The following is a 72089-nucleotide window of genomic DNA, read 5'->3' on the forward strand; positions in this document are numbered from 1 at the left end:
CGACTCACTGGCGGAAAGGCTGGGGGTGAACCCCCTCCCCGAACAGGGGGTCAGTTAACTCCCTATGTTCCATAAGGGGGTTAACCCCCTATGTTCCGTAAGGGGGTCGTCCCCCTGCTGGAACAGCAGGGGAGTCGACCCCTTGCCAGAACAGTTTTTTTTTTGTGGTGACTTCATTTTAAAACAGTGTTTTTTTGTGCAGATTTTTCAACGGAACCAGCTCATGCTCAGCCACCTGTGGTAAGTAAGTGTCAAAAACAATGCAAATCGGGTAAATACCTGTGGTGAGTAAGTGATGCAAGCGTATCACATGTTATTTAATTTATTAGATGTAACACTTTATTGTTCACACACTCACTTAGTTGTTGATATTTAGGGTTGTTTTGTTGGAGTTCAGAGATCATGTTGAGCATGATTTTAATGTATGAATATTGAAGTGTTCTTATTTTTGGAGTATGTAGTCCATGCTAGGCATGGTAGTAGTTAGTGAGATATTGAAGTATGTTTGTTGCAGGTACATGTTTGCCATTTGTTTGATATGAATGATTACGATGTATTGCAATGTTTGATGTAATTGTATCCATGCTTGCATGTAGTTACTTTCAATTTGGTTATGACTTCCATGTGAAATTGTATAATGAAAGCATGTTTCAAATGAAAGTATCGTGTCATTAATAGTTTGCACATGAAAATATTAGGTTATCAATGCATGCATCAAAATTCTTGTTATTGTATGACATCATATATTGCATGATAAATTTGATATGTTCTTCATCGTAGCATTCTGATTGTTCTCTTTTAATTCGTTGGGCTATTATTCGTAACATCATAAGAAAATGACTGCAAACCTTGAATGAATGTACCGTAGGATAGTGGACAATGAGTTATCGCATGAATATATGGATGGTGTTGACAGTTTTATTGAATTTGCAACGACAAGTGTCAGTACAGTGGATCCAACGACAAGACTCGACAAAGCTTCAGGCATTGTGGGGGTGAATCATAAATCCAGGTTTAGACATATGAACCATTCATATTAGCCTCGCAAGCTCAACAAGTTTATTATACTTCATATCCGAGTATAAAAAAGTCAGATAGAAATGAATGGTGGGCAGTTTGCAAGGTGAAGTCCAAACTATACCCTGAGTATGATCAGTTACAGAAAGATGAATTAGCTGAAGACAGCGATTACTATCAATCAGATTATGTCTATGACTTCGCTTATGGTCACGATGTTGCGCATGATATGCATGTCATATCTCTATTGGCCGATGAAACATTCATAGAGGAATGTGATCCAAATGATGTACCAAGTGGATGGGCAAACAATGAAGAAGAAGAAGAAGAAGAAAGTCAAACTAGTGACGAGAAAAAATTCTCAAGCTAGTGAGCAAAACCTTATACTACAAACCTTTATTTAAATGCATTGCAGTACTTGATGTGAATGATTTGAATTATTTGAATGTATTATAATACTTGATGTGAATGCATGAGTTGTATTGCAACACTTGATGTGAATGATTAAAAATTTTATTTGAATGTACTGTAATACTTGATACGAATTATTTGAATGCATTGTAATACTTGATGTGAATGATTTGAATTATTTGAATGTATTGTAATACTTGATACGAATGATTCGAATGCATTGCAATACTTGATGTGAATGATTTGAATTATTTGAATGTATTGTAATACTTGATACGAATTATTTGAATGCATTGTAATACTTGATGTGAATGATTTGAATTATTTGAATGTATTGTAATACTTGATAAGAATGATTCAAATGCCTTGCAATACTTTATGTGAATGATTTAAATTATTTGAATGTATTGTAATTTATGCAACGAATGATTTGAATTATTTCAATACTTTGTGAATGATTTGAATTTTTTGAATGCATTGTAATACTTGATGCAAATGATTTGAATGCATTGCAATGCTTGATGTGAATGACTTGAATGCATTGCAGTACCTGATATGAATGATTTGAATTATTGTAATACTTGATGCGAATGATTTGAATGCATTGCAATGCTTGATGTGAATGACTTGAATGCATTGCAGTACCTGATATGAATGATTTGAATTATTGTAATACTTGATGTGAATGACTTGAATGTATTGTAATACTTGATGTGAATTATTTGAATGTATTGTATGACATATGTTATTTGTTAGAATATGGTTCATGGAGGTTACAGTGGTCGTTTATCCAGTAGTAGTCAGGCCCAACCTTCATCTTCACGGGCTCCTGTGATAGGTATATCATTTAACTAATTGGATGATTGATTAGTTCAAATGCGCATTCTGAGAATTTCTAACGTATTTTTTTACAGATGATGTTTCGCCTATACACGACCCACCTACACCAGTTGATCACACAAGTCAGGAGCGAACACAGGAAGCAGGGTCTTCTCAGTCTGGCACAAGAAGACTCATTTGAATAGTGTATATCGATAATCGACCATAAGTATTTCATTTTCAATTATTGCATATCTTATAAATATTTTATATTGATATTTACTGTGTAACAATTCATGTGCAGCACGAGGTTTGAGCCATAAGAAGTAGTACGGGAGATTAGGAATTCACTTCTTCAATATCTACCAAGACCGGTTGCTCAATGGAAAGAGTACCCAAAGGAGGTGTTAGACAGATTGTGGTCCTTATTCACGGTATACAGTTGTTCCTCATAGTTAATGTGTTTCATATTTAATTTTTTTAAGTAATGTCTACTAACTTTCTGAAAATATTTGTAGGCTTCGAATCGCTTCGCAACTACGGTGGAAGAAAATGATGCAAGGAAGGTGTGGCAGAAGGTGGCTACCAATCGATTTGCAGACATGCTGCACACTATGAAGACTACAGCAAAAAAAGCATCTGGCGTAGTAGATGATCCACTACAGTGGAAGGGCCATGGCCTTATTACTATCAGAAGAGATTATTGGGATGAAATGTGCGATAAGTGGGTGGGAGATGCATTTCGAAATCGCTCTGCGAAGGCTGCACAAAATCGAGCGAAAATGCCCAAAGCCTATCTACACACAGGTGGATCTAAGACATTTGGGAGCCACCTGAAGAAAATGGTAACTCATCAATATATAATATTAATTTTATAAGTATTGTTGCAAACTTGTGTACTAAATCTTTTGTCCTTTAACTTCGCAGGAAGCAGAAAAAGGAGGCATTGTATCATATAAGGATGTGTTTGTTGAAACACATAAACGGAAAACCATGGGAGTCTTCGTATCAGAGAAGGCGAGAACGACAACGATATGTATTTATTCTATTAATAATCATTGCAATATGCAAGTTATCATAATGTTATCATTAATTATTAATGCATACTTTAAACATTATTTTGTAGGAGGCATATGAGCAACAGATGGTAGAGCGATATGGTGATGACGCTACTCAGCATCCATCATTTGATCCTGCAGCATGGGTGACTGCAGCAGGTGAACCCAAAAAAGGTCGCGTGTTCGGGTTTGGGAGTAATCTGAACACTTCACCAGTTATTGCTTCTTCCAGTTATGGCTCACAGGCTACTTTCGCTGACATAAGCTTTAAGCAACAACCTATTCTTTCCGGTGATGATGTACGCCAGATCATTAAGGACACAATGCATGACTACTTCCATGACACTGTCACCCCCTTTCTCCGAGATGAGATCACCAGTATTGTGCTGAATAGAGGATTTTCGATTGCAGGTCCCTCTCAGGTATAATCACATATTCAATTTTTTTACTGTTTTAGCACACATATGAGCATGATAGAATCACATATATAACTTTTTGCCTGCCTTAGAACACATATGAGCATGATAGAATCACATATAGAGTTTTTTTATTGCCTTAGAGCACATATGAGCATGCTATAATCACATATAGAGTTTTTTTATTGCCTTAGAGCACATATGAACATGTTATAATCACATATAAAGTTTTTTGCATGCCTTAGAGCACATATGAGCATGATAGAATCACATATAAAGTTTTTTTGACTACCTTAGAACACATATGAGCATGCTATAATCACATATTCAGTTTTTTGACTGCCTAAGAACACATATGAGCATGTTATAATCACATATTCAGTTTTTTGACTACCTTAAAACACATATGAGCATGCCAAAATCACATATAGAGTTTTTTTACTGCCTTAGAACATATATCATTCATGATAGAATCACATATAAATTTTTTTGTTTTGCCTACCTTAGAGCACGTATGAGCATGCTATAATCACATATTCAATTTTTTGACTGCCTTAGCATACATACGAGCATGATCGAATCACATATATAGTTTTTTGTCTGCCTTAAAGCACATCTGAGCATGGTAGAATCACATATAGAGTTTTTCTAGCTGCCTTAGAACACATATGAGCATGCTATAATCACATATTCAATTTTTTGACTGTCTTAGCACACATATGAGCATGATAGAATCACATATATAACTTTTTGCCTGTCTTAGAGCACATATGAGCATGATAGAATCACATATAGAGTTTTTTTATTGTCTTAGAACACTCATGAGCACATGATAGAATCACATATAGTGTGTAATTTATTTCATTATATTTTGTTTATCAATACTGACTGTTCTTTTTTTTTGTAGGCTGCTAGCGATAATCAGCGTAACAGAGCTGAAGGGACAGATAAAGGCAATGAACACGAAGACACATAAAATTTTGGCGATGATTAGAGAATTGTGTTGAAGAAGTTCTATTTTTTTATGTTTCCTAATTGTAATTGTTGAATTGTAAATAATTAAACTTGTTAATTTTAAGGTGGAACGATTAATTGTTGTAGATTCCTTTTATATGGAATTTTTTAGTGTAGTTTGTTTTTTATTTACAGGAAATATAAATTATACAGAAAATATAAATTATACCGTTCTCGGTATTTAATTTTCAAATAATTTTTTTTTCGTGTTTGCGACGGATTAGCGACGGAAACATCCATCGGTATGTATAAATCTAGCGACGTCTTAGCGATGGACGTAAATCCGTCGCCAAGCCGAGGTCGTCATTTAGTACCGGCAGATGGGCGATGGAATACAGTGCTTGTTAGTCAGTCGCAATTAGCGACGGACCTGGCGATGCATTTATTCCGTCGCCAGTTAGCGTCAAAAAATTTGCGACGTAAGCATACCATCGCCTAGTCGTCGCTAATCCGTCGCCATATTTGTTAGCGACGGAATAGCGACAGAATGTGGTTGACGCTAATCTACTGCTTTGTTGTGGTGGAAGGGAATGTGAAAGCAGCAGTGTCGTCGACCATTGCCCCACTGTTGGTTGAATTTCGGGAAGTGATGCCCCTAAAATTGCCAAAGTATCTGCCACCAAGATGCGAGGTCGACCACAGGATTCAGTTGACCACTTAAGCAAAGCTCCCTGCCATGATCCCTTATCGCATGGGGCAGACTGAATTGAAGGAGCTGCGCAGGCAGCTAGACGAGAAGAGAAGGCCATCTGTTGTCTATCTGTTTGTTCAAGATTGGCATGAGCAGACCTAGCTGGCGAAGGTGTTTCTGCACAAGACGACTAAGAGGATAAAGAAGTGGGTGAACGAGCATCGTCGGCCTGCTGGGTTCCATGTTAGAGACCAGGTGTTGGTGAAACTTTACCCGAATCGCAATCTTTCATGGATGACACTGCAGACTGATAAGGAAGTATGAGAGACTATTCATCATCGTCAAGAAAGTGGGCAACCTAACGTATAAGTTGGACCTGCTCCTGAACTTTAAGGTGCAGTCGGTGTTTCACATGTGCAGTCTAAAACTGTTTTATATGAACGAGGGAGATCCGGAACGTAGCGTGCCACAATGCGCTTTTATCTTACAGAGGGCCCCGACAGCACAACGGGCCGAGAAGCGTCTCAGCAAAATCCTTCGCCACAAGGTCAACTACTTGGATGAAGCGAAAAAAAAAATTTATACAATAGGAGAAGACAACAGAACCGACGTGGGAGCCAACATTTCGGATGAAGAGCCGCTATCCAGATAAAGTCAGGGCCTAGCATTAAACAGATGGCGTCGAGGGCAACACATGATTTGAAGGGGGGAGTTTGTTCTCCTGTGACCTACTTTGTACAGTTGTGTCTAGAGATCGTTTTGCTTTAGTTGAGTCTTGATATAAAGTGTCGAGTCACTTGTAACTTTCTTCGGGTCACCCTTGCACTTTGATTTAGGTTGATCAATACTCTGAAGGGTTAGCCCGTAGATCTGAATTGTAATGAGCTTGCGGGCAAAATTGTGAATGAATGCAAATGCGTTGAGTTTTCTTTTGTTTATCCTCGTTGTGATTACTTTCAAGTTATTGCAATTTCTTTCACTCTCTTGTACTTTCTATTATCAAAACTTCTTCAACAATAAGCGAGCAACCGAAAGGCTTGCAGTGGTAAGAAAAGAGCACCGCACCGCACTGACCTTTTGAAGAAATAGGCCTGTGACACCAATAGTAGTATCCATAAATGGCAACCGTGTTAATTACTTTCAGCTGATTAGAGGCCTTCACCATGGATGTCCCGTATATCCCCCCTCCCCTATCTAACATTGTTGGGGAATCATTGAATGCGCTATTTCTACAAGCAATTTCTATGGGTTTCATTAAAGATCTTAAAATCCCAGGCCTAAAAACTTTTTCGTGTTGCAATTTACCAATGATGTGCTAGTCTTTGGTGTTCTGCCCCGTACACAAATCACGCGCACTACGATGCTGCTTAAAGCCTTTGAAAGGGTCTCTAGTGCTTTCCATCTCTGAAGGCAAGTGTCTCATGGCCCTACTAAACACTTAACTTAAGCACATTGCCTTTGTCCAACACATGTTCGGTGCGATTGAACCTACAATAAGAGAAACCGTAACCAGATCCTATCAGAATTACATGAACATGGGCCCTACTCGATAAAATAATATATATTTTTGTCTTTATTACATTGTAAAAATGCAGATCTTAATCGGAACTTGGGTTCTGGTATGAAATTTCACAAATCATACCCAGCTTCATTTGTTAATGGTACCTTTTGAGTCTGACCGAGGTTCTAGTCGGACCTCCTTGTTTATCACCAGACATTGACCCTATAGGGTGTAGTATATATGGGTCGAGTTCGGGTTTAACCCGACCCATTGACACCCCTAGCTAGTCGTGGCTTATGAGAACTGCGTTTTCTCTTAGCCCAAAACAAAAAAAAAGAAAAGAATCCGAATTTGAACATGTGATGATGACTCATGAGGTCAGACTCACATGATCCATATAATTAAAAATTTGGTTTGAGTTGGTCCTTGATCAGACACCATGTGCTAACAGAACTGGTTTTTTTGGGGGATTTCCAGTAAAGTTTCCATATTTGAGTTCCAATCAAATAACAAACTATTTCTTCTTTCTAGATTTGGCCCTTCCTATCTCATTTCTTTACCATTCCCTAGAAAAAAAAATACCCCACTCCATTTAGATTAGTATTAAGTTAGATTTATTGTCCCATATGTAAGGATATGTCATGTATTTATTTATGTTTATGTTGTACCGGACTAGTCACTGATGATTCATTAATATTGGTAATCATGTTCCTCACAGTATGACTCATCTCAAGTAAAAATATGGAAAAAAAAAAGAAGGTAAAAGTAAATGTTATATTATGGCTCATGAAGGAAAAAGGACGGTAGTAGTATCTCTCTCATGGGGCTCATGTGGGGCCCGCGCTTTTTCTAAACGTGAAAGGTAAGAGCAGGGAAGCAGATCAGTCATGCTGAACATGAGCGTTTTTGCTCATGCTGACATCGTGGCCCTCTGTTTGCATTTTGGATGAATGCCACGTGGTTTTGTTTGACTTTTGAGTTTTTAAAATGCAAATCGGATGGCCACGATGTCGGCATGAGCAAAAACGCTCATGTTCAGTATGACCTGATCTGATTCCTTCTAAGGGTAAAAAGGCTTTTTTTAAAAAGAGAGAATACAAAAGGATAAAAGATAAAAATACGTTCCCAATTCCTCACCTTCCCCAGTTTTTTTTACTTTGACAAATCAACTACTAAAATAAAACTCTCTCTCTCTCTCATGAGCGTGTGCGCGCACATACACACACATATATATATATATATATATATATATATATATATATGGTGGAAAATGGGTCTGTGTTAAACATATTTGATGCTAAACCGCATGCTAAATGGGTTTTTAGGGCTTCTCCTATGCTTTTTATGTGGTTCTGGCTCTATAAATGTGTTGGGCATGATCGATTCACTAAGAATCCATACCTGAATCATGCATTTTTTATTGAAAAAATGATGTTTAGAGCCTCAAAATTTTACACAGATTTTGGACAGTTGATTTTTCAAACTTTATAAAAACCCACTCTTTATTGGAATCAAATGCTTCAAGAGCTGATCCCTATAAAATCAAGTACATAGATCACATCTGTGCGGTCAAATTTTAAAAATAAAGTGAAAAAAGCTTGAAATATCAATTTAGCATGCAGTTTAGCACCAAATGGATTTAGCAACGACCCATTACTCAATATATTGCTAAATATGGCAAAGTGCTAAATGAATCATTTTTTTATAGTATTTTTTTAAAATTTTGACAGTACAGGTGTTCAATACGATTGATTTACTAGATATCGACACTTGTATCATGCAATATAGATGAAAAAACTAGTATTTGGAGCCTCAAAATTTTAATAAAATTGTAAGGCATTGATTTTTGAAACCTTATAAAAACTTATCTATGCGTCAAAATCAAATGCTCTAATAACGGATTCCTATAAAAACAGACGTATAGATCACATCTATAGAGTTAGAATTTTTAAAAACCCTAAAAATCCAATAACATGTTTCATTTATCACTGTACCATTTACGATGAATGTATATATATATATATGTGTGTGTGTGTGTGTCTCATTTGCGTTTGCGCTTCTATCTATGAAGAATTATCCTGTTTTGTTACTTTTTCTTGGTTGCCCATTAAGTCTAATTATTTGATCTTTTTTTGTTCATCTTTTGTTATATTCTTCATTCAACTAGTTTTTTTTGTTTAGATGTATTAAATACTTCGTTTGCAATTTATTCAATATGACCACAGGGTATCATCCTATTAGAGTCTATGTGTCATTCTTTCAAGATGATCAAGCTGGGCTTTCATAGTAAGACTGAGAAACAAGAAGATCCACTAATGGCTAGGCTCATGTTTGACTCATAAAGAGCTAGTTTGCACTTGCAAAATAGAGTCAAACACAAAAAAATAGTGGTTGTTTGATAAAGCCTGTTGATTAGTAATAAATATATTTTATGTATATTTGATATCGTAGAGTTTAGATTGATGGTGTTGGTTTGCAGGCAATCAGTTTAGAGTTCATATTTTATTGCTTAATTACTGCTTTGAAACTGTCACAGGATTACTTTTTCCAATAAGCTAGTGCGACGCGATGGTCCTTCCTTACTGTCGCAAGCCTTTCTATTGCTCTGTCACGGGCATAGAATGCTTCGCAAACCCGCAAGTTGCCCAAGTTGGCCAGCCTAATGACCAAATGTCACGTACCAACACATTTTCATGTGTTGAATCATTTTCATTGGCCATACGCACCACCCATGCACAACTGCCTAGCTGAAGCGGATCAAGCGCATTTCCAAAATGTGTATTTCATGTAATCCATGTTGCTTAGTGAATAGCCATCCCATACCAACTATCACTTCTGAAAGAGACAAACTTTACCTTAGCCTTGCATGCCATGAAGTGCATCTTCATGTGCACGACATTGCAAAACCTCACCACCGAAAGAGCAAGACCTTACGGCCCCCAGTCCGAAGACCAGTTGATGATTGAATATCACAGCGAAGAACACCACTCAAACTCATTCGTAGGTGCCTAGGCATTCACTTGCCTAGCCTTAAGTCACCATACTCAATTCGAATCAATTAATGTGATCCCTGAGGAAATTAGTCCTAACCCATACTCATCATCATGCATCCAACAACTATGCATGGGACATCTCTTGTAAACTGAAAGATCCTTAACCATATCTCCAAAGGCAACATTTCTCTGATCTGCTGGCACTACTTAGCCAAACAACGCTCTACGTTTGTGCCGCTACACAGCGATGCACTAACGATGACATTGATGCCTATCGCATGTCGTGCTACTACCGCACGTCATCCATCAAGCGAATGCATACCGCATGTTCCTACACTTGATGCATTTTTCACTCAGTAGAGCTCTGCACTGCACATGTCCTATTCTGAAAGATTGTCCCAAGACATTCTCCCCCACCCAAAACCATTGTCGTCCTCGACAATGCTGGTGCAGGTAAGAATACAATCTTCATTGATATGTTAGTTTTCCTTTATAATTATCTTTGGTTTACTTTTTTTCAGCCTACTCAACTTATTCTAGTTTACATCCACCATCGTCGCAACCTTTAACACGTCAAGTCTCATACCTTTAACGCATCTTCGATCACTTAGACAGTGGTCTTCTACTTTATCAACATCGAGCATTTCTCTGCTTGTGAGACCCCAGTGTAGTCTCAAACACAAATGAGTCATCTTCGCTCGCACGATAAACTTGCCATCTTTATGCTCATGGCTGGAGTGTCTTTCAACCCCAGCAAGGGAAATTCTAAGCCCTTGTGGTCCTCGTAGAGAAAGATGACCACCAATGTGTGCTATAGAGATATCAACTCCCTTAAGCACCAACTTGCAATTTTCCAATGGTCCAAACTACTCCTCAAGTAGAAGACGTCTTCTTGCATATCACCTCAAAGTGATCTTTCAAAGTGTCTTCATGGGCACTCGACCTCACATGGGCACCTTTAGCCCAACGCTGGAACTCTCCTCCTGAAGCTAACATGTTTTAACTCTCTCTTAGAGTCAGCAAAACGTTCTCACAAGAACCAACGAGCCACGAACAACCTTTTATGCACACACAATCCATTGAGGATCTGCCAACTCAAGAGACCAAAACAATGAGCATTGTTGCTCAATGTGGGAACTCTGCTAACCCATAATCTTGGGAGAGAATTTATAAGTTTAATTGAGTCTCCCATACTCAAAGGTGCAAATCCATCCAGCCGAATCCAATGTGCATTCTCTACATGCACAAGGCAAATGTCACGCTTCACCTCTGAGCCTAATGCACAACTAGTAGGAATATTTAGCTTATCTATGTTCTTTTATCCAACTGAACAACAACCTTATACTTCTACTTGTCGTCGACAAGATGTCTCATACCATCCTGCCAATATCTTGCTTATGTGCACAGTCAACCACACTTCAGTTATAAAAATTTGTGTAACCAAGATAAATCGTCATTATCCTCTTCAGTGTCGTGCACAATGAAGAATAAGGTCTCCATGAATCTTTCTGCTCTGATGTCAATTTGTCACGGGCTTACTTTTTTCAATAAGCTAGTGCGGCGTGACGGTCCTTCCTTACCGCCGCAAGCCTTTTTATCACTCTGTCATGAGCATAAAATGTTTCACAAACCCGCGACGTGCCAAGCTGGCTAGCCTAACGGCCAAAGGCCGCGTACCAACACCTTTTCATGTGTTAAATCATTCTCATTGGCCCTGCGCACCACCCCATACGCAGCTGCCTAGCAAAAGCTGATCAAACACATTTCCAAATGCACATTCCATGTAGCCCATGCCGCTTAGTGCATAGTCGTCTCATACCAGCTATTACTTCCGAAAGAAGCACAAACTTTGCCTTAACCTTGCGTGCCATGAAGCGTATTGCAGCTTCATGCTTACGACATAGCAAAACCTTGCCACCGAAGGAGCAAGACCTTGTGGCCCCAAGTTCGAAGACCAGTTGATGATTGAACACCATAGCGAAGAGCACCAGCCAAAATCATTCGTCGGTGCCTAGGCATTCACTTACCTAGCCTCGAGTCACTATACTCGGTTGGAATCACCTAATGTGATTCTTGAGAGAATTAGTCTTAACCCACACGCACCCTCATGCATCTAACCGTTACGCGTGGGACATCTCTTGCAAGCCGAGAGATCCTTAACCAAATCTCTAAAGGCAACATCTTCTGATCCGCTGGCACTGCTTAACCAAATAATGTTTCACGTTTGTACTGTCACACAACGATGCACTAACGATGATACTGATGCTTATTGCATATTGCGCTACCACCGCACTTCACCGATCAAGTGAACGCATACCGCGCATTCCTACACTCGATGCATTTTCCTCTCAGTAGAGCTTCTCACGGCACATATCCTATTCCGAAAGATTGGCCCAAGTCAAAAACAATGCATTTATTTTATAACCAGTGGTTTGGACTTGAAAGATTTAGAATCCAAATACTATTATTTTCAATCTTAAAGAATGTATTTTTTGGTAAACCAGCCAACTTGAGCTTGGCTTGTTCAACTCTCCGACTTGCCATGAGCTTGAGCTTGGCTTGGCTCAAAGAGTCGGGCTTGAACACCTTTTGTTCGAATTTGCTTACAAGCCCTAGCATTGAGAAGGGTGATCAATGTAGTTGCACACTTTTTGTGTGCTGCTGCGCCTGATCATCCTCCATCTTCGAGATACAGGTTATCTGATGTGGGGCCCAACAACATGCGGTGGTAATCAGGTGCTGTGCAATCACGTTGCACCTGATATCCCCTCTAGCATTGAGGTGGAAAAAATGTAGGAATAGTGAAGTCCATATGTTTTTGGGATAAAATAAATTCGATTATTGTGAGGGTTTATCATTACTGGTTGATTGATGTACAAAGCTGTAGCAGTGAGAAACTTTTTTTGGTGGAACGCTTCTTTTGCTGTGGCCGAGATGGTCAGATCATACAACTGTGCGCGCGAACCCTGTCCAAGAAATGATCAAAGGCACCTGCTCGCTACGTACTTATCGCTTTTGGTCAGTTGGTGTCTGCAATATGGCAAGAAAATCTTTACTGATTCCAAAAGACCAAATAAATTCCTTCAGCTGTCAATAATTGCATGCTTCTCTGCAGGTCTGGTCAGAAAGTTTGGCATTCGATTGGAAAAAAAAATTGTGTTTGGGATACATGATTGACAGTAAACAAAGGGTGATTTCCATGTATTCCTGTCCAACGTGGATCATCCTTTGGCCATGCCACTTTTGATTAAACGTGCTACTTTGCTGGGCTGGGTAGCTATTCCTCGGATATTTCTGTTGTTTCTCTCCTCCCAGACCCCTCCTACCACGCAATACCAATCCCCCATCTCCAAATCACAAGCCATTTTTTTTTAGAAATCAAGTAGAAGCTACAGTTTCTTAACTTTGGCAACATAGAGGGTATCGATTCGCAAGGTGTTGGCCAAATTTTTGCATACGATCTTGAATGTTGACATAGCCCATGAGCAGTAACTATGTATAAAACATTGCCCTGGGTGAATGCCCCTTTAACCAAAGTATCACTCGGCACCAACTTTCTGGCATGCTTTATAAGTTGATGCCGTGGTGAAGTTACCATCTTTGCTTAGTGTCCATGACCATTGTTGGTAAAATGAACAAATTGCTTTAAAATTTTAAAAAACAGTAGCCACGCCCTTCCAAATCGCATAACCTTTTTTCCATGAGTAATGTGGTTGGCATGACGACATTTTCTTGTAAATGGTATTTTTCTTTGATGAAGGCATGAAACGAACCACCACCACCACCACCTATTTTTCAAATTCTGACTCCTCCTCTGCAGGTCGGTGTTAAGACCCTCTTCCATGCTACCAAGGCTTTTGATGGGCCAGGCCCCCTCGGCATAGGCGATCCAGTTTTGTCTCTACTCTTTTCGGAATCCTGAAAAGACATAGCATATGCAATGGAATGCAGTTCAAGACATGACATATGAGGGCAACGCGTTCGGGCCTAGATACACACTTCCTGTGCCATGATTGCATATTCCTGTCTATCCTGTCTTCAACCTTGGCCCATAGGGTAGTAGGGGGTTTACAATTGGTGATGAAAAAACACAAAGTATTCCACAGGCATGGTGGAGTTTCTACTCAAATCAGATCTGGGTTTGATCCCACCTGGCTTCAAACCAAACCCAACCCACCCTAGCCGTGACGTTGATGGTTGTGACCCTACTTGGCTTTAGTGCAAGACTCCAATAAGAGCAATGAGGTCCACCAAGACTCCTAGAATTACTCCCAACTGCAGTCTTGCAACAAAGGATGCATACTCTAGATATGGAACCCGCCGCCCTCATTCAACTTGATTATTTTGAGCCAAACCACCTAGCCAATCTTGCCAAGTCCTTGGAGATTTGATTCTAAAATAAGGGATGTCAGCAACTTATTTGCTGGCTAGGGTTGGGGGTGCGGTTAGTGGAAATATTTTGTTAATAGATTTGATTACAAGGTTCTTGACAATCTGATATATATATATATATATATATATATGTCTGCCACATGGATGGGTTTTTATAAAGTTCAAAAAATCAACAGTCCAAAATCTTTGTAAATTTTCAAGGCTCCAAATAGGACTATAATGAGGTGAGGAGGACGAATGCCAAGATGGAACCCCCATGTGCACATTATTTTTTTCATCAAAAACACATGATCCATGTCTGGATTCTTAGTAAATCGACCATGCCCAACACATTTATGGAGCCGGAACTGCATAAAAAGCACCGGAGAAGCTAGAAAAAACTCATTTAGCATGCAGTTTAGCACCAAATGGGTTTAGCACGGACCCATTTTCCCATATATATATATATATATATATGCCCATAACAGTGGAGGCACAAAGTGTCTACTGTTATTGAGCGTTTCTCCGCTGCTAATCCCGCACAGATCAGCGGCGACATTTTTTTAACTTATAACAAAAATTAGTGACGGTCACAACCGCCGCTAATTCCTGTTTTTCACCGCTAATGACCCTAAATCGTTCAAAATCGATGAATGACTGTCTTTCGTTGCTTGTTTGATGAGAAGCCCATCCACTGTTCCAGGCTTCTATAGAGAGAGCTTGAAATAAGTGCCAGAAATGGTGAGAGATTTTTTGCTCTTAGAGCATGTTTGGAAGCGAAAAAAAAACTCTCATAGGAAAAGAAAGTTTTGCCTAAGAGAGTTTTTGATATGTGAAGTTTCCCAAAAGAAAAATTTTCACTCGTTTGTGTAGCATGAGAAAAACAAAGTGGAAAAATAGTCAGAGTGCTTTCCGGAGGTGAGATTGGTGGTGGTGGTGGTGATGGTGAGATGGATGATGGTGGTGATGGTGAGATGGTGGGTGGTGGTGGTGGTGAGATGAGTGGTGGGGAGTGTAAAAATAAATTTTCTCTAGGAAACATTCTTCCACTCCCCTCCTAGAGGAATGTTTCCTATCAAAAGTGTATGTTTTAGAAAAACTCTCTCACTGAAAAACTCTCTTGTTTGGAAGGGTCCAAAAATTCATAGGATTTTTTTTTCATTTTGCTTCACTTTTCCTACATCTTTTTCTCTTTTAAATGTACCCCTAACCTGAAGATGATTGGTGTCGTGACCGCATGTTGTAAGAATCATCTCAGACCCTAAATTGATTTTCAAATCCATTTAGAGAAAAGTTATTCCAACTCAAGGGTGAATGGTTTTGAATTGGCCAACTTTTAACCACAGAAAGACCCGTGCCAAAAAACATTAAAATAATATTTAAAATAAAATATTTTTAAAAACTATTTTGACTATTTTTAATTATTTGAAAATTAGTCAGTTCAGGTCAGTTTCATATCGATTTTCTGCCCATGTAATACGAATCAGGTTAATTCTCAACGGTATTGGCAACATTGGTCGTGACCATAATTAATTTAAAATGGTGTATTTTTAAAATATGAGTTTGTAACAAGCCAAGTCATAAGCTGTTCAGATCATTTACCAACAACCCTAATCACTTGACTTGAAAATCTCTTAGTCATAATCTAAGATCTATCAGTACCATGGAATAACTAATTGATACCACATAAGGTACTCATATTTGGAAGCCAAATGGATGGATAATTTGTTCGGAAAAGGATCGTATTGTCCTCTACAAATGTACTTTTGCAAAAACCCACAAATATGCAAAAGTTTAAGATGTCAAAAATCATTGTTTCTCGACTTATTCAAAACTATTTTACCCTTTGCAACATATTTGTGCAGACCTCACATTCGCACAAATATATGTGCGGACTTTCTAGCATTCACACAATTATGTTGTGAACCTCCAAACATATTTGTGATGACTTTATAACATTCGCACAAATATGTTCTAAACCTTCGAATATAGTTAAAATCACTAAGAAGATTCACAACATATTTGTGCAGACCGAACCTTCGAATATAGTTAAAATCACTAAGAAGATTCACATGATATTTGTGCAGACCTCCTGATGTTCGCACAAATATGTTGCAAACCTTTAAATATTGTTAAAATTACCTACAAGATTTGTAACATATTTGCGCGGACCTCCTGACATTTGCACAAATATATTGTAAACCTTCGAATATAGTTAAAATCACCCATGAAATTCGCAACATATTTGTACAGACCTCATCACGTTTCCACAAATATGTTGTGAACCCCATAATGTAGTTAAAATCACTTAAGAGATTTGTATAATATTTATGCAAACCTCTTGACGTTCACACAAATATATTGTGAACCTCAAAATATAATTAAAATCATCAAAGAGATTTGCAACATATTTGGACAGACCTCCTCACATTTACTTAAATATGTTATGAATCTCCAAAATATAGCCAAAATCACCAAAGATATTCAGAACATATTTGCAGTCCTCCTCACATTCACACAAATATGTTATGAATTTCCAACATATGTTCAAAATCACCAAGGATATTCACAACATATTTGTATGATGATAGCACACAGAGCTCTATCAAGGGGCAAAGATTCACCACAAAAAATACAAGTATTTGTATGAGTCTAAAATCATACAACTATGAACTTTCAGGTTTTCTCGAGTGGCAAAGAGTTGAAAAAAATATATAAGTATTTATACAAGTCTGAAATCATCTAACTATAAACTTTCAGAGGTTCATTCAATATTTTATGCTAATGTCGAAAGGTCCCATAAATATCATGTGAATCTCATTAATTTTATTTTATCCATATTTGAAAATTCACAACACATTTGTGCAAATGTCAAAAAAAATTGCAAAAATTTGTACAAATGTCAAAAAAATTGCATGTGAACGTCAAGAGGTTCACATATTTGTGCGAACAGTTTTTATCCAAATGCCGAAAGGTCCAATAGATATCATGTAAATCTTCTTAGATTGATTTTAACCATATTTAAAAATTCGCAATATATTTGTTCAAATGTAACTAGGTTGGAGGTTTGCAACATATTTGTGATCGTTTAAAGTTCTACACAAAATATGTTGAGAAGGGTAAATGATCCTAAATAAGTCAAGAATCAATGTAAATTTTCACGAGAATGCGCCATTTTCAGAAGACAGTACAGTCGTTCTTCATAATTTGTTTCTGATTTGCACCAGTACAGTCGTTCTTCATAATTTGTTTCTGATTTGCACCATGCCCCCCTATATGCTCCAATTTCCAGAACATAGTTGCCAGAAGCAAGTATGATTACTGATACAAGTACACAGTACTGGTATGTATGTTTTTTAAGACCTTTAAAAATCAACGGCTCACAATGTATCAAAATTTCATGACTTAAAAAACTTAAAAACATGATTCATATTAAACTATGTTGAGTACTTCCATAAGGTTTAATTGAGAATATATAACCTACAGCCATGATTTCTAGTTTGTGAGTAGGTACTCCCGGATTTTCACTCTCAACAAAAATAGTGTCTTTATAAAATCAATTTGTTGTTCCAGAATAACAGAATCGACCGAATTCATTTGATATTTCTGTTTTAGCTTTCTTTATAATTGAACTCTTTTATGTTTGTTCTCAATTCTGAACCGTCTGGAACTAAAACATTAAACATCCGGTTCAATGCGCTCATGTTGACAGGGCACTGTTGTAGCAAAAAAAGAGAAAAAAAGGTTTTATAAGCAAGACACTGGGGCGTGTGTGTGTGTGTGAAAAGAAGAGAAGAAATCTTGCTATTGTGTGTGTGTATGTGTGTGTGTTTGAGGTGCCAGCATGTGAAAAGCAGGAAGAGAAGAAAATTTTCTTACAGACTAACGATTCTTTGTATTCCAAATAACCCAGGTTATCTAGCATGGTCCTGCAGCTGATGGGCTTTTACAAATAATGAAAATCCAAAGGGCCCAGATCCACTAATTTTTTTATTAGTGGTATGAACCATGCAAGAATAACAAGAAAAAATGAATGCACCTTAAATTAGCAAGGAGGCCATCCATTACTCTTCCTGTCCCCGCCTGAATGTGCAGATCCGGCTGCCACTGTAAGTGCAAATTCCCAACCCATTTAAGTATAATGCTCTGCGGTCGTCTTTTAGACAACCATCCCCAGGCAATTCAGTACGTCTCTTGCCTTGGCCTTTTGCAGTTCGCAAACGGTTCTGAGCCATCTCTGTAGCATTCAGGTTCTTTCAAACAGCCATTACCAATCTCACCATCTCCACCGCCAACAAAAGAATGGGCAAAGCCATTGCACAGTGTGCTAGTTTTCATGTTATGATCAGATTTAAGAATTCTCCTGTCAGTGGCTTCAGGTTCACCAACGTGATCAAGCCTCTGATCTATATCTTTATCCAATGGCTTATTTCCAGCTGACTTGTCAAGAAAACCACGAGCAAAAACAGGCTTTGGTCTCCTGAATGATCTAAGAAGGCTTTCCTTGGGAGACAACACAGTGTCTTCTGTCATTTCAATTGAGAAAATTCTTCCATTTCCAATAATCTCATCCTCCACTTTCTTGTACACAGAAGGAACACCATGCTGTTCGTCTGTTGTGGATACTTGATGATAAGATGACACTGCATGCACCTGTCTAGATGATTCTGGTTGCAGTGCAGAAGCATGGGAAATACTATTAACAGATGAACGTTTAGATGATTCTGGTTGCAATGCAGAAGCATGGGTAAAACCATTAACATATGAATCACCATCCTTGTACTCACCACGATCCGGTTGTATCCCATTATTATGCTTTGATGACATTTTGTCAACCCATGAAGATCCATTTGACAGGTATTCCGAAGAGTCCCACCTGCTATTGCTGGTTGTGCATTTTTTCCCCCGTAACTCGCAATTTGCATCTCCACATGAGTCAGACTCTTCACTTCTAGAAACAGAAACTTCATATGATGACTCATCAAAGGCTATACTGCTTGAGGAATTCTCAGAAGTTGGAAGGCAATCATATAGGTCTGCAGTGTTAGGCTTTGAATGCATAAACGGTGCCTCCACTGAATCTTCTTTCCCTGTTGCAGAATCAACCTTACAAGCTGACTCTACCCTTTGGACTGGGACTTGAGACTCCATGCTCAGATCAGAAGCTGAGATTCCAGGAGATGTAACAGGTACCGGCTCCATCATAGTGACACAATTGGCAGACTTAGTTGTGAAACTCTGGCACTCCTCAGTCGCCACTGGCTGTTCATCATCTTTCTTCAACCTTTCCAGAGGTTTATCACAAGCTGGCCGAACATGTACCCTGTAGGATTTGAAACATCATAGGTTAATACAGTTCGGACTCAAGCAGAATTTCGACTGCACTTATCAGGGAAAAATGCATCATGCACCAAAAGGGATGCTAAAATAGAATCTCTAAAACCTGGGTAGACTCTACAAGGTTGGAAAGAGATGATAAGCTTGTATTTTATTGCTATTTAAAAAGTGAAAAAAACCTTGTACATTGTCATCGTGCATCATAATTATTTCCTTGCCAGATATTAACCCAAAGAAAAAGAACAAAAACAAAAGGGCCAACTTTTATCTCGAGGTGGGGCTGCTGACTACATAAATGTCTAAAATTTTAGTTGAGTGGAGACCAGAGATAGGGAAGTCCGACCACTCAAGTAATGCTAGAATAGATAAATGAAAATAAAGAACAAACTTCATCTTAACCGCATATACCATCCACTTTAGAAAGCAACAGTAAATGTTTATGGTAGTCCCTTTCTCAAATGTGAATGATCCTAACTGATTCTGCACTAGGAGTTGTTTACTTTAGCAACCAAGCATGTTGGACCAGACTAGATCAAACAACCTCAGAAAATCCAACCATTTGCCACAAAGAAAATCCATGGTGAAATGCAGTAATAGGAAAGAAGGCAAATCAGCAGATGCAATAAACCTGCTGAATAAATATACATGAAATCAAAATATAAACTTGCATAATCTCCAGCATGGATCACACAAGGGATATGGTTGTGACTGCGCAACTATGTTACCATTATGCAAAATAGAGTAACTCCTTGATTAGGACCTGATCTCAATTTTAGCCTTAACCACAACTGTCACGAGTCTACTTCTTCAATAGGCCAGTGCGGCGCGACAGTCCTTCCTTACCGCCACAAGCCTTTCAATCGATCGTTTGTCGTTGCGAAAGCTTTGATAATTGAGAATGCAAGAAAGCGAGAGGATAGAGAGGGAGAGAAATCGCAATCACTCGAAAGCAATCACAATGAGGGTGAACAAAAGAAAACTTTTCGCATTTGCATTCATTCACATTTTTGCCCGAGGGCTCATTACAGTTCAGATCTACGGGCTGACCCTTCAGGGTATTTATCAACCTGAACCAAATTATAATGGTGGCCTGAAAAAAGTTACAAGTAACTCTACACTTTACATCAAGACTCAACCAAAGCAAAACAGACTCTAGACACAACTGTACAAAGTAGGTCGCAGGGGAACAGGCACCCTCCAAATCAAGGTCAACTACTTCGGCCGAATAGTTGCTCTTCATCCGGAATGTTGGCTCTCACATCGGCTTCACTCTCTCCTCCGACTCCAGCATATACTTCTTCGTTTCGCCCAAGTAGTTGACCTTGTGGTGAAGGATCTTGATGAGACGCTTCTCAGCCGATTGTGTTGTCGAGGCCCTCTGAAGGATATAAGCGCATTGTGGCATGCTACCTTCTAGATCCCCCTCGTTCGCATGAAACAGTTTCAAGTTGCACACGTGGAACACCGGGTGCACTTTGAAGTTTGAGAGCAAGTCCAGCTTGTACGTTAGGTTGCCAACTTTCTTGGCGATGGTAAATAGTCATTTGTACTTCATGATCAGTCTGTGGTGATGTCCACAAAAGATGCCTATGCAGTCCGAGTAGAGATTCACCAACACTTGGCCTCCAACACGGAACTTAGCAGGGCGACGATGCTTGTCCGCCCACTTCTTCATCCTCTTCGTCGCTTTATGCAGAAACATCTTCGTCAGCTCGGTCTGCTCATGCCAATCTCGAACAAACTGATAAGCAAGGGATGGCCTTCCCTTCTCGTCTAGCTGCCTACGCAGCTCCTTCAATTCAGTCGGCCCCATGCGATAAGGGACCATGGCAGGGGGCTTTGCTTCATGGGTCAACTCTAACTGATGGTCGACCTTGCGTCTCAACGGCAAATACTTTGACAGTTTCAAGAGCATCACTCCCCGAAACTCAGCCAATAGTAGAGCAAGGGTCGACGACACTGCTATTTTCACATTTTCTTATTCGGTGTGCACGGCGACTAGGGATGTCTGATCTCCTCACTTGACATCCTTCGTCAATTGCATAGTAGATAGCATTGAAGACTTAACTCGAAGAGTAAGGCATTGTACCGTGTGTGAAAAGTTTGGCCCCATGATTGTCAACGAGTTGAACTTCGACAGAATCATCACATTCTGGCTGCAAAGAAACTTCATGCCCAAAATCATTCTGAAATCGTCCAGGGACACCACTAACAAGTTGGCTTTGTCAGTCCAACTCCCAATTTGGATAGCCACATCCGTTGCTTCACCAAGGATTGGCTTGGCCTCAGAATTCACCGTCTTGATGGTCCTCTGCTTTGACTCAGGCTTCAAGTCCAATCGCTTTGCCTCTTCCCGCAAAACGAAGTTATGTGTGGCCCGAGAATCAACCATTGTCGTAGTAGACTTCCCATTCACAATGACTTTCAGATACATGAGCTCTTTGCTAACCGACATGCTCTCGGCTGCGCAACTTCTAACTGTGTTGATAGTATGCATGGCTCCCATCCTTGGTTGCACGACCTCGACGTCACTACTCTCAGCCTGGACTGCATTGATCTGTCTGTCGTCCTTCATGAGGCACTTTACACATTGCCTAACGATATGTCTAACGCCACTGAACCAACAAGTTAAAATCGGCCCTTTGTTGTCGTTATTGTTATGCTTTCTATAATTTTGTCTCTTGTCAGAATGGTGTTGAGTCTACGCCTCACCTTTATTGTCGTGTCGATCCTCCTTCTTCCGAACTTTAGTCGATGGAGTGAAAGACTAGCGTTGTGTATCCACTAGTCGCTCGGTCGTCACATATGCATCTTTCAAAGTCTCGGGATTGCTACTTTTCACTTCAGACTGTGCCAAGGTTGTAGTCCCACAATAAACCAGTTGAGTATGTCTTCATCCGGCATATTGGGTACGTCTAGCATAAGCTTCTAGAACATCCTGATGTAGTCTATCAAGGCTCCAGTGTGCGTGAGTTCTGCCACTATCTGATAAGTTTGGTGTTGTATATTCCTTAGCATAAAGTAGTTTCGTAACTCAATTTTGAAGGCTTCAAAGGTATCAATCACGCAATGGCCTATTTTATGTCGCTACGCTTCCGGCTCCACCAGGCTAGCGCATATCCGTCGAGTAGAGATGTTGTCGCCTTCACCCTGAGGTCCTCGGCCAATACATTCTGAATGTCCAAGTAGTTTTTCACCTAGAACAGAAAGTTTTCTATGGCTTTGTTATCCCTAGAATCATTGAATTTAGTTGGCATCGGTATATCTATCTTTGATAGCCTATCACCATTGAGGGTAAATATCCGCTGCAGAGTGTGGTTCTTCAACTGAAGCTCCCCTACTTCAGTCTGCAAGGTGGTCGTTGTCGTAGTCAGCGAAGGAACCTGTCCCATCAACAAGTTTATTTGCTCTCGCAGGCTCATCACCTCGTCGTCCAGTCCTCCGAACGACTCAGCTGCGCGTGAAATCACATTCTCGTGTGAAATCACATCAGCCACCAATCTGTTGACGATCGCAGCCATATGCTCATGGCCCCGAGGTGAACTCATCTCCTCGACTTCGGCAACTGTCATTCCTTTGGTAATCCGCAAGTTGTAACGGTGCGCCATGATGTCTTGCTCACAAATCACAGTTTATCGACGCATCTCTCGACACTAACTCCTCAATCCCTTCCCCAGCTCGAGAACAGACTCTGGTACCACTTGTCACGGGCCTACTTCTTCAATAGGCCAGTGTGGCACGAAGGTCATTCCTTACCACTGCAAGCCTTCCAATCGCTCGCTTGCCGCTGCGGAAGCTTTGATAACTGAGAGTACAAGAGATCAAGAGAATAGAGAGGGAGAGAAATCGCAATCACTCAAAAACAATCACAACGAGGGTGAACAAAAGAAAGCTCTTCGCATTTGCATTCATTCATATTTTTGCCCAAGAGCTCATTACACTTCAAATCTATGGGCTGACCCTTCAGGGTATTTATCAACCTGAACCAAAGTACACGGGTGGCCCGGAGAAAGTTACAAGTGACTGGACACTTTACATCAAGACTCAATCAAAGCAAAACAGACTCTAGACACAACTCTACAAAGTAGGTCGCAGGGGAACAGCTACAATCTGAGTTCAAAACAATAGATATATTTATGTATCATAACGCAACCTGTTCGACTTTTGATCCCCAAATTTCCAGTCCAGTGAACTTACTTCAGTGCAGTATATGTACTTGCATCTTTGCCCATCCAATTTTTTTCTCATCCTTTCAAAATTCATTTTCTTTGAAGACTTTGAAGGAAAACAAATGACAGTAAAGTTACCAAAAGTGTTATATATAAGTGGAAAGCATGTCTCCCTAGAAGCTCATGCTGGAAACGCAAGATGCCGAGAAGGGAATCACATTCCCCCTGTTCTTCCTCCATGTGTTCCTTTCACTCCCTCACACTTCTCACGTGCTTCCTCTCATGCCTCCCAGGCACCTCCCTTAAATTGGGAAGCATGATTCTTAGATTTTGAAATCTTAATTTATACAGACAAAAATCATGATTTTCAAGAATTAGTCCTTTGATTTTTTAAACTTCAAAAGAAAACATTATAATATTTTTTTAAAAAGAGTTAAAAATATTAGACTAGACTCAATTTATGGTTTTACATTCTTTCTGTTCTCTTCTTTAAGCATCCAATCATCTTTAAGACCATTTTTTTCATGTAAAACTCAAGTAATTTCATAAATGCTAATAGTTTATAGAGTCTTGCGACTAAGTATTTTAAGACTGTCAATGCACTCATCATGAGAAAAAAAATGGTACTTACATCAAAAGGTTCTTTTGTTATTTCAAAGACAAAAGCTAATGTTATATAGAACTATAATGGTATGCAATATCAGTTTTAAGTTGCGTTGCGTCTGGTCCAATTCTCATTTTACATGCAAATAGATTCCTGCTTCTCGTTTCCTAAAAACTTTTAAATGTCTTGGATTCTCACTTCAACTTCATGTATCATTTTCTGCTTCTGCTTCTCAGTCTGGCAACCTTGGGACAGACTTTGTGAGATTAGAATATCAAAGTAGACAACACTTGAGCAAAAGACTGTCCAAATGCAGGTTTAATTTGTTGAAGAGCAAGTTGTACATGATAAATCTTCATCTACAACTTGAGGAGAAGTATTAGTTGTGTATGCCTATTTTATTTGTTTAATGTTTTGTATTTGTGTACTTTATGCGGGACTGTAATTATTTGCTTGCGCAATTATTATTACCGTGATTATATAAATAAAAATTCTTGTCCCCAGCCCTCACAAATGAATTTATTAGGGGTCAAGGGCATCTCTCTAACATGGGTCTCCATTCTTCTTTGCTTCAATACAAGAAAACTGTTAGCCGATAAACAAGGATGTTGGATTAGGGTTTTGAGTGTCAGTGAAGCAAGACTTTGACTCTCTTTCCAGTAAGAAATGGAAAAAAATTCTCCTGGTGCACAGATCAAATGTTTCATTTCATCTGGGAAATACCAAACAAGGTTTTGAGCAAAGAAAAAATTATAGCCTCACCAGCACAAAATACAGAAGGAAATGAAGATTCTTTACTATATTATAATGCACAATACACAATTAAGTTGTTTCATTCTAACAACTCCACATACGCACACACATGAACAGTTTCAAGTATCAATACTAGAAATACGTTTGATGGCAGGCTGATTACACTACATCTGGTGCTCATGGGAGTACATTTCTCAAGCATCTACCTAACAGACACTCCACACGATCTAACAAATGTGAAAACATTAAGAGGCTGGATGGTGAGATCAAAATACTATACAAGGATTTTAGTAAGTAAAGATAAAAGTGACTTCTTTGATATTAAGACAAACAGAAATGAGGATTTTATATAACACTATACTGCACAATGCAAAATAAGATGCTTTGTGACAGACACACACACAACAACTTCCACAAAGAGCCTACAGCAAATCATCTTCCTTGAGAAAATGTATGAAAGATCATAGCGATATGTTAAGGAACGACTGAAATACGAGAAAAAATTAGTACTGATGTCCAAATAAAGAGAAAATGAACATTTCAACTTCAGAAATAAAAAAAGGAAATACCTTAAATTCCAATTGAACTTTCACAACAATAGCATGATATATTGAAAAAGAGTTTTAATTTGCAAAAGAGTACCTATAATATTACAGAAAAGTTGTGACAACATCATGATATTCTCAAAATGACAAAGGTAAATATGATATATATAGTGGAAAGAGAGAGAGAGAGAGGGTCTTCACAATATTGACCCTATCATCAGATACAATTTATAATCATGCCTTTATATTTAAAACATCAATATGATAAGAACAGTGCATATTTTTTTTTAGGCAATTGATAATAGGCTTGACCTGCTATATAGGAGCATATATGCTCTTTGTGAGAGTACCTCCTCTAATTCCACTTTCATCACCTGACATCAACAGCAGGGAATATCAGAAAGCAGAGTCAATAGAGTAGAAAGGCAAGTGTTCCACAAAATTCAACATAAGCATACCTTGCAATCATCGATCCTGTACCAATTACCTTGGACATCCTTTGTATAGCAGATGTAATGTCCAAAAAATGAAGCATTAAGCATGTCAACATGAACCACAACAGCATAAAGTTTGTAAAAATTGGTGCCGCCACCTGCTTCACTCATGTATGGACCTAGATCTAATGTTTCTGGAAAAGTCACTCTCTTGTTTAATTTTCCAAATCTTCCACTCTGAAAGTTTCAACATGAAACATCATATAAGTAACCTCTAATAGGAAATGCATTTTTTTAGATGATAATGCATAAATAAATATACTAACCTGGAATCTCTTTAGAGCAATTGTAAGAATGTTTGGAGCCTGATGAACCGTGAGCCGCTTCCATGCCATCACGTAAGCATTGCATCTACATAGAAACAAATGCCATGGTCCATCATGAATCTCAAAGAAAGAAAGAAAAACAAAATCAAGAACAAAAGCTTTTTCTTTTTGCGTGAATGCCATGATGAAACATGGATCTTGAAAGAAAAGAAATACAAACACAAACACAAAAAAATTTGCACAAACTCGTTATTTTTAATTTCAGAATCGCTAGCCTTAAAATCAGTTTAAATTACCAATGGCAAAGATAACTTCCTATTTATGAAAAAGAGAGCAGAGGCAGGTTGTCTAATATCACTCATCCTCCGTTAGTTGATACTTCAAGGAGGTTACCTGGAATGAAAGGACAAAAAATGATTCATGAAGGTTTAATTACCGAATCACTTCTCAATGGCATGTTCTGGGTTCGCTTAAGACCTGGATCTATGTTATGTTTTAGGGCGGATACGATGCAGTTTTATACAAAAATTACCAGGAGATAGGGTTAAACACGAAGTCAGCTGTTATGATTCAACAAGGGGACATATAATTTATAGCCTTAGTAATAAAGATTCAAATGATTATGTATTTCAATTTAAATTTTGAGGCTCAAACACTAACTTAACACTAAAGAGACTTATTTTCTTTCAAAGAGTGGATTCGGAATTAAGGAACAACAAATATGACAATAAGAGCCTCTCTTCGTAAGATCTGTGAAAAATGGCAATTGATCCGTAGGCGAGGATGAATTATAGTAATTTTTCCAATCTGAAACATAAACAGAGACAGGGATAATATTTATAAAAAGGAACTTAACTTTCTAAGAGACCTAATGTACAGTACTACAATACAAATAAATAAAGGATTTGTTTTCACATGAAATGGACATATCCATATATCTCTGACTCATATTTATGAGATGATAAATAGAATATGACAAAACCTATACCAAGAATTGGTTCACATAGAAACAACAGTATTAGTTCACGTAAGAGTTGGGGTCGAAGCCGAACACCAATAGGAGTTATTCATGTTCAAGCGAGTTTCAACAATACTATTGCTACTGTTACAGATCCACAAGGTTGGGTCGTTTCTTGGTCCTCCCTGGGTACCTGTGGATTCAAGGGCACAAGTTTCTTAACCCTCTTCATAATTACAAACAGAAAATTTGCAATAGTCTTCATTTCATCTTTTGAATTCAGTAAATGTAACATTTCATTTATATGCTCCTTTACATCTACTCCACAGTCGAACAAAATATGTGCAATGAAAAAGGAAACATCCACAAAAGGCTAAGACGTGAAAAACACAGATGTAGAAGAAATGTCAAGCATGGGACTATTAGAAAGAAATCATTGCACGATGTAAATAATATATATACAGAAAAATAGACACTGGATGAATGATTTGACTGGAAGTACCTTTGAAAATTTTAATTATTGGAGAGAAGACATTATTTTTAGATATAAGACATACCTAGAAGCATTTTTGCACATGCATATCCCATGCACCAAAGAAGTGGCAAAAAAACTACATTCCAAAACAACATTATTTGTTTTTTTTCTTTCTTTCTTTCTTCTTAATCTAGACCAAACTACATCGGAAGATACACTATAAGCATGGGAGAAAAGGTCAACCAACACACAACATGCTAGCAACAATTTCAAATTAAACCTTAGAAATAGTTATGAAGACATAAACCAAAAAAGATGTTCCCAATCGCATCATCTGGCATCAGAAATGCCAGTAACCCATTCAACATAAAAGAAAGCAGCACATTATCCTCAGAAGGGTTATGAAAATATGTTTCCTGTTGTGGGAACCAGACCTTTTGTTACATTCAAACCAAAAAAGATCATTTCATCATGATATATAACCTAATAATTTGCACAAAAATGCCCACTAAGAGAGGTTCACGAAATTTAGGAGGCTAGTAATCCACCAAGTGGAAGCTTCAAACTAATTCCAAAAGTGGTCCCTATTGCACACCAACTTGCCACAAATGAATTCAAATTGACACTGATCTTATCTAATTTTTCCGTAACACATGTTTCAATATTTCTCAAAAAAGCCTCCACAAATACCTAAGATAATAGTATTACCATTATGGCTACCTATATAACCACCGTATACAGCAAGGTCATGACACTAATATGCATATGCACATAGTTCATATCAGAATACACATTAAAATCTATGTCACACGGACTCGGCTAGGGAGGTGCCGCACTCGAGTCGACATGCCCTGACACGAGTGTGGACACGGGTGTGGCTTAGGACACGGCCCGAACTCGGTCAAGGCTGAGTCGGACTCGGTCAACGAGTCGAGGCCGAATCCATCCTCGTTTTGGTTGACCGAGTCCAAAAATGTTCATTTTTTGAAATATGTTTTGGATCTGGGTCAGGTCTGGATCTGGACCCGACCCATATCCAAATTTTTTTTCGAACCCTAAAAGGGGTTTATGACAGGGGGAGGGGCGTACCCTGTCGATTTTGCCTCCCCCCATCCCGTGCAGCTTCCTCACGTCGGCGATCCACTCCGACGACCGTAGTCGCAGGCGACGCCAGCCACTGTCTCCCCCCTTTCCTCCGTCAACAGGTATGCCCCCCATTCCCACTCTCTCCTCTTCGTCCGGCAGGGGGCTCCCCCTTCCTCATTTTCCGGCAGGTGGCGGAGCCCCTTGCCGAAAAAAAAAATGAGGCTCGACTGACAGGCCGAGCCTTGCCCCGACGGACAGAAGGGATTCGGCAGGTGTAAGAAGGAGGAGTGGGGGACTCGTTCTCATTTTCCGATAGCCCCCCCCCCTCCCTGCACCCTCTGCTCGCAAAAGAGGGGCTTGGCCCCTCCCTTTGCCTTCGATTCACAGAGGAGGGGCTCGGCCCCTCCTCGTTTCCCTTCTGTTCGGCAGGGCAAGGCCCGGCTCAGCCTGTCAGCCGAGCCCCCTCCTTCCCCCACTCCTTCTTACACCTGTTGGGCACCCCTGCCAGAAAAAATAACGAGGCAGCGGGCTTCCCTCCTTCCCCCACTCGTTCTTATTTTTCAACAGCCCCCCTCCCTGCACCCTCTGCTCGCAGAAGAGGGGCTCGGCAAGGTTCAGCAAGGGCTTGAATTAGAAGATTTTATTTTATTTACTTATTTTCTTTTCAGTTTTCACTTTTCAGATATAATGGCAAGTTCTAGCGGTAGTGTCAATACATTTGGTTCAAGTTCTAACCCTGAATTAGAAGATTCTCAACCACTTTGGAGGCTTGTGACAAAAGGGATAAAAGTTGGTGGTGGTGGTGAGCATGTGCAGTTTCATTGTAATCTATCTAAGACTGTTTTCACAGGTTCTTATACGCGTGTAAAAGCACATCTTTTGCATATTCGTGGTCAAGGAATTAGGGCATGTTTTGGGGTTGACAAAGACATGTTAAAGCAATTAAAGAAAGAACAAGAGGAAGCTGAAAAGAAGAAAATTACAGAGATAAAGAAAGATGGAAAGCAATAAAACAATACAAGTGTCATTCAAAAACATGGCAAGAGCAAAAATTGATAAAAAGATTAGTCGATTCTTTTACTCAAGCTTAATTCATTTTAATGTAGCTAGAAGTTCATACTGGAAAGATATGATTACATCTTGGGCTAATTGTAATTTGAGTGGTTATATGCCTCCTAGTTCAAAAAAACTAAGGACAATCATTCTTTCAGAGGAAAAAATAGAATTGAAGACTTGTTAGAGACCCAAAAATTTGCAGGGAAACGACATGGAGTGTCGATTGTTTCTAATGGGTGGACTGATATACAAAGGCGACCACTGATAAACTTCATTGCATCTGGAGAGTATAAAGATGTTGAATATTTAAAGAGTTTATTTGTCGAAGTGATAAAAGAAGTGGGTGAAAAAAGTATGGTGCAAATCATTACTGACAATGCTCCAGTTTGCAGTCGTGCAGGAATGAATTTGGCAAGTGAAGATACATATTCACATATTTTTTGGGCTTCTTGTGCAGCACACAGTTTAAATTTGGCACTTAAGAGCATATGCAATCCATCAAAAGATGATGCACATGCACATGAAATGTACTTATGGATTGAGGAAATAGAGCATGATGTTTGAAATATTAAAAATTTTGTTATAAACCATCATATTGCCCTTTCTATATTTAATAGGCATTTTGATCTCAAGTTGCTGAAACTCGTTTTGTTTCTCTCATTGTTATGATGAAAAGAATTAAGCAACTCAAGAATGCATTAATGATGATGGTAGTTGATCAAAATTGGAATTTTTATCGTACTGAAGATGATGTCAAGGCTCAAGCTATCAAAAAATGCATCTGTGATGATTTTTGGTGGGATAAAATTACATATTTTGTTGAATTTACAAAACCTATTTGAGAAATGTTGAGAGAAGTTGACAGAGATGTACACATGCTTCATAGAATTTATGAAATGTGGGACAATATGATTGAAAAAGTTCAAAGTATCATTTTTAAACATGAGAAGAAAGATATTGCACTTGATTATTCAGAATTTTACAATCATGTACATTCAGTTTTAGTAAGAAGATAGGATAAAAGCAATACACTTTTGCATTGCATGGCACACTCTCTCAATCCAAAATACTATGCAAAAAAATGGTTGATAGCAGGTGTTGGTCGTGTTTCTCCAAATGAAGATCCTGAGATATCAAAAAATAGAATGATATATTTGGGAAGACTTTTTAATGATCCTCATATGTTTAAGGTTGTAAATAGTGAGTTTGGCAAGTTTTCTACTGGGAGATTTGATTCTTTAGCAGCACTCGTGGCAAGGGACGAGGAAGATTCCCTTAATTGGTGGGCAACATATGGATCAGAGACACCAAATCTGCAACGTCTTGCAATGAAGTTGTTATCCCAACCTGCTACATCATCTTGTTGTGAAAGAAATTGGAGTATATATGCTCAAATTCACAACATTAAAATAAAAAAACTCACTAGTAAAACAGCAGAGGATTTGGTTTATGTTAAATCTAATCTACAATTAATTTTTCGTCGCACCAAAGAAGAGTATAGGTACTTTTTTTTCTTTGTATTCAAAGTTTGTATTTAAATATTTGTATTCAAAGTTTTAAGTTAGATACTAATATAATCATTTTTTGATGCAGTTATGGATCATCCAAGAATTATGATGTAAATCCAGAAGATTTTGACTTGGAGGGAGAACATAATTTGCATGCTCTCAACATGGACTACATCGATCTTGTTCTTCCCTCAAATTCAGACGATGAGGCAAATTTATGATAAGTTTTGCTGTTTATCACACTCACAAGCTTCTTTATGTGTTATATTTTGGTAAGTTTGTGTTGTTAAGAATTGTTTTTTTATTTTTGCTTTGAAATTTACAATTTTTATGTGTTAATTTATTGTTATATATATAATTATATATATTTAAAATATATTTTTTTTTAATATATATATATATATAGCCGAGTCCCCGTGTCCGAATTTTTTGAAATTGTGCTGCACCCGCACCCTCACCCATGTGACATAGATTAAAATGCTTCTAGATAAGGAAAAACTAAACAAGATGATAAAAAAGTGCTCAAGCATACACATAGCAGGACAAACAAGAAGTGGAATAGTGTCAAAATGTAGAACCCATGAGGCTGACAATTTGCACAAAAACTGTCAACCTGATGTCAACAAAACGTGTAGAAATCCCAGGAAAGTATAAGTTGCTGCAATTTCAAGGACATCATAGCCAAGTTTCAGTGGTGGATGGTGAACAATTTCCACAACCATGACTTGCCTTGCACATTAGGAAAGCACATGAATATCTCTTCGACCTCCACAGAAAAAGAAACAGAGTGTATTTTCAATAAGGCATATATAACTGCACTATCTACAAACCTTCATGGCATAATTTAATTGAAAATATATTTCCACTGAAACATAAGTTTTCAATAATGAAACTTGTGTGTCAGAAAATATTAAAAGAAAAGAGAACCTTTTTCTCTTGTTGAAGAGCAAAAGTCCAGAACATCAGAATTTAAACATTGAGACTAGGATGATAAATTAAAAAATGATAAGAGTTTAGCATGGTCATAGCAAACAGAAAAGTAGCAATCAACCATTTCAATGAAGAATTCATAATTCCAGTTTTGCACCTCAGAATCATGCAACAATCTCCCAGAAAATTAGCAAAAATAGAAGAAAAAGCACAGTAATTTCTCTAAGCAGTAACTGAAAAAGAGCATGCATACCCATCACATTTGTACATATTTTCTCCATCAAGCCATTCCTTCCCAGTGAACTGGTTGAGACATTCTTCCAGAGATTCAGCATCCCCATGAATTTCAACTGTCAAATCCATCATATTCTCGTATCGATTTGAGATCTTATTGCATTTTGAGCATATAACCTGTATATAGGTCAAGTTAGAATAGAAGCTTTGGAAGGCACATATAAAGTGACAAGAGAAGAAAGAGATTTCATAATATCACACAATTTAAAAGATAACCTATTTTTTCAGTAGTTTAAACAAGAGAAGCAGTGAAAACAATGGTTAAAAATGGTGGGATGTGACCAATGAATGAGGAAAGGAAAAAGACAAATTTGTGCCAACACTGAGATGCAGCAAAATGATCAACATTGTTGACAGACCATGAAAAAGGATGGATGCCATGTCACGTCGGTACGCATACAGGTACAGGTACGGAGGGTACAAAATGACAAATTCAAAATAAAAAAATCAGCCACAGGAACAGCGATATATATATAGGGGTTAATATTTGGTGCAATTGAAGGCACAGAACTATTAGAGTATAAATCATCTTGTTCTCATATCTTTTGGATATCTTTTGTAAATTGGACCTTATGGATGTGATCTAAAAGGTTTGTTTAGTAGAAAATAAGTTTTGAAGCATGTGATTGGGACATGTAAGCAGCTTTTTTAAGGTCTTCAAAAATCAACGGCCCACAATAAACTAAAATTTCACAACTCAAAAAAAAACTTAATTTTAGATCGAAATAACATGATCCAAGGTTTGATTCTTAGCAAACAAACCATGCTGAACACATCTATGTGGTCAGATTTAGTTGATAAAGCTTGAAACTATGATTTCCAGCTCAATTGTTCCATGCCTTCAATAACACCAAATATTCTATAACTGGTTTTGTACGCCTGATTATAAACTAATTTTTTGGTGGATGAGGGAAATTCTATATTTGGATAAGGGGGAGAAGAGGCACATGATATTTTTTTAAAACAAAAAATAAAAGAAACAGAGGAAGGCCTAATGAAGTTCTTTAAAAAATGGAGGGGGTATTTTTCTACCCTGCCCTTCCCTTCAAGAAATATACAGAATGATAAAGCCACCATAAAGCCATTCTATGTAGGGAGGGGAATGAAATTCTTCAAAAAATAAAACCATTCTATAGGGAACTATACATCCATCCATCCTTTTATGTACTATCCATGACTGCTCGCAGTGCACCATGAATCAAGGAAGATATGTGAAACAATTTACTAAAGATAGCTTACATAGTTAAATCCTGCAAACTCAAGAATCAAAGAGTTATTTAAACATAACTTGCAAACTGAAGAGAGAAGGGGGAGTATACATATATATTACTTATGTATACTACTACTTACCACGATAGATTCATGATATTGCTTTTACATTGAAAATCTTGCTTAGTTTATCAATATAATAAGTTTATAATTAAGCACACGTTCATAGTAGCCGATTGTTTAGTAAGTAGTTAATTGGGATGCTTGATATGGTAATTTGGTGACTCAACAATATGATGAATCTGGTGTCATATTGCATTGTGTTATGTTCAACCCTCATATTAATTTCTGATTGCCACATAACAAAGATGCATCGCATATGGACTTCTGGCAGATGACCCCATGTGAACAAACTGATCAGTGAGTGGTGGATCCTCACGTTGACCACCAGGTTGATTGGATCACCAGCCAATCAGATTGATGCTCGGCCACACACACACACACACACACACAGATTAACATAGTTAAAGACCTTAACCTGGATGGATTCATAGTTCCAGATCCACTCTAATCAAAACCAGACCCAAACTCGCAACAAAACATAAGACAACCTAGAAGCAACTAAAAAAAACAAGAAACCTACTATTACTCTGGCACTCCTAACACATTGCATGCATTTTGTTAGTCATAATATGTATTTTCACTATTTTTATATATAAAATAGAAGTTAATAAAGCCCAAACATGTCACTGGGTCGACATGACCGAGCATTGAGTTTGAAAGAAACGACTTGAATCATGAGTCATCGGGTTTTAAACTATGGACCAACATTAATTGTGAAAAGAGATAAGTGGATAAAGGATTCAATCATCAAAGGAGTAGAGTTGTTTAGGGAGATGAAAAAGTCAATCTACAAAGCTTTTGCAATGCAGTAAGAACATTTAAATCCAAAACATGCAGAATGATATTAGAAAGAGATCCGTTTTCAAAGAACTTAAGGATTCATATGTACAATCTATGGAATGGATACTTGTCTTTTCCTGCCAGGCAGGAACAAGGGGAAAAAAGTATCCCTTTCTCGGTTCAGATACAACAACAACAACAACTACGCCTTCATCCCAAAACAATTGGGGTCAGCGATATGAACCAAAAAAGAAATTCATTTTGGGTCTTCCACATGAATCCTTTTCCTCCAATCATTTCTATCCAACGCCATGTCCTCGGTGAGGTTCAAAGCATTCATATCCTTTCCTATCATCTCCATCCAAGTCTTCCTAGGCCTACCCCGACCTCTTTTAACTAATATATTTTCCCATTTCTCCAACCTTCTAACTGGAGCATCATTAGGCCTTCGCCGAATATGTCCAAACCACCGTAAACAATTCTCTCGCATCTTATTTTCAATGGGTGCAACACCTACCTTCTTACGTATCTCTTCGTTCCGAATCTTATCTTTTATTGTATTTCCACACATCCATCTAAGCATCCGCATCTCAGCTACACTCATTTTTTGAATATGATGTCTCTTGGCAGCCCAACATTCCGTACCATAAAGTAAAGCGGGTCTAATAGTCGTCCTATAAAACTTTCCCTTCAACCGCAATGGCATTCTACGATCGCACAACACTCCAGTAGCACTTTTCCATTTCATCCACCCAACCTTTATCCTATGATTTACATCTCCATCAATTTCTCCATACTTTTGAATGATGGATCCCAAATATTTGAAATAATCATTCACCGGTATATCTTGCTCACCAAGCTTCACTACACTCCCATCACTACTTCGTTGCTTACTAAACCGACATTCCATATATTCAGTCTTACTCTTACTCAACTTAAAACCTCTAGCTTCCAATGTCTGTCTCCATAATTCTAACTTAGCATTAACCCCAGCTCTAGACTCATCAATCAAAACAATATCATCAGCAAACAACATACACCACGGTACATTTTCTTGAATTGATCTCGTAAGCTCATCCATCACTATCGCAAATAGGAAAGGGCTTAAAGCAGATCCTTGATGTAACCCAACCGTTATCGGAAAATTGGTTGTCACCCCTCCACAAGTGCGGACATTGGTTACTACTCCTTCATACATATCTTTAATTATACTAATGTACTTGAGAGAAACACCTTTCTTCATCATTGTCCACCAGAGAACGTCCCTAGGTACTCTATCGCATGCCTTCTCTAAATCAATAAAAACCATATGCAAATCTTTGTTCCTCTCTCTATATCTTTCAATAAGTTGTCTAAGAAGATGTATAGCTTCCATAGTTGATCTTCTAGGCATAAAACCAAATTGATTCTCCGATATCATGACAACCTTCCTCAACCTAGACTCAATCACCCTCTCCCAAAGTTTCATAGTATGACTCATGAGTTTTATACCACGATAGTTTGTGCAATCTTGTATATCACCCTTATTCTTATATAAAGGCACCAAAGTACTCTTCCTCCACTCATTAGGCATCTTATTTGTTCGCCAAATCAAGTTAAAAAGATTTGTCAACCATTCTAAACCTTTCTCTCCCAAGCATTTCCAAGCCTCGATAGGTATACCATCTGGGCCAACTGCCCTTCTTGATTTCATTTTCTTCAAAGCCTCTGCAATTTCTTTCTTTTGAATCTTGCGCATGAAGTCACGATTTATCTCATGAAAAGGAATGGAGAAGTCTCCAAGATCTTGAGCATGACTATCATTAAATAGCTTATCAAAATAATCTTTCCATCTCTCCTTAATCTCCTCATCTTTGACTAAAACCCTTTGCGTTTCATCTTTGATACATCTAACCATACCCAAATCCTTCGATTTCCTATCTCTCATCTTTGCAAGCCTATAAATATCCTTCTCGCCTTCTATGGTATCCAACTTGTCATAAACCTCCTTATATACCTTAGCCCTCGCGTTTCGAACAACTTTTTTAGCTTCCTTCTTTGCTATCATATACTTCTCCAAATTCTCATTATCACGACTCTTACTTAGATTTCTATAACACTCTCTTTTAACCTTAATAGCTAATTTGACATCCTCGTTCCACCATGATGTATCCTTACCTAGTGGTGCACCGCCTTTAGACTCACCCAATACCTCCTTAGCTACTTTTCTCATACCACCCGCTATCTTATTCCACATTGATTCTGAATCCTCCTCGAGACACCAATCAACTTCCTTAACTACCTGCTCTACAAACATTCCTTGTTTAGCTCCTTTCAGTGCCCACCACTTAATTCTAGGATCTATCCTATGTCTATCCCTTTTGCGGCATTGTCTAATTCTAAGATCTAAAATTAAGACTCTATGTTGTGTAGCTACACTTTCTCCTGGTATAACCTTATAATCGATGCAACAACCCCTATCTCTCTTTCTAAGTAGGAAAAAATCTATCTGACTCGTATAAACCCCACTTTTAAATGTTACTAGGTGAGACTCCCTCTTCCTAAACCAAGTGTTTGCTAAGATCATATCATAGGACAAACAAAAATCTAAAATCCTTTCTCCACTTTCATTTCTTTCTCCTATACCATAGCCTCCATGGATATTCTCAAATCCATCCCTACTAATGCCTACATGTCCATTAAGGTCACCGTCGATGAAAAGCTTTTCTCCATAAGATGTCTCTTGTACTACTCCATCTAAATCTTCCCAAAATTGATGCTTAATGGAATCATCTAAACCTACTTGAGGTGCATAAACACTAATAATATTAATAATATCCGTACCTAATACTAATTTAATAAGTAAAATTCTATCACCCTTCCTACGGACCTCAACTACATTATCTATAAACTGACGACTCATAACAATCCCTACTCCATTCCTATTCCTATTTATTCCTGTATACCAAATCTTATATCCCCAAGGTTCTATCACTTTAGCTTTCTCACCTACCCATTTGGTCTCTTGAAGACATAAAATATCAATCTTTCTCCTACACATAACATCTACTAACTCTACCAACTTACCAGTTAAAGACCCTATGTTCCAAGTGGCTAACCTAATTTTATGGTCTTGGACTAACTTCTTTACCCCCACCCGTCCAACAAAGCGAGGGAACCCTTGCCTATTTGACACCACACCCGGGCGCCGGTGTGACGCGTCGCTTCTGGGCGACGACCTAGCAACCCTTGCACATTTATCACTGCCTCCGGGCCTAGAGAGTACAGCGCGTCGCTCAGTAGGGAACGCCCCAACGAAATTCTCATATTGGTTCAGATAACTTGAGAAAAATTCCATCTTCCCATTTCTATCAGTTGCATTCATTGTTATTCCATAGTAGCATGCATAACTTTCCCATTCACAAAGCCACACATTAGGGCTTCGCTTGTGCAATATCCAGGATGAATTGGCCTTCTTAACGGCGATATACTAGGGAACCAAATGATGACTTCCGCTAAATTGTTACATAAGATCACTTTCTATTGACAGTTAGAATCTCAGAAAAACAAAGTCTTTGATAGTTTACTTTCAACCAAGTTTCAGAACACAATAAATGCATTAGATATAATGAAAATAAGTTTCCATTCCTTCAAACAAGTTTTTTCCATTAATCCAACAACCAAGATAGCTATTTACACTATATTGCATTTGATATTTGATACAATTTATTCCTTCAAGAGAGAGAGAGACTATACAAACTTTAGTTGCCAATGTAGTTTGTGTAAAATGTTCTCACAACATACATCCCAAACAGTTGATTTCAGCTGTACTGAAGATCATTACCAACAAGATTTTCACCCTGAAATTATGGCATAGGGTACAACGTGCTAGAAAATGTCAACAGGCACAATCCTCTTTCTTTTTGTTGTTAAAAATATGAAAATATAGGAAAAACATTTGATGTTAGTTAGACTTTGGTCAACGCTGGGCATTTTGAAGTATCTACAGGTTGAGCACAAAACATAGTACCATTATGGCCAATATTTCGAAAATATCATCTCATAATATCCATATTTTTAAGTGAGACAAAAATATCAGCAAAATATTGTGATATTTTCAGAATATCGACAAAATATAGATAGCGAGATATAAGCACAGAAACAACCCTTTTTTCACCTTTTTTATTAAAAGAATCCAATATCATTTTATTTTATCAGAATCTTTCCAAAAAAAGAGACCCAACCCTCATATCGTGATATTTACAAAATATAGATCATGATATATAAGCACAGAAACAACTTGCTTTTCACCTTTTTTTATTAAAAAACAGGTCATGTCAAGATCGGATCAAGGCTTAACTTAATCTATTTTCTTTTATAATCTTATTTACTTATTTTGTATTCTTTGAATTCTTTTTCTTTTAAAATGTATCATCAATTACATTACATTTCAATTATTTGATGTTTGTCATTATAATGATTTAGTAGAATTGTTTTATACACACACTCACTCACGCGTACAAGCATCTATGTGTGTGCACGGTCGTGTCCCCGTATCCTAATTTTTGAAAATTGTCGTATCATACTAAGCATATCTGCATTGTATCACGCTCCCACATAGGCATGGAAAGTAAACAGACACAGAGTTTCTATGAATAATAAAAGAAATGCCTGCCTGTTGACGTCGATGCCCAGGGGCACCTCCGTCAACAAGAAAGGGTGAGGGAATCCGTATCCATGTCACATAGGCGGGTACCCAACATCAGATTCAACCCACTGACAGCCCTAACTACAGGTCGCTTATAACCTCTAGCTCCTCTTATTACCAACAAAGGATTTCTCTCAAGCTGTCTCATACATTTCAGTAGGCACCAGTATATGAACAAACATGAAAACAGGATAAAGAATATATTATTGAGTACATAAAAGTTATAAACTAGTCCCTAAAAATATTTTAATTAATGATGTCAATGGAAGAACATTCACCTGAGATTGGAGATGACCACCAAATATGTGATGGATAAGAGTAGTCTCTTGACTGCTTGGCTCAATAACTTTTTCTCCCCCAAACTCATCAAGGCAAACTGATTGCATTGTATCAATTGCAAATCTGGAACATAAAACTTAATAATGACACAGGACCAAAACTTCCATCTGACCTAGGATAATAGAAAAGGCTAACATAATATACAAATAAGTTGTTCAAACTTAATCCAGTCAAAAAGCATCCGTGAAACCTCATAAATTCATGAGCATCTTCCTGTTTCCCATATCCAAGATTGCCACCAATGTTAGGAATGCGAGAAAGGATATTGATTGGTGAAAAAGGGTGCAAGCTCTGTCTCACTCGATGTACATGGGTTTGAAGCTCACATAAGAAACACCAATCATTGCGACTGCCTGAGGATTACCAAAAAGCAAAAATTTAACAAAGTTTTAAAGCCATAGTGAACATAAGCTCTAACATGGAATGGGAGTCAATATTTACATTCTTTAGAATGATCTCTTTCCAGCAAGTAAGCAATCAGTGGTCGAGTTGATGCAAGACATTGTAGAACCACATTTGCAAAACAGCTGCAAAGGTAAGCAATTGAACAAAATCACTAAGCACTGAATCTGTTAAATAACAGCATAAAAAATGAAATATGATTAAGAGAACAGAATGTTACAGTACAGCAACCTGTTACCACAATTTAGAAGTCCGCAAGGCGGCAATCCTGGTTTGTCCCAGTTGAAAAGCTCCACAAATTCATCATAGGGGAAAAGAACCTGTGCATTAAAAGAATACAATGAAATTCACTATGACATTCCCCAAGAAAGTAATTAATCCAACGTTTCTGTGAGACCAACAAATATTATCACAATGTGCATCTTTTTTCAGTGGGAATCCTAATAAACTGATCATTCACCTTCCTCGGCTGCCTTGGTGCCTTGCAGATTCCACGAGCAGGCAACAAGGAAGCTCCATTACAAGGATCCTCCATCTGCCTGGCAGGTTTCTTCCATCCAAAAGCAGTACTTGTCAAGTTTGCATCATTCTGGGTCACTGCTGGCTTGCATATCATTTTGTGACCTTGATCCCAATCCTGCTTCTGGCATCCAGGAGAGCTAAAGAGAACAGAAAGGTCATGCAAACTTCCTACTCACAACATTATTGAGCATAGGGGTGGCAATCGTGTCGGGTTGGCGGGTCGACCCGACGGGTTGGCGGGTCAGCATACCTCAACCCAAACCCGGCCCGTTTAATAAACGGGTAACCCGACACGACCCACCAACCCATTTAATAAATGGGTTGGGTCGGGTAAACAGGTTCTCAGGTTCGCGGGTCAGGTAGGCGGGTCGGGTTGGCGGGTTGGCATACCCCCAACCCGAACCCGACCAGTTTAATAAACGGGTTAGGCGGGTCGACCCGTTTATTAAACGGGTTGGCTTAAGCCCAACCTGAACCCGCCTAAGAGGCGGGTTGGCGGGTCGGGTCAGGTTTTGCCACCCCTAATTGAGCATAATATTGGTTCAAAAAGAAATGGCAATACCAGAAACGACAAGAAAACTGTCACCAGATAAAAAACATAATGTTACATTAGATATATATATTATTGAAAATATATGATAGAATATTATGATGACCAGTTGTTGGTTCTTGGGCCAGAAATTAAATGGGAACACAAGGAAAGGCCAACCCAGTGACTATACTTATCAGAACTGCATCCCACAGCCATATGAGTACTAGGACTAGGGATATTCCCAAAACTAATGAACAGCATAGCTTAACAACACATGAAACAAACTATGCAGTAAGACCAGATTATCTATGTAAGGAACAGCCAAGAAACTTAAAGCAGCTCACAAAACCATATTTGAACACTGAAAAGGGAGTGGTTAAAGCCTAACTAGATTACATCAAGCATAAAACATTCATCAACTATATTAGAATCCTAAATCAGCCATGTTCAGTAATGGAAAGTTTAGGTTCTATCTATTAATAACAACAGATAAAACGTCAACATGAATTAGAAAATCCACAACTCTTTAACATTTAACAGAAAACAAAGCACACTACATACACCACATCCTACACCCTTTAACAGTTATCAGTTGTCTTTATTGTTCGCTTGCAGTAGGCTTGATTGCATGCGTAAGAGAGATTGTGCTCATCTAGATTTAAAGAAAAAGAAGATAAAAATAAAAGCACAACAGTTAGATGTAAAATTTGGAAATTCCACTTCAAACCACCAATCTTAAGCTTTAATTTCATATATACTCACTAAAAAATAAAGAATATTTGAAAAAAAACTATTAATATTAAACATTTCCCCTCTTTGTGTAGTATAGACAAGTGACCCTTCACCCTTTTGAAAATGAATCTTATCATTTATTGGCTATAACGAAACTATTGGAATACTAAATAAACCATGTTTGATGTATCTGTACGGCCAGCGGCCCTTTGGTTAACTAAATGCATGTGAACCAAAAAGCATACAATCATAAGATATCATAGTTTAGTTGATTGTATAGGATAAGCTGAGGTACTTCCCGCTATGATACGACGGGAAGCTGTTGGGGCTGGGTCCAGCTCACAAGGAGACAACCCATCTACTACTATCCAGCCTTTTCCATGGACAAAAACCAGCAGCAGCATGCCCTTTTTGGTGGACAAACCCCTAAAAAACTAATGTAATGCAAGAAAGAAAGAAGAAGCATTCTCATCGAAGTGCATAACCCACAAAAAAATCAGAATCTTAATACCAAAAACAATCAGAATCCCAGGCAACAAACGAAGATAATCCATAATATCCGATCACAGTTAATTCTCTTTCGGGTTTAGTTTACACTAAAACAGATGTGATTAAATTAACGAAATCTACAGCAACGAACAAATCGCGATCAAAGAAACACCGTGCCATAATTACACCGCAATCAAACCAAAAGAACTCCACGATTAGCACTAGAAGTCAATACAGAATTCAACCCAAGATTACGAAAAGGTTTCTAAAAGGGGGGGGAACCCTAAAACTTCGAAGAAGGGGGAAGGGCTTCGGCCTTACCAATACCGCACGGCCTTGCACCGGGAGCACTTCTTCGTGGTCCGGCTCCCGCAGACAAGGCAAGCGTCGTCGGTCGCCGCCACCGTCATGCGCCCGACTTCCTCCGGCTGCCGCCCGGCGTCGTCCCCGAATTTCCCGACGAACAGATACCTGGAGGCCGTGTCCCTGACGAGGCGGACGGCAGCGACGCCCACCAGGAGGGCGGTGACAAGGAGCTTGATGAGCGTGGGAAGATCGACGGCGGAGATTGCAGAGTTTAGCATCTACTCAGGCGTTGGGGAATCGGAGGAGGAGAGGGAGGCGGTCGTCGTCTCTCTCCCCTTCATGGATCTACGGGGTGGGGGCGGAAGAGAGAATTCAGGTTTCCCGTTGGTTGCTCTTCCCAAACGCGCGCTCTTCCTTTCCCCTTCCCCTTCCACTTCCTCTTCATTCAATGCGGCTTCTCTCCAAGACTTCCTGCGGGGAGAGAGTGGGAAGCCTCCCCCTCTTTATTCTTGCGCCACTTTTTCGCGTACTTTTTAGGTTCTGATTTTTTTTCCCTTTTTTTTTCTTTTCTTGGTCACGAAGAAAAAATAAAATGATTAACAAAAATACTGCTTAAGTTACTATATATTTGACAATGAGGGTTCTAAGTTTTTTTGTTTGTTTTTTTTTTAGAGAAAGCTAGGGTTAAGCATACCCTACCAGTATACAACTAATATGATTGGGATTCGAACTTGCAACGTTCCACACAAGGTAACGTGCACTAAGTGCTCCAGCCAGACCAGCGGAGCAAGGGTTCTAAATTCTTTGTTAAAGGCGACTGCGGTTGATAACCACGGGATGTACATACTGATAGCCTGCTTGAACGGCAGGTAGAGGTGCAGCTAGCTAGGCTAGCTCGAGCTCGTCCGTGAACAGAATTGAGTCAAGCTTGAACACAAGTTCAGGTTTAGTGTGCGTAAACAAGCCGAGCTTTATCATGCAGCTGAACTCGATTAAGCTTGCATAAATTTTATATATATAATAGGTTTACAAAATAAAATCAGTCATTGTTATCGTAATGGACAGGGCGTTAGTCTTCTTCTTCGGTAGGCATTGGGTTCAACTTTGCACTTTTTACTTTTTCCAGTGTACGATAATCTAGGAAATATGTTTAGTATTTGTAACTTTTTCTCCATCACAATAAACAAAATGCACCATTTGACTTAGTCGTGTGTCATTTGTCCATTGTTTAGAGAGGTTGGGGTTTGAATCCCACCTTATCAAAACCCTTTACCTTTTTGGAATGTCATTCACCCTCGGCTCGGCTCGGCTCGGCTCGGCTCGGCTCAAGCTTGGAACCGAGACGGGTCTGAAGAATCCTGTTCAAGCTCAGCTCGAGCCAGGTGCATTTTGAAGTGAGACGAGTTCGAACAACCCAGACTCAGCTTAAACTCAGCTCGTGTGTACCCTTAATGGAAGGGGCAAAATCAGATTTCTTAGAAACTTACCTTCAAACTAGGTTTTTGGATTTTGAAGCACTTGATTGACCAAAAACTTGGTTTTTCAGGTTTTTGGTTTATAAATAAATTACAAAAAATAAAATTGAAGGTTCAACCATTTTTCGGCCACCCATTTGGGGGACACCATCCCAACCATTTTTCGGCCGGTGTGAGGCTGGAAAATGCATTATGTCACCAAAGACTCAGAAAAAAAATTGGAAGGCCGGCCATTTTCCAACCACCCACCAGCCAAAAAAATTCTGGGCTGGCATCGTGTCGGCCTTGTGGGCCGACATGAATTCAACCATTTTCCGACCATCGGTGGCAGAAAATGGCCGGCCGGCCACAAAACACAACCAAAATTGCTACCCTCTAGGTAAGTAACTCCCTAGTTGAAAACTCATAGGAAGAGATTGTTTTCATCAAATCTGACTTCACTGAGGTGCTCAACATGGTCAAATAGTAGCAAACGTCCTTTAGATTCTATTTTTTCAACATAAAAATATGATTTTTTTATTAATGAAAATTTGATATATGTAGGCTTTTGATTTTTCAGCCACTGTAAAATCTATCATCTGCATTACAAAAACAAGATCCAATTGCTTTTTTTCTTAGAAAGCCAATGGTCATTTTCTACTAAACAAAACATCTAGATCATATTACGAGGGTCAAATGTGCAAACAAAAACTAAAAAAAAAAAATTAAACATTATAGATTTTTCACTAAAAGGTTCCTTAATCAAGAAGGTAACAAATATTATCACTTACATATTTAAACAAAGCCATGATCTAATAGCAACATGTTTTATAGTCAGTGTTACAAAGGCATACATTGTCTTAAAATCTTTCATTGACGTTTGTTTAAGTCGAACAGGCGAACTAAAATACCATCATTGTCGATTTGTTTAACAAATAGTCATAAGATACAAAAGATGTGTTATTCTATAAAAAAAAAAAAGACAACATTGTCATTTTATACCTCAAATGTAGGGTGTCAATGGGTCGGATTTGGTTCGGACCCAGGTTAAACCAGACTTGGACCAGATTTTTGGAGTCCCGACCCGAATCTAATCGGGTCAACTATAAGAGAAACCATACCCAAACCCGATAACAACTACATGAATCAGGCCCGGACCATACCTTGTAAAATAATGTTTTTATCATTTTTACATTGAAAAATTACTGGTCTTAATTGGAACTCAGTCGGGCCCAGGTCTGGTATAAAATTTCACAAACTGTACCTGGGACAATGTATTAATAGGACCTTCGTGTCCGGACCCGGGTCTTAATCAGATCTTGTTATCTGTCACCATACCCGGGCCCTATAGGGTTTGGTCCGGGTCGGGTCCGACCCGTTGACACCCCTACTCAAATGAGTTTGAAAATTGAAACGCATTCAAATAAAGGTCGCGGTTGGCTGTATTAACAGAAACATTAAACAGCTTGTTGTAAATAATTATAGGTTGGGCAGTTTTTCGTATATTAGTAAAAAATGTGGGCTTTCTTTCAGTTATCTTTTACGGTTCGTTTAAAATAATAGGGTAATGTTCAACTGGCCGCCATGCTTCTAGGCCTAATTATAATATATCCACCAATAATTTTTTCCATTTATAAATACCTCAAACTTTTAAGTCAATTAAATTTAAGCAAAGCAATATCAATGTCATGAGTTAACTCGCACTAAATTTATGTAAAAAATAATCAGTTTACCCATAAAAAATAAAGAAGATATTAAATTCAACCTTTTAACTATCCTTGTGCTGACTTCTTTCCCTCAATTAGAAGTAATCGAGATTATGTAAAACCTTGTTTTGTGCTGATAATCTCGATGCTCCACAGTAATGATTGTTATGTTTTAAACTTTGAAGGTTGAAAAATGCAACATAGTGAACATAAAGAAATTTTTGGCAATATATTTATATAAGGGTAACTCAATCATTTTTGAAATATTTACTGCAATATTTTTTAACATAAAGAAAATTTTGGCAATATATTTACTGCAATATTTTTGAAAACCAACAAAAAAATGAATACTTTAAAATATCTACCATCATTTTCAAGTTATATGATGTTATGAAAACATAATCGCAAACTTGAAGAGTCTAACTTGCGACTTGGCCAAGCCATCTAGTATTTGCTTCTAACCGAGTCAAGAGATCAGCACGACTCAGTAATAGATCAAACGAGATCAAGTTTTAGTATCGAATCAAGTAAGTCAAGCTAGTCTTGTTTGGTCAAGTTATCTCGTCCAAGTCACCGTTTCAAGCTTGACCAATTTGAGACAGAGTTTCGGGTTTGCCAACAATGACATTAAAACACACATACACACACATGTTTCAAGATTCTATTCAAGAAAACAACATTTTCAACAATTCAACAGGCCTATTACTCTCACGGTCCAAGTCTCTCAATGCTCGAGTGCTATTCTTGGGTAGGGCTGTCAAGGAGTCGGGTTTGTACTGGGTACCCGACCCGAACACAATTTTCCTGGTATGGGTAAATATAATATTCGGGTCGATCTGAACCCAACCTGAGCAATATGCGAGCAGGTTTTGGGTCATGATTTTTGCCAGGTATCCAACCTGATCTGAGTATTTTATATGTATTTTTAATTAAAAAATTCTGAAATTATGTGGATCAAGGTTTGGGATTCCATTTTCATGACCCGAAACTGATAATTAATTATATGGGCGGGCCCGAGTCCACCTTGACCCAACCCTGACCCACCAGTTGACAGCCTTATTCTTGCATAGTAGGTTAGTTGGCAGTTCACGCGAACTTTCTGCACCTACGAAAGTATGGATGAAGACAAAAGAAACTGTTATTTTTAACAGGGTAGTCTGTCACGTAGGGTTGGCGCGTTCGATGTTTCATAATAGTACAAGAAGTTAGTATCACGGGATGGATGCCATGAGAGCTTCTGCACAAACCATGGCCATGCATGCAGCGACAGTGATATGTTGCTTCTCACTGTGATTGCATGGTGCAAAGTGCAAACGTATCACAAGTGAGAAAAAATTGTGAAGAGGTTATGGGGGGGTACTGAATCTCTGATCCGAGGATCTGAGGTGGCATGGATCATGCTCATGTAACATGGCATGGGATCTATACCATGATTCGAGATTTCACAAATGCAGAATCGCAGACCGAGGATATAAGATCCTTAATACATAGGGCATGTTTGAAGAGAGAAAGATGTAGGAAAAGTGGTCAAAATGGAAAAATCTGTACGGATTTTCTGATCCTTCTAAACGAGAGAGATTTTTTTTGCTGAGTTTTTATAAAAAAAAGTACATTTTTTTTATAAGAAACACTCCTCCACGAGGGTGGTGGAGGAATGTTTTCTATCTAGAGAATTTATTTTTACACTCTCCACCGCTCTTCTCACCACTACCAACCACCATCACCAGCATCCTCCCCCTCCTCTCTCTAATTTTTTTACATTTTTCCACTCTGTTTTTCTCATGTTACACAAACATGTAAAAAACTTTCTTTTGGAGAACTTCTCATATCAAAAACTCTCATAGGCAAAACTATATTTTCTTGTAAGAGTTTTTCTCTCTTCCAAATGTGCCCATAGGGAATGAGATAAAACCCTGAATCTAAGAGAAACTTTGCTACATGTCCATCCAAAAGAATAGGTAAATGATCGTATTGTATGGCTAATTTGACGTAATTCCTTAAAAACCTTATAATTTTTTATATTCTCTTGATGTCCAAAATCACAAATATCTGACATCGTTAGGATACTTTTACCCTTCATAACTGTGAATTTATATATTTTTGAGATAAAATTATACTACCCATCGAATATGTCCAACACCCACTTAAATCCAAAATTGTAAGTTTTTAATGCAAATTTAGACTTCACGAACTCACATAAATTTATTTGTAAAGTCTTGGTGAAACTGAAATCACCAAAATCGCAAATATTATCATACTCTTTTACATATAATAAATAATTTTGTATAAAAATATTTGTAAAACATCTGTCACAAATAATATATTTTTACATATATCTCGAAATTGCATAAATTTACGTGTAAAACTTCACTTAAAGGGAACCAACAAAATCTCAAATGTGCTACCTACATATTTGCAAAAATTTTATTATATGCAATTTTTCTTAATAGTTGTGATTTTGTCGAATCATATATATACTCATTTTTGTTCTAAGGTTTTGTCTTGTCATTTGTGTCTACAAAGAACTTCTCTGTAGAACTCTTGTGGTGATTCTATAATTTCAAGGAGGTTGTGGTATCTTACCTGTGATCGACTTCCCCATCTACAATTTTGAAATATGAGTTTCATATGCATCCCCATGTGTATTTCTTAAGAGGTTGTGGTATCATCCTTGTGATAGACTTCTGTTTAGGGTTTACTATGTTTACGGGTTTTTCATAAAAATATATATTGTTGTAGATGATTTATGATTTTTGTTTATCTTTTAATTAATATTTGTTATTCTTATGTTAGTGTAATGGGGTTAGGGTTTGCTGTGTACAAGCATTAAAAGGGCTAAAGTATACTATATGGTTGTTGTTGTCCGTCAATAATGGCATCTGAAATAGCTAAAGTACACCGTAGGTCGGATTATACTAATTAAAAATATGTAGTTGTCTTAAAAAATATTACCTTTAAGAAATTTGTGGCATTGATGTCTCGTAAAACATAATATGTGCCTTTGACCCTCTAGTATAGTTATTCTCCAAACAATCGAGAAATGTTAATAAATGTTGAGGAGAAGGATGATGTAGAATCGATGTTCTTTAATGGTGAAGTTTACTTTGAAGTATGCAAAGTTAATAAATAAACAATTAAACAAGGAGTATTTAATCAATGGAATAATGTGAAACTCATGGAGAATGTGCATCTATGTGAGGCATAATTTATTGAACTGAGTCCTTTACTGATTATCCAATTGTCCCAGGCAGTAGATGATATTGATATCGTACATGATTAACGGATCATTGCAAACGATGTGAAACAACATGGGCAAGCCAGTGTTAGTGATCTTTATCGTAATAATCTGAATTATATGTTGCCCTTTCGGGCATACGACAATGCTAGGTATAAGTTATAATTTTAATGTAATTTTTTATTGAGATGTAGGTGTGATGATGAATGTGATATTTTGATGAGTAATCTTGAATGTTGAAAATGCATGAATGATGCATACATGAAAGTAAATGAAGCAATAAATACAATGAATTTTGATATAGTTGGTGAAATCAAATAATCAATTAGTGATATCAGTGATCATGTTGACAGTGTAAAATCAAATGATATTGATGATGATGTGTATACCATGTCGATAGGCGAGGATGAAAGCGATGCACCAATGACATTGAAAAATGTGAAGCCTTGGTTCTCGTTCAATGGGTTCTCATACAATAAAGAGTAATTAAAAATCATTAAAACAAATACATTTGATTTGTATAAGTAATTGTATAATGAAAGACTTAATGATTGTGAACAATTCTAATAGCTATCAACATACTCAAAAGATTGAGAAATTACTTTGGGCAAAAAGTTTAATGATCTCCAGCACTGTCACAAGTTTTTAAAAGATCATGTAATTAGAAAGAATTATAAAGAAAAATTCTTAAAGAGTTGCAATAAAGAGTCATTGTCATATATACAAGGAAGAATGCTCATATGATGGTTGATTGCCCTATAAGATTTATTGCACAAAGATACACGGAGCGGTTTTCTTTCAAGTGAAGAAGTATGATAGTGAGCATACATGTAGTGGATCATTGGGCAACCTTGTAGTGGAGGAAGTGCCTTCGAAGTGGATTTCAAGTATTATTTATAAATGCAATGCACGATAGCCCGAAGATAACTCTAAGAGAAATCATGAATGACATCAGTTGCGAGGAAGGTGTGGAGGTTACTTACAAACAGGCATGGCATAGACGAGAACACACTAAGGCTACATTATATAGTTTATTTAAACAATCCTTCAATATGCTTTCTGCCTATTTGGAATATCTAATGAATGATAATCGAAGATTGCTAAAGTATATTAAGACCTATCGAAAAGATCGATTTAAGTACATGTTTTTATCCTTTCGACCAGGCATCGATAAGGTTTAAAAGGATGCCCTTCGGTTCTTATGGTATACTGCACATTCCTAAAATTAAGATATCCTGGTATATTATTGTCGGCTCATAGTATTGATCTCTGATGTGAGATGTTTTGGGTAGTATTTACAGTTATTGATGAGGAGTCAAAAGATTCATGATCATGGTTTTTAGATATATTAAAGCACAAATTCATATACTTCGATGAGTTTAAAGTGAAAAGATTATTGACAATTATCTCAGATAGGCATATAGGTCCAAAGTATGTTGTCTCCACACGTGGCCTGCATGTCATATTGGATTTTGCATGAAGCATTTGATGGAGATCTTTTCGAAAAAATTGAATTCACCTCTCAATACACTTTGGTGTAGTGTAGCTCGAGCAGTCACGAAACAATAGTACAATTATTTTATTGACATTAAGAAACAAGGCATATACACATACAATTATATTGTCACTGGCGTGGATCTAAAGCATTGGCTAATTGTCACTTTTAAGCGAAAAGATATGTTTGTTTAACATCTAATATAGAGAAGAGCTTCAATTTATAGAATATCATATATGCAACAAGCCTCTAATTTCACTTATTGAAAAGTTTTGTCTCACGCTGATGAAATTTTTTTAGAAAAAAAAGATTGCGAGGTAGCATATGATAGGCATTATGGTGTCTAAGGTCAAAAAGAAACTAAAAAAATGAAAAAAAAGGTATAACAAATACGTGTGCAAGTAGTGCATTGCCTCCAACAATGATACGAAGCCCGCGATCAATTTCACGATTACAGTGTTGATCTTCAAAGGCACTTGTGCTCTTGTGAAAAGTGACATATTAGTGAGATTTCTTGGGAACATGTGATCACATGCATTTTGTATGAGGGCAATCTATCAGAGGATTACTGCGACAAGTGCTTCCAAGTTGAATCGTATCGAGCTGCATATAATCAATATGTATTCTTCTTGATGATGGATAATGTCTCACACATCGCTTCTCCTACTCTTATAACAGTTTATCCACCAAATATGGTTCGCAAAGCATAGTGACCTAAGGTTAATAAACGAAAAACAGGAAACAGGGATGTTGTGCCATACAAGTGCAATGTAAATAGTGAGGTTTGCTACAACAAGCGGCACCACAAATAACAATATGTATATATATCTAGTGTTATTTAATAAATTGCTCTTTTGTGTGCATATCCAGTATTTTTTAATTAACTACATCTTTATGTGCATATCCAATATTTGTTAATTAATTGTTTTTTTATGTGTATATCTAGTGTTTTTTAATTAATTATTTTTTTATGTTTACATCCAATGTTTTTCAATTGGTTGCTTTATTGTGTGTATATCTATGTAGTTCGAAATGTATAGCCGTACATGTTCTTACAAAAGAAAGAGATTAAAAGAGCTTCGAGTTTAGAATAGCAAGGAACAATTGGTTGTACATGAGGAATAAGCAATATCTAGAATCATGTGTGTATGTTTGATATCAATCGTACACAATTTATTTTGTTGTTAAGAATAAGTTAATGAGAAAGGAAAAGCTATAGAAGAAAACACCCCAGAGCCGAAAGAGTATGAGTATGACAAAGAGACTCTCTTGGCAACTGCCGTAAGTGTTAGTTTTGCATATTAATTTGTTTATTTTTTTGTTACGTTTGCACATTAACTTTTTTTTCTTTTGCTACCAAACTGAATTTACTATGTAGCATCTAGCAAGATTTGTAGAAAGAATTCAAGTGGTTCACAACGAGGAAGAAAAAAGATAGCTTGTTGAAAACCTTTTACTTTACTCTGTATTTCTCTATGGGTTACAAAAATGATGTGCATGTTGTTTTACTATTGATTAATAAAAACTAATTGGTAAATCTTGTATGTTCAAAGCAAATGATCACAACTAAATGGCAGCAAAGCGGGGCAACTGACTGCTTGGAGAGCAACGACATACTGTATCATTTTCCTGATGCTGATAGGGTATTTTTTTTACACAACTTTGCATACTTATAAATAATTTTTCACATGCACAATTTGGTTACATTATATTTATGTTGCAGCTCTTAATTCTTTTCAACTGGAGCAACGAGTATTGAGTTCTTTGAAAAATGAAAATAAAAGAAAAGGATTTCAGGTTGTTCAATTTTATGTCGAACACATAGAATAAAGTTAGTGTTGACAAGAACCAAGACTCTTTCTTGTTTAATGTCATGTGATATGATACAAAAATAACATTTGTTAGGAAATTTGTCAAATGCACCTCGGTTGGGCATTATGTAAAATGCAACTAAGTTCATGAATTGCTGATTAAACAAAACAAAAAACCCAATAGGGCACCGCTTGTCTGTCCATAGCAATTATTGCACGTCACATTGTGCTGGGACGTTGTAAGTTCGAATCCCAATGGTATGGTTGTGTAATTGGTAAGGTTCAGCCTAAACCCAACTTTTTTTGTCAAAACAAAATACTCAATTCCACTTAATGGTCTCTCTGCATCATATTGTTGATAATTTTACTTAATGAACCAAACCCTATAGGGTCTGGGTATGGTAATAAATAAGAAAACCTGATTAAGATCTGATCCCAGACTCGAAGGTCTGATAAATACCTGGACCTAGGTATAGTTTGTGAAATTTTATACCAGACCTGGGCTCGACCCTAGCTCCAATTAAGACCCATATTTTTTCAACATAAATTTGATAAAAAAATATGGTTTTAGTGGATATGGATGGGGTCTAGTTCGTGTAGTTCTTATTGGGTCCAAATAAGGTTTCTCTTATGGTGTGTCTGGTTAAATCTTGGTCCGGACCCGATACCATACCTGAAAATCGAGGTCAGGTCTGGTTCCACCTCGGTCCGAACCAAACCCGACCCATTAACACCCCTAATTTAAACACATGGGATGGATCTTGGATCAGATCCACTTATGATGCATGAGTCCTAGACCCAATTACCCAATTATACCCTTGTTCTACCTGAAATGCAATAAAATGAAATTGAAATTGTAAACAACAAACAAGCTGAAATGAACAAAGTAAACTAAGGGGCTCAAGGTTTTTTAATTTTGGGTGATAAATGAGCAGCTAAGAATCACCCAAAAGATCAGGTGCAATGTGATTGCACCCTTTTAGTGTACTGCTGCACCTGGTCACCCTCAGTCTTGGATATAGGGCATGTCAGTTGTGGGACCCAAGAAATGATGAAGGGCATCATGTGCAGCTGCATACTAAAAGTGTCTAATCACATTGCACCTGATCTGACCTCCTCAAAACAAGGTCAAAACAGGGTGCCTTGGATGGTTTTTCTGTCTAGGTCTTCTTGGACCTGATCCTGTATCAATTTCTACCATTGCCTACATCTAGGGGTAGGGGTGTCAAGAGGTCGGTTTGGTTTGGACCCAGGTGAAACTAGACTTGGATCAGATTTTTGGGTATGGTATTCAGTCCAGACATTGGTCTAATGGGTCTACTATAAGAGAAACCATACCCGGACCCAATAAAAACTACATAAACTCGACTCAGTCCATAACCGGTAAAATAATATTTTTTTATCATTTTTACATTGAAAATTTGCGAGTCTTAATTGAAACTTGGGTCGAGTCCAAGTCTGGTATAAAATTTTACAAACTATACCCGGGTCCACGTATTAATCAAACCTTCGGGTCCAGACCCGAGTCTTAATCGGGTCTTCTTATTTGTCATCATACCTGAACCCTATAAGGTTTGATCCGGGTCGGTTCTGAGTAAACCAGAGTCGTCGACACCCCTACCTACATCCATGAAAATGTACTAAAAAGTGGAGTCAGTAAAACACACCAAAGCTTTAATCCCTCGAAATGGTACCAAAGATTGATGCGATGGGGTTATCCCTGATAAAGGACGCCACTCTCACCATTATTTGGCTTCATTAATGCAGTAACGGTGTTAGGAAGGCTCCATGAATTCATTATAGTTCAAAGTTATGCAAAGTGCGGGTTTTTCTTCTTTTGCAGGAGCAGTTAGTGCACGTGTCCTTGTGTTGGGACGTTGCAAGTTCGAACCCCAAATGATATGGTTGTATAACTGGTAGTGTTCTGCCTAACCCTAGCTTTCTCGGTCGAAAAAAAAGGCATGTGCATACTAAACAAGCGGACACTTATTAATAAGTTATTGCATGTTCTTGATGTAGTTGATTTATACTAAGTATTGTTTGATTTAGTGAAATTTGTATAGATATATCCAATTTCTATTAATTTATGATACTTGAACTACATATATATATATATATATATATATATATATATATATATATATATATATTGCTTTATTTGGTGATTATGCGGTTGATGAGTTTAGATAGTTAGGCATATGGACAAGAATTTATATTACACTAAATGGCACATATTACTCGCCACCAAAACATAAAAGTTTGAAAGGGTACATTAAAAAAATGATTAAAGGGATAATAGAATAAATCAAAGTATGTAATGTAAGGTCATATGACCATAAGTGATTGTTGGAGTGGCTATTCCAACAGTCACGTTCCAAGAGAAGTGTCTCTTGAGGTTGAAAGTCATTTCAATAAACACATTTCAAGAGAAGAGTCTCTTGAGGGATTAAGGGATTTCTCCCAGGGGTTGTGTCCTAAAGCTTGAACCCTCTTCGAAGTCTATAAAATGTAAGTGAAATAGTGTATGGGATATACAACACAAGATACACAAGAGTTCATAGCATTAAGTAAAGATGAGAGTTGAGAGTTCAGACTCCGTGGCGATTTCAAGCGTAACTGTGAATCCTTCATCCCGCTACAAATTCGGATCTGTGCGAAGTCACTTTCCAACATTGGTATCAGAGCCAGGTTGTGCGGGCTTGACAGATCCCTGTCAATGAAAGTGTGCACGCCAGTATTTCTGCATCGCCATCACCGAAAAAACAAAAACAATTCAAACAGAAAAATAAACGATTAAGGTTAGTGAAGATTTTTTCTGTTTGAGAAAACTCAGTTTATCAGGGTAAAAAAAAATATCTTCGAACCGACTCTAGCTTGCGTCGAAACCGCGCACGCCGAAATCGGGTTTTAGTGGTTTCCTCCATCCTGTAGGGTTGTTGCTGAAAAACCCAAAATATAGCATGCGGTTGAAGAAAGTCGGACCAACATTGGTACGGGTTGATCCAACGAGCCATTGCTGAAAAATCGCAGGTGGAGGCAGCAACTAACGCCCAAATGGAATAGGAACCGATGACTCAGCGTAAATTGCACCCAGCTGCAACCCGTTGCCGAAAAAAGCATCTGGTTGCCACCCGTTGCCAGAAAAAAAATAAAAAAGAGGAAGGAGAAGGGGGAAGAGTAGAGCTTACCTGCGCGGGCTGGAGGAACCTGGCGAAGGAACCCTTGCCAGAGATTCCAGTAGCGGCGGGCTCCCTCTTCTTCCTCAGACTGTCGAGGTTAGTCGTCAGGTACTGCAGAGTGCGACAACCGCCAGATAAGCCGTCTGCAGCAGCGTGCGATGGCTGCCAGACAGGACGCCTGCAGCGTCATGCGTCGATCATTGGTCACCCGGTCTCAAGCGGCATCCTATCGTCGACTGATAGTCGAGTGTCGTGAGCACTCACCGAAACACCGACCAAACCCCCATTTTTTCCTCCACAAAGACATCAAATGCAAAAAAAGAGGAAGGGAAAAGGGTTTCTGGGTATCGTTGGTAGGCCGAAGGGAGTCGTCGAAAGAATTTTTGTCAGAAAATTAAGCACTGCTTCAGTGGGCAGCGGTGGCGGCCCTTCTCTGAATTTTTTCTCTTAAACCTTTCTTTTAACGAAAAGGAACCCTAATCGGGTTCCTCTTTGTTTTAACGTATAAGGTTAAAAAAAGATTTCATAATAATCCTGAAATTTTATTGAAAATTTTGAAAAAGTGGTTACCTTTTCTTGAAAAACAAAAAAAATGTTTCTTTTTTTCAAAAGGGTGGTTCCTTTTTTTTCTGTTAAAATCAAGAAATCTCTTAATTTTGAAAAGGCATTGATTTTCTTTGAAATTACAGAAAGAGGATCAAACCTTTATATTTAACTCAAAATTTCTATTTTGAGGTTTCTATTTTCAGTTTTGCTTAAAAAGGCATCTGGCTTTCTAGAAATTGCAGAAAAGTGTCTGAACTTTTTAATTAACTCAGAAACTTGCAGAAGCAGGTTTCTGTGTTTTTGTTTACACAGAACCCCTTTTAAATACTTTATGAAATTACAAAAAAGTGGTTCTGAGTTTCAGAAAACCAACTGTTACTTATTTTTGTGAAAAGGGCTTAAATTTAGCAATTTTTGTGAGTTTCTTGCATACTTAAAGATCATATTGCATGATAAACTAGTTTAGAAGGATTAAAACTAGTTATATTTGCAAATATGAGTTGGAATATGCTTTATTAATTCTTATATTTGTTCATAATTAGGAAAATGGCAAATCGAATAGTCATGGCTAAGTTGTCCAAAATTCAAAAACTCAATGGGATGAATTTTGAAATGTGGAGAAAAAAAAATGGAATATCTATTGACACATGACAAGACCCTATACGTATTAAACAATGTGAAATCTTTATTAACTGATAAATCAACTAAAGAAGAGAAGAAAACTTGCAACAAGTTTATTGAAGACGATCAACTTGCTTGAGCAACTCTTCTGACATTTATGCAAGATGATCTCATCCGAGTATTTGAAGATTTTGACACTGCGAAGAGAATGATGAAAGAAGTCAAGAAAAAGTATGATATGACTTCAGAAACCTATATTCAACTTCTTCTAGAGCAGTATAACTCTTGCTAGATGAAAGAGTCAGATAACGTAGTCGATCATGTGAATCAAATGCTGGTAAAGGCTAAGGACTTAGCCCTAGCAAAAAATGATATTTTTTAGCGTATGTAAATCTCCACCACATTAAATAGTCTTCCTCCAACATGGAAGATGATGTCGATTGCCATGAGGTTAAACTAGAAAAGCCTTACTCTAACAGAGCTCCCTCTGTAATTAGCTCTTGAGCAAGAGCACATGTCAAAAGACAAAAAGGGAGAAGTTATGAATACTCAAGAATCCTTCCCAGCAAATTCTCACAAGTTCAAGCCTAAAGACACATTCTTCAAGAAATTTAAGAAGAATAAATTCAACAAGAAGCATCTAGTGCAAACCAAGAACTCCAAGACTGCAATCAAGGGAGCATGTTTCTTTTATAGAAAAGTTGGGCATTTCAAGAATAATTGACCAAGTAGAACCAAGAAAGAGACTCCAGAAACGCAAGTAAATGGAGAACGAGAATTAGTATGCACTATATCTGAATCATTGATCGCAGATAGTGATCTCCCAGGGTGGTAGATAGATTCAAGGGCGACACGGCATGTGTCTAAGATAAAGAAAGGACTTATGAAAATGAAGGAGTTCAAGCCTCAAGATCATAAGGTGTATATGGAAAATAACACCTATAATGATGTGGTCGGGATAGGGACCTATAGGCTTCAGGTAGAAGGGGTCAGTCTCCTACTAATAAATATACTTTATATACCTTTCATGAGAAGGAATCTTTTAGCAGTGGGAGATTTTGTTAAAAAATGCTTCAAAATCTGCTTTCGGGGTGATAAGGTCACTATTGGAAAAGATAGAAAAGTGAAGCTCAGGGGTCGCTATGATGCTGACCATGGTCTTTTTTGTCTTAATGTAACTTCTTCTATAAGTAATGCAATGAATATTTCTGGTTATATTGATTATGCATTTAATGTCGATGCATATTTATAGCATTTAAGGTTAGGGCATGTAAATGTCAATAAAATGAAAAGAATAATTCGCATGGGTTTATTACCTTTCCTTAAAAATATAGAATTTGAAAAATGTGAACCATGCATATCAGAAAAAATGACAAGAAAACATTTTCTTAAGGAAAGTAAGTCATGTGATTTGTTAGTTCTAGTACACAGATATTTGTGGACCTTTAATTGATTATGCATTTAATGTTGATGCATATTTATAGCATTTAAGGTTAGGGCATGTAAATGTCAATAAAATAAAAATAATAATTCGCATGAGTTTATTACCTTCCCTTAAAAATATAGAATTTGAAAAATGTGAACTATGCATATCAGAAAAAATTACAAGAAAACATTTTCTTAAGGAAAGTAGGTCATGTGATTTGTTAGTTCTTGTACACACAGATATTTGTGGACCTTTAACCATAGAAACACATGAAAGAAAATCATATTTCATCATATTTATAGATGATTACTCTAGGTATGGATACGTATACCTAATTTCTAACAAATCTAAAGCTCTAGAAAAGATTAAGGCATACAAATATGAAGTTGAAGGATTACTAGGAAGAAAAATCCAGGTTATCAGATCTGATAGAGGAGGTGAATATAACTCTGATGAGTTTAAGACCTTCTACACTGATAATAATATAACTCCTCATACAACGATGCCTTATACGCCACAGCAGAATGGTGTAGCGGAACGAAGGAATAGGACTTTAATGGATATGACAAGATCCATGTTGGCATATGGAAATCTTTCCAAGAAATTTTGGGGAGAAGCAATTTGCACTGCCATGTATATCCTGAATAAGGTTCATTCTAAAGTTGTAGAGCTTACTTCCCATGAATTATGGACTGGTAGGAAGCCATACTTGAGTTATTTACGAAAGTGGAGATCACCTGCTCATGTATTAATTCCTAGTCAAATGTGAGACAAGTTAGATAATAAAATTATCAAATGCATCTTCATGGGATACCCAAAGGGATCAAAGGGATATCAAATATATAATCTTGAAAAAGAAATTATAGAGAGTAGAGAGGTAGAATTCTTGAAAACTGAAGAAAGCATTTTTTATCCTGAAGATGATGATGTCTTTCTGGATATTATAAATGATCCTCGGATACCCATTCAAAATTTAAAGCATAATGATATAGTTGTGAATAATGAACAAACTTTACAACCAATAACTGGACAAAAAAGAACAAGAACTCCTCCATCGTATTTGAATAATTATTATACATTCTTGAGTGAAGAATTATGTTATTCCATGGATTTGGATGAAATTCTTGATAACTTGAGTTTTGAAGATGCAATTGCTTCTAATGAATCTGAACTCTGGAAGGAAGCAATGAAAGATGAGTTGAACTCTACGGAAAAGAATGGAGTTTGAGAATTAGCTACCTTGCCTAATGGATATAGGACAATTGGTAGCAAATGAGTTCTCAAGAAGAAACTTAAGGCAGATGGATCTATTGATAGATTCAAGGTCAGATTAGTAGCAAAAGGCTATACTCAACGAGAAAGGATTGATTATGAAGAAACTTACTCTCATGTAGCCAAAATGACATCTATTGGTATTATTTTGGCATTGGTAGCTTATTTTGATCTTAAGCTATATCAAATGGATGTAAAAATGACCTTGTTAAATGGTGAATTAAATAAAATTATTTTTATGAAACAACCAGAAGGGTCAAGAAGATAAAGTATACAAGTTAAATAAATCCTTGTATGGACTTAAGCAGTCACCAAGACTGTGGTATTTGACTTTTCATAATGCTATAACAAAATTGGGTTATGAGGCAAATAGTCTGGATCATTGTGTATATGCCAAAAAAAGTGTAAGTTTATTGTGTTATACCTCTATATTGATGATATATTAATTGCAGGGAATGACATAGACATGATAAATTTAACTAAATCATGGTTAAGTTCTCCATTTGAAATGAAGGATATGGGTGAGGCTTCATATATCCTTGGAATTAAAATCCACAGCGATAGAAAATCGAGATTACTATGTCTGAGTCAAAAAAAATATTTTGACCACATTCTATAGAAATTTAGAATGGAAAGTACCAAGGCAAAATGTACCCCTGTAGTAAAAGGCCAAAAGCTAAGTAAGAATAGTTGTCCAAAGGATGAGCAAGAAAGGTTGAATGTTCCCTATGCTCAGACAATTAGAAGCCTGATGTATGCAATGTTTTGCACTAGACCTGACTTAAGCTTTGCTGTAAGTCTAGTAAGTAGATATCAAAGTAACTATATGCTCTCTTACTGAGAAGCAGTGAAGAGAATTTTTCGATATCTAAAGGGAACTAAGAAACTTAAGCCATGCTATCAGTCAGATAGTTTAAAGCCTGTAGGATACTCAAATGTTGACTTTTCTGGTGATAAGGATGAAGCAAAGTCCACCTCTGGTTGTGTATTTATGTTAGGAGGTGGGGCGATTGCATGGTCTTGCAAGAAATAAGGATGTGTGTCACAACATACCCAGAAAGTTGAGTATATAGTCTGTAACATGGCGGCCACATTTAGTGTGTGGATAAATCGTTTCTTAAATGAGTTGAAATTGGACATTCCAAAAGATCCAGTTCAACTATATTGTGACAATAAAGCTACTATAAGACTAATACAAACAGGAGCAGATAGCTCTAAAAGTAAGCATATTGAAGTTAAGTATCAATATATTCATAATATGCTTATGAAAAATGAAATAGTAGTGGATTATATTCCTTCAAGTAACATGGTAGCAGACCCGCTAACCAAGGCAGTCACTGAGGATGTTTTCACTAGACATGTAAGTCAGATGGGACTTAGATATGTCTAAGTTGTAAATAAGTAATAATTACTCAGAAAGTGTGTATGCAAGGTTTCGGCTGAGAACAAGCATATAAACACAGGAGTGAGTAAAGATTACTCAGAAAGTATGTATGCAAGGTTTCGGTTGAGAACAAGCATACAAACACAAGAAGTACCTTATGGTCAAGTGGGAGATGTAAGGTCATATGGCCATAAGTGACTCTTGGAGTGGCTATTCCAACAGTCACGTTTCAAGAGAAGTGTCTCTTGAGGTTGAAAGTCATTTCAACAGACACATTTCAAGAGAAGAGTCTCTTGAGGGATGAAGGGATTTCTCCCAGGGGTTGTGTCCCAAAGCTTGAACCATCTCCGAAGTCTATAAAATGCAAGTGAAACAGTGCATGGGATATACAACACAAGATACACAAGAGTTCGTAGCATTAAGTAAAGAAGAGAGTTGAAAGTTCGGACTCCCTGGCGATTTCGAGCGTAACTGCAAAGCCTTCATCCCGCTGCAAATTCGGATATGTGTGAAGTCGCATCCCAACATGTAACATATAAGTTTGTTAAGAAGATAGCAAAAGCAATGTCATAATCAAGATGCAAGACCTTGTGATACAAAAACACCAAAAATTTTGATCCTTAAATCAAGAGAAAAATCTAATGATAAAATTATTTTTTTATGAAGAGAAAAAACCTTGTCTTGTAAAAGATTTAAATCATAAAAATATATAAAATATATGTAAAAGATTTAACATAGAAATAAAAAAATAATATTGTGATAAAATTGTTGTACTTTTAGAATATTGCCACTATCCGAAACTATGTTTATGGTTCATGTTCTTACACAATTTCATCACGTGATTTTTTTTTATATTTACACGGAGAAACCACTCCCAAGATCAAAGACCTAGCCGCGTTGACTTTGCCTGCCACAGTTACGGTCGCTGTCGCGTAAAACTCCGTGGGCTTACCCCTTGCCCACACTTCCGCTTGTGCAAGAGGGCCCATGGGATTTAAACCTAGACCACTTACCTAGTGGCCTAGGTCTCATCCCACTAGGCCAAATCCCTTCGGGGCTTCCATCACGTGATTTGAAACTTGTTTTTTACTAAACAATCTATGCCGTTCATATTTATAGGCTATTTTTTAACCATCTGAAGTCCGAACATTTGATTTGACGGTCCAATGTGGATGGACACCTACCAATCTGTGGGAACGTGAAGAGAGAGAGATTGGCAGGTGTACAAGGATGTGCGCTCAAGTCAATAACTTTTATTCAGCCTGACAATAGATATGTTCAGCATGGCTTATTTGCTAGAAATCACATCTTAGATCAGTTTTCCTTAACTAAAATGATACTTTTATATAAACCAACAAATTTTAGTAGATTGTATTCATAAAAAAAACATAGCACATTGTGGATTTGTGGGGTTGAATGAGATGGTCAGGTGATGGTAACCAGCACTAATAAATGTTGTTGGGGATTACCAACGGGGGCTCAGGTTGTTTGAAGCAGCAGTTAGTGCATGTCACCTTGTGTTGTGTTACAAGTTCGAATCCCTATGGTATAGTAGTATAACTGCTAGGGGTCGGACTAACCCCAGCTTTCTCTGTCGAAAAAAATGTTGTTGGGGATTTCAGTTTTGCCAACACCAGTTGGAATAACTTCTTGGTGTTGGTGCTAGCATTGAATTTATGATATAGGTAAGCAAAAGAGTGGTAATAGGTTGACATTGAAGAAGCTGCAGCATTCACAATGGGCAGCACGACGCTCATAGGTTGGGGTTGTAGGACCGATCACATGACGCCATTTTAAGTGGTGGAAGGATCAAGCCGATCAGGTGCAATGTGATTACACAATGGCTTTCAACGAATGTCTCAAATATCGGTTTCGGGAATTTATCCTCATTCAATATAAAAGTAAAAACTAAAATATAAAAAAGATAAAACAAAAATGAAATGGCAGTAGCAAAAAAATCATATGCTAAAAAATAGAAACAAAATCGAGTTTATTGCAATTATCACTTTTCATGAATTCACGATAAAATCCCAGCAATTCAAAAGGATATAAGCTCCAAAATGCTCAACTACATCCTATTACATGTAAGATAACACATTATTTTCTTTTTAATTAATATATAACTTTTTATCCATTTTTTAATTTCCAAATTTTCTCTGCTCTCAAGTCGCGAAGATTTTTCCAAGATTTTTATCAGAAAAACAAAGGGCAGATGACTGAGCAGCTTAAAGCCTCAAAGAGCCGTTTTTGTTTCAAATCACAAAATATCCCCTTGAGTAAGTCGAGCTGTGATCATGCCCACAACCACCAGAAATTTCCACCAGAACCTGATACAAGGAACAGGGGGAAAACAAATTTTGGATACAACAGGTTAGCTGATGACTTACCACTTATGTTTCTTAACAACCAAGAAAAATTTACACCGACATTACCCTACTGTAAACGATCAGCTCGTTTTTCAATCAGTTGCAAGAGAGGTTTCTTAAATTTCTAATGTTTCTTTCCACATATTGTAATTGCACTGTTTTCTTTTTTCGCTTCTACAGGGATAAACTGTTGCTTTTTCAACCAAAACATTTGCATCTCTGTCAATTGTATATTCAACATCAATTCCTTCTAAGATCAGGTGATAGGTAACTTCATAAGAATGCGTTATTGACCTGAAAACCCGATCTACCCTGGATTCACGGTCCTCATCTGTCACTTTGCCATCTTCAGTAGGAACAACTGAGCAATGTGGCCTGCTCCTTTGAGACATTGAACGAATATCCCGCGAAAGTATCTGCTTGATCAACATTTCAATTTCACGAGGAGATGCATACAATGATTCTTTCTCCTGATGAATATGTTAACTAGCACCATGTTAATATATTTGAAAATATATATAAAACTTGGAGAAAAAAAAATGGACAACAAACCATGGCTTAGGTTTTCCATGGACTCCAGGTGAGTTATAACTTATAAGGTGCAAGTGACCATAATATCAATGCGGCCTACAGAATTATGATTCCTGGTTAAAGGAATACAGAATCCAGAAAACTAAATGCACTGAAAACATCAAAAAGAGGATCATGGTCACCTCATTTTTATGAAACGTCACCTACTACTTGGCCTTTTCTGCTACAGCTAGAATTTGTGGCTTTACATAAACAGTTATTTAGGTGTTTTTTCAACATGAAGCACAAGGAACTTTCCACTAGGGGGATATAGCAGATAATTCAAAATTAATGTGCTCCCTAAACTTGTCATAAACCACATTAGAGTTGCTTTAAATTTTGAAGATCAGTTTGATACCAAAAGTACACAATAGCACAAAGAAAATGAAGTTGTCATGGACTGAGATGCAAGAATAATTTATATCCAAGAATAATTTACATGCATGTTTGTGAGAGAGAGGGAGAGAAGAGGGGGGCCACGGTTACCACAGTCACCCAGCAAGTAGCAAGGCTATCAGAGAAGGCAGGGGAGAAGTTCACGCTTGCCATTGCTAAAGAATTAGTCTCCCCATCCTGAAATGATGACTCACCATTAATGATATGTGAATTAGTCTCTCCTCCATGATTTTTCTTTTCACACCCATGAAAAAAATCACCATAATTATCTCAAACATAAACTTCAAACTCTTTCACATTTAACCAAAGAATCTATGTCACAACTATCATAATGAATAAAAAAAAATTGAGAATAAATTTGAAAATTGTTCACCTAAGTGAATTTAATAATGGAAGCCCAGAAAGATGCATTTTAGAAGCTATGCAACAGTGAGGATAGCAAGGGCCTGGCCAGAAAAAACCAAGAGACCTATGACTAGACATTCATTTATGCCCTCATACTTTTTGCTAGGGATGTTTCTAACCTTTCTTTTTCAGTTTCATTTATAAATTTCCATATGCATATGGGTGACCAAAAAGCAAGGTACAGACAGCAACAATGAGGATAGCAAGCGCCTAGCCAGAAGAAACCAAAAGACCTATGACTAGACATTCATTTATGGCCTCATATCTTTTGCTAGGGATGTTTCTAACCTTATTTCTTTTTTAGTTTCATTTATAATTTCCATATGCATATGGGTGACCAAAAAGCAAGGTACAGACCCCATATGCTAAGTTTCTTTTGCACTGGAAATATATTTTACAAGGGATAAAAATACATGAAAGATTGCTTCATATTTGATAGCCATGCATAATCAAAATTGTTTCAAAACAAACGTTATTTCCACACACTGTTCAAGACTAAAAAGCAACCATGAAAATGTACAGCAGTGCAACAAAACTTCCTAAACCCCACTTATGGGCAGTTACACAGCACCAAGCATCAAGCAACATCACAGAAATTTTTTGATGAGCAGTGTAAAGAGGGACGCACCATCACCCAGTCCGGAACAGTTGCTCCAGGAATCTCGTCGGAATACGGAAGATAAGGTTTGATATCAAGTATAGGCTGTGGACAATGTTGAACAGAAAAATCAAACACCATAGTTTGCATCAGGTCATTCAGTTTACAATTATACGAAATAATCACGAAGGATCCCTGTTATCAAGAAATAGTAGCCCATGATGCAAAACATATGTCAAGAACCTTACCGTACCATAAACCAAATCAATGCCTGAAAGTAGAATCATATGCCCATGCACAGCCTCAATCTGAAACAAAAACATCCATTTTGGGGTTTCTCCTAAGTTTCCTAACCATGATAAGCCAGAATAATAATGACAACTTTCTCCTGATGCTGACCTGAAATCTCACCAGGTTGATCTACTTATAATTAACAATAATAAGTCTAGCTTTCAGCAGTGGCAAAAACAAGCACACACACACACACACACCGACCTTTGCAACAGTAAGACCGATAGGGCAAGGCCGATGTGGTGACCTTGTTGCGAAGACTCCTACCTTTCCACCATTTAGTCTTGGTACCCTCACCTGAACGAATATTTGCACAAACAGATTGGAACCAGTGTCAAACCATGTAAATCGGCTTGTTTAGCAAATAAACAATAATGTACGAACAATGCAAGACAAACCTTTGCTTTTAACTTCATACTAGATGGAGTCTCCCACAACTTCTCCAGGTCTGTATTTAAATGAAATATATAAAGAATCCAACAATGGGAGTAGTCTGAAAGGCCTTCAAGAGTTGCAATAGGTACTTGAGGTTCCAATACCAAGCATGCTCGCGCTAAAGGTACAAGTAGTGGCTGCCTTGGTGTTCCATTTCTAACATGGAGAAATGATACAGAAAATAATGAAAGGGATCATGTTATCATAAGGGTGAATGATCCCACTGAGTTCACACAAAACATGTACAACCAAGAATGCAAGATCCTGCTGAGTTCACATAGAACATGCAAGATTTTCAAGGAACATTCAAATTCTTCATACTTCAATCTAAAAAAATTGGATATTAACAGTAAACTAAGATATTTTCATCAATGCCTAAGCTTCCCTTTGGGGCCTTTTTGGATTGGTCTCAGTTTCAACAAGGGAATGCAATTCCTGATTTACCATCCGTTCCAACCCTTGACCCCCCTTCCCATCCTGATTTGTTTCTTGGTGGTGAGCCGGAACCCTAGCCGATAGAGAGAGAGAGAGAGAGAGCAGAAGCAAGGGCGTCGAGCTGCCAGAGGCTTCCGGAAGCCAGAAAAAGGTAGGCCGACTTCCTCCTTCTTCTTCTCTCTCTCTCACACTGTCTTCTTCTTCTTCTTCTTTTCCTTCTTTTTCTCCATCTTTTTCTTCTGCTTCTCTCCCTTTTTTATATGATTGATCATCTGTTATACAAACAAGAAAATTGATTTGGCTAGGTTCCGGCCGTCATGATAAGAGGATGGGGGCACAGAAGAAGCATCATTCTGAGGTAAGGTTCTCCTTGTTCTTCATCCTCTTTTTCTTATGGTCTTTGATTATTTGAAGACATAACTAGGTTTGCACACATAACCAGGTCTGCACATCAAGTGTTTGTTAGTATTCTATTTCAATTTCTTGGTGTGTGTGGGTGGTGGGCTGTTGATGTTTGAGGATCCGGGGCGTCTATGTGCCTTTCAATAGGGTTATGTTGTCATTTCTTAAATTTTCGTGGCATTGAAGTTTTCTCATACAATAGAGAGCATTTTCATTATCAACATATATACCTGAACTTTCATACTCCTAGGTGTGTAAGGTGATTGCATTGATTAATTTTTCTCATGAAAATCATTGATTTTTCTAGAGAAGTTTTGCATTCCAAATGCGACTGAATTCGTCCGATCTGTTCTACCACATGGGTAAATAGTATGGCATAGGTACAACTGGTACAATATATGCCTATTTCCAAAGAGAGCAGGTGCAGATGTATAGTAATGTTTTTATTTAGATTTATTGTTTATTTGTATGTGTTTGCTGTGAAACTAGTGATACAAACTGAGTTGTTAACAAGCACAATTTATTTATGTGCCGCTATTCTTACCCTGAACTTGCAGAATTTTAATTTTGGTCCATATCATGATGTAGAATGCATATCAGGTGGATTTGCTATTCTATCTTTGGATCACATATTTCCTTCTCCTTTGATACTGATAATGATCCTTAGAACACTTGTAAATTTTACAGAGCAGCATGAACTAGAAGTGATTACAGAGCATGCTATATGTGTTGATTCAAGTGTCTAGTGATACAATATATACCTGTATTGTAAAGGGTAATCATAGAGTTGCAATGAAAGTGAGGACAAAATTTAAGATTGGAGTCTTTTACTATCTACTTATAACATCTTTTGCTCTCTTTTCTTTTTCTTATAAATGTTCATTGGAGTTAATACCTTTTACAGGTATCTGAGAAGCATTGGTATTGGCTTAAAGTTTTCGCTTTGGCTACTATAAGAGACTGGGATGCTCTCGATTTTTTTTTTGAGCATCATGTTAAAATGTATATACAACAACAACAACAACAACTACGCCTTCATCCCAAAACAATTGGGGTCGGCGATATGAACCAACAAAGAAAATCATTCTGGGTCTTCCACATGAATCCTTCTCCTCCAATCATTTCTATCCAATGCCATGTCCTCGGTGAGGTTCAAAGCATTCATATCCTTTCCTATTATCTCCATCCAAGTCTTCCTAGGCCTACCCCGACCTCTTTTAACTAATATATTTTTCCATTTCTCCATCATTCTAACTGGAGCATCATTAGGCCTTCGCCGAATATGTCCAAACCACCGTAAACGATTCTCTCTCATCTTATTTTCAATGGGTGCAACGCCTACCTTCTTACGTATCTCCTCGTTCTGAATCTTATCTTTCATTGTATTTCCACACATCCATCTAAGCATACACATCTCAGCTACACTCATTTTTTGAATATGATGTCTCTTGGCAGGCCAACATTCCGTACCATATAGTAAAGCGGGCCTAATAGTCGTCCTATAAAACTTTCTCTTCAACCATGTTAAACTATATATATATATATATATATATATATATATATATATATATATATATATATATATATATTCTGTATTGTAATAGTTTGCCCTATAGGGGCATTTTAATCTTTTCACATGCAATTATAGTCGTTTATTAGAAACAGTTATATTTTTTCTTTTTTATTTCTTTATTTTTATTCTTTTCATTTTGATATTTCCCTTGCCATTGAGAGCCCCACTCCATAGAGTCATTGGGGCCCCAATGGTCATAAATATGACCGTTGAGAGCTCCCCAACGACTCTATGTAGAGAGCTCTCAATGGCCTCCCTCATTACTTGTTGTATATAAATAGGGGAGATGTTCCCCCCTATAATTCAATACTTTTAACAGCTTTTATTCAATAAAGAATATATTTTTTACTTGTTTCCCTTCGTTGGCTCTTTGTATTGTCTCATGGTAGACTTGTCTTCTTGCACCTTTGTGCTTATTGTGCCTTTGTGCCCTTGTATTGTGCACTATTGGACTTGTATGTGCTTTTGCACTTTGTTCCAACAATTCCGCATACTTTATTACACATGTTAGTGCATAAACTTGTCATGCTAGTGCATAAAGTTGTCAAAATATTGTGGACTTTTTAACAGATTAGGACTACCTAATGCATGATGTTGCTGTTATGTGTTTTTCTTTCTTTTTTTCTGTGCATTTGTACACTGATGAGACACGTGGCAGTCAATCAACCTTGAATGTTTGGAATCCACGGGTGGAGACATTGGAGAATTCAGCTTGGCCAAGCTATGAATTTCAAATGGTCCTTCAAAAACTTTTAAGACAAACTTGAATGTCTGCAGCTGCCTGCACTTGGTGGACTTTGCTGGAAGCGAGAGGTTGGACAAAATCAGAAGCTATAGGGAACTGTATACCTCTTTTCTATACTTTTTTACTTTTGATTCACCTATTGTATCCTATTGTTCATCTATGGTGGGACTGTGTACCTGGTGTCATATTGTGTCATATCCCAATGTGTATAGACTATAGTGTAACCAACTGGGACCAAATTTTCTTGTATTTTAACCTCCTTATTTCTGGTTTTAAATTATATAATACTTGCTCGGCTTAAGGTTTTACTGTTCTCAGTCCCTATGAATCTTCTTTCATTTGCAATGTTGCAAAGCACCCATGCATCATGGCCTCATGTGGGGTGAGAGAGAGAGGGGGCATAACTAGGGTTGAAAATTGAGCAAGAATTGTATTAGAATCAAGTTTGAATGTGAAAACTAAACTTAGAATTAAATTTCACATCAGGTGCATACAAACAAAGGAATGAGATTATGAATCCAAACAGGCCCTTAGTGGAACACACACCTCTCCCATTGATTCCCTCTTGCTTCCTAAGTGTTTCCCTCTCGCTTTTGTCTATTCCCCTTGCTTCCTATATTATTTTAACAACTGCTAATAGTAGTATGGAGTCTATTTACGTGGTAGATATATTCCCATCTATGACAAAGGAATGTGAATGCCGTCAACATTCTGTAGTTAAAAGGCAAGCAACTGTTGGTGGTGTGGCACATGAGCTGGCACATCAGTGGAGTAGAAGTTGCATGACAATGGAGTGGGGGATACAATGGTGGCTCGAAAAAGGTTCCACGACCGTCTTAGGTGCAGCAAAGGCAAATGATCTGTGCAGGGCAACGATAAGCAACATTAGCAGTAAACCAAAAGAAGGTTGTCCTAGTTACTATCATAAATTAGCAAAAATGGGCACAGCTTGCAAGTGATTTGAAGACTTGAGAATTCATGAGGGTGTGGCACACCTGCCAATGCAGAAGGTTAAAGATCGAATTGGAGGGAGCCATTGGAAGCATGCTTTTGTTCTATGTCTGCTATGCCACGAGGTTATGTCAGGAACACTCCTTCCTTCAATAGGTGACGTCGGGCAAAGAGGAATGATAATGCCCCCCAGCTGTAGCAATATAACTGTAAGAGGATGGACTGCGATGATCGAACTACATATCATTGGTGCAGTGAGCAAGCAGGATAGAATGGAAGACGCATATTGCTCAGAGAAAAAAAATTAATATAGTAAGCCCTGCTTCTACAGCCTATCAGTTGGGTGTTTGCAAGCTAAAATTTTTCAATTATAGTAAAATAAACATATCCAGTGGCTTCAAAATGCAGGTGAACCAGTTCACTTACCACAGAATTTTGAAGTATATTATGAGAAATTGCAAATGACCCAAAATATGATATCAACTTCACACATTAAAGAAAATCAAGATGTTAGCAAGAAGCCAAGAACCCTATTGTCAAGATTATTGTTGGAACTCTAGCCATGCTTGCGCACCTTGAGAACAAGGTGAATTTCAAGGGGAGGAGAATTGATGCGTACCTGGAATTAGGAAATCGGGTTTATAATTGGGTTGAGGTCCATAATGTAGTTGGACTTGAGGCTTAGGGCCAAAATGATGTAAATGGGGAAATGGGTCTAGATAGGCAGATGGATAAGCCATTTTAAGATAGAGATCCATTGGGATAGTAAGGTGTCCATAAATAAGTATTCTCTCTTGTAATGGGGGATTGATGAATGTTAATGAGATTTGCCCATTCTATGGGTCTTGGAGACTGCTTCTCCTCGAATTGAAGCAAATCTGCTCTCTCTCTCTCTCAACTTTTCCCATTCATGTTACAATCAAGATTTGTAATAGCTTGACAACCATATCCTACTTCCCATTTCATACTATTTTTTAGCACTTACTTCCCAGTTTCTGCTTCACACATCACTTCTCATGGTGTTCTGGTAACTATGATTTGTACAACTTTAAAGAATGTTTTTTATTTATGAACAAGGAAACCAGGAGATGCACCTCTCAGTTATTCTGTCCCTTGAAATTATAATTTTGATGTCTCCACATTAAGGAAAAGTAAGATATGATGTATTATAAAACAAGATATATATTCTAACTTCATTCAAAAAGCTAACTTAATTCATTCAATTATCCAAAACAGTAACTGTATGTGAATGAGAAGCTAAGATTACAATCTGCTAAAAAAAGTGCAAGAGAAAGCATTACTTTCGATGGTAAATAAAATTGTACATATAGACACAAGCACAAAGAGAAAAGTACAAACACGTGTTGATGCAAATCTAAGTACCTAGTGGAATAGCAAGATTCCACAATACCAATAGGTCTCAATGGGTATGAAGTTGCCTCCGACTTATCAGATCCATGCAATGTCACCACTTTCCTTAATGCCTGTAAGGTTGAAAATGAAATATTACAATCACTTATGATTGATGTGTCCTGGCAGTTTCATGTTCCATGATGTCTTATGCATAGTTTCAGCTTTATACATAACTACCATAACTATAATACCCTAAGGTATAAACAAGCCACCATTAAATGCTAATCATCCATTTAGAGATCAAACATTTACACAACTGTCCAAATGCAACATATAATGGAATCAACTATGTCAAAACAAGATCCAATGAAAACAACAAAAAGATGCATGCCCAAATATAGACATGTTTTAGCAAGAAGCAAGCTTCCATCTAAGTGGATCTTCATTCAAACTTATGTGGGTTTCATGGGATTGTTCAATGAATTGTTATTGTGGCAACCGTAGGCTGTGCAAGGTAACCTAGAGACACTTGCAGATTTAGTAATTGCAAGATATGCTCCTACAGTGCCTTTTGGTTGTCATTCTTGGCAAATGAGAGAATCTTGTGTTTATG

General features: G+C 37.6%; 2 protein-coding genes across 2 annotated transcripts in view; both read right to left on the bottom strand.

Annotated features, from left to right (window-relative positions):
- Positions 1 to 18111: 18111 nt before the first annotated feature.
- LOC149841782 (ubiquitin carboxyl-terminal hydrolase 18-like) lies at positions 18112 to 43306 on the bottom strand. Its single transcript, XM_089998692.1, has 11 exons — positions 42843 to 43306; positions 40707 to 40905; positions 40478 to 40566; positions 40286 to 40371; positions 40035 to 40197; positions 39784 to 39907; positions 32666 to 32823; positions 26400 to 26484; positions 26098 to 26310; positions 25952 to 26013; positions 18112 to 19554 (listed from the first exon to the last, which is right to left on the bottom strand). Exons 1-11 carry the CDS (start codon positions 43103 to 43105, stop codon positions 18414 to 18416), a joined length of 2583 nt encoding a protein of 860 aa, XP_089854818.1. The 5' UTR covers positions 43106 to 43306; the 3' UTR covers positions 18112 to 18413.
- A 20104-nt stretch (positions 43307 to 63410) lies between these two features.
- LOC149841783 (tRNA-thr(GGU) m(6)t(6)A37 methyltransferase) overlaps positions 63411 to 72089 on the bottom strand; it is a 9977-nt gene continuing 1298 nt past the window's right edge. Inside the window, exons 3-9 of the mRNA XM_089998690.1 lie at positions 71507 to 71607; positions 65981 to 66173; positions 65787 to 65879; positions 65540 to 65599; positions 65322 to 65396; positions 64379 to 64465; positions 63411 to 63792 (exon numbers count right to left, since the gene is read on the bottom strand). Of these exons, the coding sequence (XP_089854816.1) occupies positions 63439 to 63792; positions 64379 to 64465; positions 65322 to 65396; positions 65540 to 65599; positions 65787 to 65879; positions 65981 to 66173; positions 71507 to 71607 (963 nt within the window). The 3' untranslated portion in view covers positions 63411 to 63438. The remainder of the gene's footprint in view (positions 63793 to 64378; positions 64466 to 65321; positions 65397 to 65539; positions 65600 to 65786; positions 65880 to 65980; positions 66174 to 71506; positions 71608 to 72089) is intronic.

This window comes from Nuphar pumila, chromosome 3, assembly GCF_984573655.1.
Source record: "Nuphar pumila chromosome 3, dmNupPumi1.hap1.1, whole genome shotgun sequence".
Taxonomy (NCBI): Eukaryota; Viridiplantae; Streptophyta; class Magnoliopsida; order Nymphaeales; family Nymphaeaceae; genus Nuphar; species Nuphar pumila.

Coding starts and splice junctions, on each gene's coding strand:
- LOC149841782 (XM_089998692.1), bottom strand. CDS start 43,105: ATGCTAAACTCTGCAATCTCCGCCGTCGATCTTCCCACGCTCATCAAG. Junction 40,198..40,285: donor AAGAGATCATTCTAAAGAAT/GTAAATATTGAC, acceptor GGTAATCCTCAG/GCAGTCGCAATGATTGGTGT. Junction 19,555..25,951: donor TATATGCTCCTATATAGCAG/GTCAAGCCTATT, acceptor CAAATCCTACAG/GGTACATGTTCGGCCAGCTT.